Source organism: Macrosteles quadrilineatus, unplaced genomic scaffold, assembly GCF_028750875.1.
Source record: "Macrosteles quadrilineatus isolate MER2022 unplaced genomic scaffold, UCM_ALF_1.0 Scaffold_4__1_contigs__length_99947679, whole genome shotgun sequence".
Lineage (NCBI taxonomy): Eukaryota > Metazoa > Arthropoda > Insecta > Hemiptera > Cicadellidae > Macrosteles > Macrosteles quadrilineatus.
Genome location: NW_026542597.1, coordinates 81,908,106 through 81,963,771, shown reverse-complemented (window position 1 = coordinate 81,963,771; position 55,666 = coordinate 81,908,106). Strand labels below are relative to the sequence as shown.

General features: G+C 34.5%; 4 protein-coding genes across 5 annotated transcripts; 2 read left to right on the top strand and 2 right to left on the bottom strand.

Annotated features, from left to right (window-relative positions):
* The first annotated feature begins 1,914 nt into the window (after nucleotides 1–1,914).
* Nucleotides 1,915–4,089, top strand: LOC128993590 (uncharacterized). The gene has a single exon (XM_054417578.1). The coding sequence runs from the start codon at nucleotides 2,253–2,255 to the stop codon at nucleotides 3,228–3,230; it is 978 nt and encodes a 325-aa protein (XP_054273553.1). The 5' UTR covers nucleotides 1,915–2,252; the 3' UTR covers nucleotides 3,231–4,089.
* Nucleotides 4,090–5,891: 1,802 nt separating this feature from the next.
* Nucleotides 5,892–20,279, bottom strand: LOC128993251 (uncharacterized). Its single transcript, XM_054417036.1, has 15 exons — nucleotides 20,155–20,279; nucleotides 18,547–18,733; nucleotides 17,882–17,931; nucleotides 17,283–17,391; nucleotides 16,623–16,672; nucleotides 15,496–15,598; nucleotides 14,990–15,030; nucleotides 13,760–13,856; nucleotides 11,355–11,401; nucleotides 10,824–10,962; nucleotides 10,205–10,301; nucleotides 8,625–8,737; nucleotides 7,753–7,828; nucleotides 7,206–7,431; nucleotides 5,892–6,060 (listed from the first exon to the last, which is right to left on the bottom strand). Exons 1-15 carry the CDS (start codon nucleotides 20,274–20,276, stop codon nucleotides 5,994–5,996), a joined length of 1,524 nt encoding a protein of 507 aa, XP_054273011.1. The 5' UTR covers nucleotides 20,277–20,279; the 3' UTR covers nucleotides 5,892–5,993.
* Nucleotides 20,280–21,167: 888 nt separating this feature from the next.
* LOC128993252 (protein FAM166B) lies at nucleotides 21,168–23,671 on the bottom strand. Its single transcript, XM_054417037.1, has 5 exons — nucleotides 23,537–23,671; nucleotides 23,236–23,271; nucleotides 22,437–22,566; nucleotides 21,484–21,603; nucleotides 21,168–21,304 (listed from the first exon to the last, which is right to left on the bottom strand). The coding sequence occupies exons 1-5, from the start codon at nucleotides 23,545–23,547 to the stop codon at nucleotides 21,221–21,223; spliced, it is 381 nt and encodes a 126-aa protein (XP_054273012.1). The 5' UTR covers nucleotides 23,548–23,671; the 3' UTR covers nucleotides 21,168–21,220.
* Nucleotides 23,672–43,646: 19,975 nt separating this feature from the next.
* Nucleotides 43,647–54,146, top strand: LOC128993490 (uncharacterized). 2 transcript variants are annotated; one of them, XM_054417432.1, is made up of 2 exons: nucleotides 43,647–43,702; nucleotides 51,809–54,146. In XM_054417432.1, exon 2 carries the CDS (start codon nucleotides 51,828–51,830, stop codon nucleotides 52,992–52,994), a length of 1,167 nt encoding a protein of 388 aa, XP_054273407.1. In that variant the 5' UTR covers nucleotides 43,647–43,702; nucleotides 51,809–51,827; the 3' UTR covers nucleotides 52,995–54,146. The 2 variants fall into 2 exon arrangements, with proteins under 2 accessions (XP_054273407.1, XP_054273406.1); XM_054417431.1 differs by having other exon boundaries at nucleotides 43,653–43,842.
* The last annotated feature ends 1,520 nt before the right edge of the window (nucleotides 54,147–55,666 follow it).

The following is a 55,666-nucleotide window of genomic DNA, read 5'->3' as shown; positions in this document are numbered from 1 at the left end:
GAACTGTCTGTGACAATTACTACATTAATGTATCTGCAATCGCAGAGGATACGCGACCGGTAACCGGACGTGGATTAGGCGTCCGGCAGTTACTGTCATAACCTAACCTAACCAACCAAACTTGCTGATAGTGAAAAAAATCTAATGAAGGTTCAATTCTCTTCATAACATAAAATTATAAATGCCAAAAATTCTAACAAAAGATGTACAGTTAAGAAGAAATTACATTCAAAGCAAAATCTGTGACAAAAAGTTAAAGATACTGATGGGTTTCGAACCGGGGACCTCTCGCATATCAGCCGAGCACTCTATCCACTACACCACGAACACTGATGGCTGAACATCGTATCATTGTGGTAATGGCGTTCCGGGACCCCCTACCGGACGCCTAATCCACGTCTGGTTACCGGACGCCTAATCCTCGTCTGGTTACCGGACGCGTATCCTCTGTGATCTGCAATCCTAAAATGATATCGGAAGGATAGGGAAACATGTCCAAGACGTAGGGAGTTGTAAAGGAAGTAGTAAAGGCGAGCAGCGTGGAGTGTGGAAATGGATTAATGCATCTGCAATACTAAGACTGTTTTCAGAGTAAACTAATGATTTTCCCCGAGCAAAGCTTGGTCCCCAGGTCCTTATATAAATTAGCCGTTTCTAGGTTAGGTAGGGGAGGGGGAAAACGATACGATACGTATCGTTTTTCGATATTTTTGACGATACGATTCGCGTATCGCGATACAGACGCCCGATTCGATACGGCGATACGATATTTTTTTCCGATACGTATCGTATCGCTGTATCGCGATACGCGTCCGTATCGCCCATCACTAAGCAGCAGCAGATCTAGAAGAGAAGAAGAAGAAGAAACGCAGAACAGAACAAGAAACGAAACTAAGGAGGCTGAAATTTGGGTGGAGTAGAGGCATGTAGAGGTAATTCAAAGAAGTCGCGGGAATTTTCAGCAGTGTAGAGGGTAAGCGACCGCACCGCGAAACACGTGACCACGGCGAAGCCACGCCCTTCGCGCAGAAGGGAGGGGCCGGGACCTGGCTGACCGATTTGAGTTGTCGGTACCTACTTGATATGTGATCTAAGTGAATTGGTACTTAGGTGAAAGGTTGCCTAAAAGAAGGCCTCCCATCTATACCCTAAAACCCCCCAACCCAATAGTAGTTTGGTAGTTTTTTTGTTTTTAGCTGTTTAATAAAACATACACCCTTAGTAGATTTATCATCCTTATGTTACCTTATGCGTTTACTTGCACGGCCACCTTCAACTCCAGGCTGCGGGCGGTTTTTGAAATACTATAGTCAGTAGTGATGTTTAACTATATCAATAAATAACACGTGATTAAATGAGAGGGTGCCACCTGTCTGCCATGTTAGCTTATTGGACGACTGGTGCTAAACATCACCACTTGAAACGTTGCCAATTATACTAGGCCGCGGGATCGCGCCACTCATCCTACAGTCATGATGGAGTGACTAATCATGATGGAGTTGTAAATATTAGTTTTATTATAGTAACTTATTTAGAGAAATAAATCAAGTCTTTACATTTTAAAGACATGACGCGACCTATCTGACATTGTCAGTCAAGGATCAAGAATACAAGTATCAAGTATCAAATCTCCATTCTTACTTGGCTTAAAATACCTTCATTCGTATGGTCGCCATTTCAGAATAAAGTAAGTAAGTAGACTAGTAGAGTTAAATGTGGCTGTACTACTTGTGTTGGTAGTATCTGATTTAATCTATGCTTACGGCAGTTGACGTTGACATTGTGCACAGACTGCAGGGGCTGACTGTGGTGTGCTATATGCCTGCCCTTGCACATCTTTTCTGTCCTGTCACTCCTGCCTTTGTTTGTTTATTGTTTATTAGGTTAGGTTTAGTTTAGAGGTTAGTGAGTGACTGAGTTTGAGTTGTTTTGTTGACGTTGTTGTTTTAGTTCGTTGTTTGTTAGTTGCTGTTGCTTTGCTTAAGTCGCTATAACGTCAATTCGAGTTCATGTTCATTTTGAATTTTAATTGAACAATTGAAGTTCCGTACTTCTCGTTCTGATTTTGATCAGTTCGTACGGTAATATGTAATGTAACCTCAAAATCTACAACTTTGTTGAGTGTTTCGTTCAATTGATATATTTCGCCTAAGTGATACATTTCTCATAAACGTTTTCTTCATAAAGAATTTGAGTTAAATTTAATTTATCGTAGCCCTAATATTTGGTTGGTTAGATAAGTTGTTCATACAATGGCAAGTGCATATTCCAATCTTCGTGAATTTAATGGAAAAGTTCTCGAGGTTGCACCGAAATACAAGGCAATCGTGCAATTTACTCTGGACAACAAAACTGAACGAGCACTCTTATGGTATGATAAGTTAAAAGTGGACAGTCAGCCTTTGCCAGAAGGTGGTTCCATCGATGATTTCATCAGCAAGGACACTGTACTGAAGTTTCAGTGCCATAAATTTGATGAAAGTGGAGTTGATAGATGTGGGTGGTATATTACTTGTGCTTGGAAACAGGAAGATAGGGATGTTGCCTTGAAATCAAATGAAACTATTTACAATGGACTCTACAACTGTTCGGGTACAATACAAGAGGTGAAAAAGCGTCAAGGTATTTTGTCTTACAGTATAAATGGTGTGGAGGAAAACATTTTGTTCTTAGCGAGTAAAATGTTTATGTCAGGTAAACGGGTATCTGCAAAAGCAAACCTCAATCAGTTACATGGTATAGAAGAAGGCCGAACAATTATGTTTGATGCAGTTCCATGTGACCCTGCTGACAATGATGGTCGTTGTAAATGGTTTGCTACAGTTGTTTGGAAGGGTCGGAAACCAGTAATGGAGTATGATGATGTTCGCAATGTCCGCAACAAAAAACAAGCATTACCACAGCTATCAGATATCAAATCTATCACTTCTAACCCTCATTCTCTATTTCTTCGAAGCGAAGGTATGGTAATTAGAGCGATAAACTCAGAATATGCCCTTGCATTTGGCTCTATTAAGAAAAATCGATGGGAGCCTGTTTTATTCCATCGCAGTGCAGTCACCTTATTTGATCTTAGCCTCGCAGAAGAAGATCTAACCACTATATTTCAAAAAGGCGATAGGATTTGTTTTGTTGCAGCTGCTACACCTCCGATGATGACCGTTCGCTGGGTAGCATCAAAAGTACGCCCGTGTATCGATCCAAGTGTTGCATACAAATTTCAGTTCTAAGCTTACATTATGTGTCTCGTCTTAACTTACATTCGAAAGTCATCTTGTTATTGGAAGTGTATACTAACTTAAAATGACCATGGATAACCATAGGGGATGTCACTGCAGTGCTTTTTTTTTTGCCTTTTTAACTTAGGCTTTCACAAAGCTGGATTTTTGAAGAGAAATAATTGTTGTTCACCTAGAAGTCAAACACCTAAAACTTGTATGGTGGAAAGAATAGGAATTAAATAATTATTACGGTATAAACTTATTAGGCAATCAACTAAGTTGGGATAGGCTTACCTGTTGAGAGTACCTCAAAGTACCTAACTTGCTTTTTCCAAAATGTTTAAAGGTTAATTATTTTACCTTTTTAACTAAAATAATTCTTGATAAGATGTCTCATTTAACTTAATCATTTTATTTTTGGATTTGTCAATAAATTTCATTTACTGTAACTAGCGTCTCGAGATAGTTTTGAGCTAGGTCTCTCAACAGGGTTAAATTATAACATTTTGTCACAATTATGGTAGCGTAAGTTTAATTGTTGAAGTAATTTGTCAATTAAAATATGTACTTAGTGTACAGTTGATAGCTTATGAATTGAAAATCTTTTTTACATGGCACACTAAATTAGAGCACATTTGTTAGGTTTATCCCAAAATATTGTATTTTTTATTACAACTATCATTAGGCCTAAGCTATAGACTTTTTGTTCTGTCAGGCTCTATAATTTAAATTCAGGACTTTTATTTTTGTAAAAGAAGTCAATGGGTGATTGATTAGACTTATATTCAATAACTTCCTGTAATAAATAACAAATAGGCCTGTGTAAGTTAATTGTCATTGTATGAAATAAAACTTAAACGTACATTCAGATGCTTTAATTTCATTTATTCCAATTAGTGCTTAAGTCAAGGAGTAGTACAGAATTTTACATAGACTAAATGGATTTTGTTATAGTATATTTCATAACAAGAGTAGAAAGTGAGTCTAAATTGAGCACTTTAATGGTCCAGAATATGTATGTATAGACCCACTTTCACTTGTGTTTTGAACGTTAATTTTCGCTACACTACAAAGACTAGGCTAATTAATTTCTTAGTTAAAACATACCTCGGATATTTCTTTATTTCAGCTAGGAACATTACAAAACACATTTTTAGTTTATGCCTTCAATTTACAATTACTGTATTTGTTTTATTTTGGTTGTTAAAATATGATACAGTTGACAAAACAATAGGCCTAACAAATCTTTGATGTTTGTTTACGCCGGCAAAATCCAAAATATAGTACGATACTTTTGTAAGCTAGTAAACATTCTTTTTCCGTACTAAACAATCTATTGATCAATTTTCGCAGGTGGCAAACATGTAATGGAAACAGGTCATTTCGCAGTAGGCTAGTGTAGCGAAATAGTTATTTGTGCAACTAGTGAGAAAAGTGAGCAATTGACTCACTCGAGAAAAATCCTTACTCACGAGCCGTAGGCGAGTGAGGAATGGTTTCTCGAGTGAGGCAATTGTACTTTGAACTCGAGTTGCACATTATACTTTTCCTACAGTTACCATAAAACAAATAAATTGGTGAAGAAACATAACCTATTTTTACACAGAAGTGAACTTTTAATATAACACTTAATGTGAAGTGACAAATACAACAGTACCAGCTGATCAGCTGATTTACAGCCAGTGCTGCCAACGTATTTCGCATGCATACGACGTTGCCTGCATGTTACGCGCTCACTATTTCGTGCCTTCATGTTGCAAATCTGGAGTGAGACAAAGTAATTAGAGTGAGACAATGTTAACATTGTCTCACTGATGAGCGAATTGGCCACTTTGCTTTCTCAAATCAGTGAGAGAACATGTACATTGTTAGGTAACTGTAGGAAAATGTAATTTAAACTTTTCCTGATAAGGGCTCTACTTTCAAACAAAGTCCGTTATAGGTACTTAACTTACCACACATTTATACTTTTAACAATTACTTTTGTATTTAGGCTTATTAGCCTACCTATGTTATTTTTTTATGGAGCAGCCCCCTTAAAAGACCTTTACAGCAATTACTGCAACTATATTTCCGTGTGAACCATATGAACTTTCTTGGTTTTCGGCCATAAACAATGGCTGAGATAAGAGTTTAATGTAAAGTTTATAATGGTTTAAATACCTGCATTCAGTAATCCATTATGCTGCATTAAGCAGCATAATGGATTACTGAATGCAGGTATTTGAACCATTATAAATATTCAAACGTAATCCGGAGGCTAACAACTCTTAAAAATTTAATGTAAAGGATGCTTTAATCAAAATTATCATGAGTGGTACCCAAAGTGCTGATTAAACCTACAGTCATGACACACTTTCTCCTTCTCTACATTCCACATACTCTACACAAGCAAATACATATGAAAACGTCAAAAAATGGTGACTGATATATACTCATTTGAAAATAGCTTGAGAAATAGGAATGAATCAACAAGTTTTTTAGGACCACTTTTTGTAAGGTGAGCCCAAAAAAGCTACTTGGGGTTAATGAAAACAAACGAGATTTTTTGGACCATAGATCACAACTAATACCGGATACAAGTAGGCTATGAAAAATTTATTTTAGTAAAATACCAATTTGGTAACTATGTTCAATAGGCAGGCTAATATAATTTAAGAAAGCATTATAATGTACGTCTATGAAAAACTTATCGAGTGAATGGGTGTGAAATTAATATGAAAGAAAACATAGTAGTGAGGAAAATGTTTCATTATTTATTCATGTATTTCACTAAAATCTATCACCCCGCAAAGCTTTTCTTGCATCCCTAGAGTCGTCTGTAAATGTTTTGCCGCACCTGCAAAATTTTAAACAGTGAATTAAAATTGTGAATAAAATAATTATTATGGATAGTTAAATTTACATCCTGTCTTCAAAGGTCCAGCAAAGTACCGGCTTTGTGTATACAAAAAGTATTTGTGTTTACGGATCATAAAGTACAGTTACCGTAGTGAGAACAGTGATAATTAGGCTATACAGTAGAATCCCGCAAACTCGGCACTCGATTACCCGGCAGTCTGGATAACTCGGCCATCACCTGGCTCAGAAAGTTAGTGATTTTTTGAGTCCGAGTTAAGCTGGATTCAAGTCAGCTTTAGTCAAATTATTCGTAACTGGTACTAAGGATTTGTTGTACTATATCTGATGACTTAATACTGATTTAAAATATAAATATAAATAAAAAAAGTTGGTTAAAAAGCTAAATTTGTCTGATTTTGATTTTTAACCCTATTTCCCGATAACCCGACATTTCACAAACTCGACACCCTTCCAGTCCACATTACGCCGAGTTTGCGGGACTCTACTGTATAAACATTTCTAAGGGGGTAATTACGCTACTACAAAAATATTGATTGCAATTTAAAAACAAAATTTGGATGTTTATTTTTTTTTTATTGGAGGTCAAATAGATGTAAATTAGCAACAAGAGTAGTAGGCCTATATGAAAATAATTATTTTGAAAGGATTTTTACTAGGTCTATGTATTGCACATACACTTATTGTCGGGACCACGTAAATTTGCAGTTGAGGGAGGAACCTATTTGCCATACGATTTTGAATGAACCAATGAGATCCGTGCGGTGTTGCCAAATCTAATAATACCAGCTGATTTGAAATATTGCATAGTATATTTTAATAGTGTTGTCAACGGGTGATGTGGCAACGTTGCACTAGCCTTGTCTTGTGATTGGCTGCCACCAACTGCAAACTTACGTGGTCCCGACAATAATTTTTCTAACTTAAGGAGCGGCTTAGTATGAATAGTTGTATCGAGAATGGTTTTACAGACTTTTTACAGTCAAAAAATTTTGCATACTTATTAAGAGTCATATGCAACTGCACATGCACACTTTAAACATATCTTTGTTCATCTCAATACAAAACAAAACAGTTTGACCAAGGATTGAATACGATGGATAGCTTAATGTTTCTCAAACAAACCTAAACATGGATCCGGGCACATGTGCAGTGTATCCGGGCAGTAGTCCCATGTGTTTGTTGTATATCTCCCCCGGAACATCGTAGATGGGAGGGTCTGGACGGGATATCCCGGCAGGTGCCCATTCTGGACTCATACGACGACGGTAGTTAGATGAGAAGTCATGTATGACTGAGTTTGTATATTTTTGATGGCCTCCATATTTGCTGTACCCGTAGGGAAGTTCATCTGAAATTATCAAGGTGTCCATAGTTTACAGCTGTTCAACTTTAAGAAGGGGTCTTTTGATCTTGGAAAAGACTGGATTTATTTTTAGTAGATTCATACAACACCTGAGTTTTTAATTTCATCAAAATCCGACCACGTAGTCTGTAGCTCTGTACAGATAAACACACACAGACATGATTCCCAAACAATTTTTTCAGGGGGCTCAAAATCTATTTTTCCACTTGCGCTCAAAATGTTTATGAAAACAATACTTTCTCCATATTACTTCGCCTAAGGGGATAAAGTAAAATATTTAAAGTCATTTTATGTATCAACACTTACCACAGTTACGAGCAGGTGATGGAGTTTTTTGGGTAGTTTCATTTCCTCCTAGTCCAAATGTTGCTTCTTGAGTCTCCTGTAATGAAAAATAACTGTTTACTTGGATGCCAAGTTTCAAATAGACCTAAAGTGTGCACAGGTTTTTGATATCTTGTTTTTGAATTACATGCAGATTTATATAAGTTAGGCTAGTTTTATTATCAATTACCGAGCTTTTCAATTTCTAGTGAGTTTATTCAATGGGAGCATTTATGCACAGCAGCAAAAAATAGTATCAATTGTACACACAACACGGCGTTCTCTAAATACTAGTGGCAGTTTTAGGAAACGCTGCTGCAAAAAGTGTCGATAGTTCCCTCAAAATACAGTAAACGGGTGTGCTTATAAATGGGTGCAGTTGTATTTTGAATATTCATACGCTCCCCATAAATATAAGCGCACTTCATTGTACAGTAATAATATTGGTATCATAAATCACACAATAATATATTGCCTGCTCGATATTATTTGTGTAACAAATTAAATAGGTCACTTGTTGGATGGAATGGAAACATTCCTCACTGACATCTAAATCTTTTTATGAGATCTTATTCAGACCAACACATTTTTTTACAAGTTTTTTTCCCAAATCAACTTTTAGAACAAATACAATTTTTCAGGGCCCATATTTCAACTTATAAAACTACACAGTCAATTAAACAATATTTCCATCACTTCTAGATCAGAACCTCAACACTGAGCTCTTTATTTCCTCCTGTGATTTCAAGCGGCAAAAGTCACTGCCGTGTGACTAAATCGGTCAGACAAGCAGCGACTGCCAGACTGCCACCGTGCAGAAAGCCAGCCTAATCAAGAGTTCTTTAGATTCTTACCCTAACTATCCCCCTCTCCCGAACCAGCTGTTGTTGTAGTCGTAAGTGAGATGGAGATAGAGCAGTGAACTCGAACCTCTGACCTCGCGCTCCTCTCAATGCATCTATAAAAGCTAAAATCACAGAAAAACCACAATTTGAATTTTTATAGTACAATTTAATACACAAACTTGTTAATGATTGGTTATTTAAAAGTTCGTTGTTGTATTTGTGAGTTTGAGTGTATACAATTAACTTTGTTATTTAAGTTGTCAGTAAAAAGTTAACGTCTAACATACAGAGAAGTAAGATACAGAGAATACATTCAATAGTAGGCTACACTTAAGTGTTGTCTAGCACCAGTTACTGTTGTCTAGAGCAAATTCTATTTCTCATCTCCCTCCGCTCTCCTTTCCCCCCTCGCCATAACGTACTACAACGATCACGCTGTAGGAAGACCCTGTGCACTACAACCGCTGTACAATAATGCTATGTAGCCATCACCGTTTGGGCTCTTCCTTGCTCGGTACAAGTACATTCCCGCCCCAATATACCAGAGCTAAAAGCGCACGGTAGTCCCATAAGCTTTTATCTTTGGTATCTTACTTCTCTGTGCATTATGTTTGCATATTGTGTTTCAGTATGCTATGCTCTCTTATGGACAAAAAATGATAAGACCATGAACTTAATACAGTAGAACCTTGATAACAAGACTATCATGGGGATTATAAAATAAGTCTGGTTATCAAGGTTGACTTCTTATTGAGGTTTGCAATAACATGTGTTTAGAGATAAAATAAATTTAAGGGGATTTGAAGAGTACACTTGTTATCAAGAGTGACTTGTTATCGAGGGTCTTCTTATCAAGGTTCCACTGTAGTACCATTGACTTTTGGATACTGAATTAGTTATTTTTATTTTTATATGGACCAGCCGTAGCCCCAATTTATTAAAAAGGAATGCCAGTTCAATGAGCCAATCACAAAGAGTGCTACATAATTAAATTTTAACCCTTGGTTTTTAATACAGTTAGTCTATGTGACAAAAAAGATACTACAGTTTACAATAAGTCGCTCTATCGATTTGACTTAGTTAAAAAGTTGGCGTTTTCAACCCAAATCAATTATTTACATAAGCACATTGTAGGTAATTTACAATGTTCACTTTGATTTTAAAAACTGCTGGTACCTACTTTAACATGGGGATAGAATGTCTGGACCCACCCTTCTAAAATTATATCAATTCATACCACTCCTAACTTAAACCTTTGATACAACTTTTCGTACAACAACCTTTTTACAACCTTTCGTACAACTTTATTCATTTTAAAGGGATTTTAGCAATGTTATAAGTATTAGTGGTGGATTTCCCAGTCAAAATAGTGTAATTTTGAAGTTTATTAAGCTTCTTAACCTTACTACATCTAAGCGTTCGTTGCAGAATGCACACTAACAGAAGTCGCAAAGAACGTCAACCAAATATAGCCAGTTATTGGTTGTGTTGAGAAACAGAATCATGATTTCTTCCGTTTGAGAAGATATCTTAGGTCATCTATCAATATATTTTTAATTATTGATCTAAAATCTACTATAATATCATACTGTCAAAGCCGGGAACCATCGGACGATGTCTAATAGGTTTATTCACATAGGGGAATCCTTCTACTCTTTCCTCCAAGCAATCCTGAGTCCTTATCACCTGTTAAAACAATCTAGGAATCAGTAAACTATTCATCTTCGTGTTTAATAAATTACTATAGTATACAAATTTGAAAAATTCAGTCCATGATGATGGAATACAGAAAACAATATTTTGTTAACTCGAATATTTCTTGTTTTAGTGAAGTTTCCATATGACGAATAAGTTATTACCTTAGGTCTTAAAGACCTAAACCCATTTACTTTTCGTTTTGAGGTCCCCAGAGGCCGAAAACACCATTGGTTCAAATTCATATGTATACAAGTGTGTGTATCAGTATACGTCCAGCAAAAATCATTCGATTTTGATGAAATTTGGTACAAACGTTTACTTTAAACCCACGTTTATTCCAACAAGTTCGCAAACCAGCATGATCGGACCATGGCAAAAATGGTTTTATGGGGTAAAAATTGTTTTTTTTTTCAAATTTTTGACCCCCTAAACAACTTATTCTTTTATACTCCCATGAATTGTAAAAGTGGATAACGTTTCAGAAGATGGTTAGTAGTAAATAGTTCTTACCTGGGTGTCATCAAATTCTCGTGTTGAAACTATGACTTCACTCTCCTTATTAATACAAGAATCCACCAATGTGAGATTAGCTCTAGTAGCGTAAGTATCACCAATACGATACTTTAGCTGTGGTTTGAGGTATTTTTCTCTGAAAAAAATTAAAATAAATTAAACAATTGGTTTATTATTTAGAAATTTATACTGTATGATCTAAAAATAAACTTTACCCATGCATGTTATCACCAAAGTAAAACATAAATGTGACAGTTTAAGTTTGACTAAGGGAAACTTTTTAAGCAACATTAACTAAACTGTCCTTCTACAAGGAGCTAGTCTATTGCTAAGCACTTCATACTACTCACTATGGACAACCTACATTATATTTTTTAGCAGAATACCATCCCACTACTTCAATTACAATTGCACGCTTGAACCTAATTTACCAATTGTACAGTTAGTTCTTACATAATATTTGAAAAATCTGTTATCTCTTAAAATCTTTATTCATGTGCCATTTTGTTTTACTGACCACTTACTTACTTTGGCTTTTGATAAGTGGAAGAAGTCAATGTATCGCCATGAGGTAGCTGGAAAAGATTACATAGTTAGTCTTCTTATTAAAGTAAGATTGTACATCTAGGGTCTTTTAGAACACTTTTTTGTTGTTTTAGCGAATTTCCCATATAGGGAATATTAGCGAATTTCCCATATAGGGAATAAGCTATTACCGTAGTACTCATGGTAAGACCTGGACGCGGGACCGATTTTTTTTTCGTTTTGAGGTCCCTAGAGGCCAAAAACACCATCCGTTCAAATTCATATATATATATATATATATTTATATATATATATATGTGTCCGTTAGCACGATAACTTGAGCAAAAATGATCCGATTTTGATGAAATTTGGTACAAACGTGTAAACCTACGTTTATTCGAACGAGTTCGCAATCCAGCATGATCGGAGCATGGGAACGGGGGTTTACGGGGGGTTTTATGGGGTAAAAATAGGTTTTTCCTATTTTTTACCCAAAAAACATAAAATTTAGCAATTTCTTTTCAAACCATTTTGTAGAGCTTAAAAAAACAAATAATTTAGTATATTGAAGCGTTATTATGCGCCTAATGGTTACGGAGAAAATTCCAAAAAATTGTAAATTTAAAATTCCAATGTTATTCTTATGGAGAATAAGTAAACTGTTGTAGTTTGCTTGTTTATGAACATATTTTGATCAAATTTGAAAAATATTTTTATTTCTTACTAACTATTAACATTTTACAAAAAAAGAACAGTTTTACCCTCCCTGATGCAGCAAACCTAAGTACTTGTTAAACTAATTCTATTTAAATAGGGAATAAATGTTATATTTTTAAGTAGACATTTCAGTGTAAATCCAATCTGTCAAATGGAAATTCGCTTAGTCTGCAGGTTTGCTGCGGCGGGGGTATTTTTTTTTTCTTGCTAAACGAAATAATATACCATGCTGTATGCAAACAGTCCCCTTGAACAAAAAAAAGTTCTTATCAAAGTGATGTCCATGTGTATGGATGTGTACAGACATATAGACTACTCCTGTGGTCTGATTTTGATTAAATTTGGTGTGTGGGGGTATTCATGGTATTTTTAGCCTTAACTTATTTTTATTTTTTTGGAAATTTTTATTTTTAATTGCGCTTTTCCCATTAAAGATTTATGGTAGCGGAACAGTTGGATTTGTTTTCACAAAATTGGCTAGAACGACGCAAACTGTACAAACCCCAATGCTTAAAAATTACAGTCCATAAGACATTGCAATTTTTGTGATTTTAACCAATAAAACAGCATAGGCCTAGCATTTATTTACTCCTACTGCTTAAGGCCTGTTCACACCGGCGTAGCCAGACGTCTACAGACGTATTCGGTGTATTAATACGTCGCCAGTGTACTGTTCACACCGCAGCTACGTCTGACGGCTACGTAGCCGGTGAGCCGGCTGTCGTTTGTTTATTTTATTATATTATTTTATATTTGTTAATTTATTGTTTATTTTTATTAGTGTTTCACGAATTTCAGTTAAAATTGACGGTTCAATTGCAGCTTTTAGTACCGTGAAAAGTCTGTTGATTAATGTGTTAATGTTGACAAAATATTTCACTCTAATTTTAGGCCGTATATAGTAGACTATAAGATTTGCTCTATATTATAATATAAAAAATATTACCAGAGAACATGCAATAATTTTGCTCATCCATAGGGATTACATAATAAAATAGTCTTTGGTGTAAGTAAGACGTAGGCCTATAGAAATAATTCATTAATGTTTCATAAATGTGAGCCCACTATATGAACCGTGATAAACCATATTAAAAGAGAGAGAGATTTTTTTGATAAGGAGATTTGCAAGCATAAACAAAAAAATGTTGTGGACATTGGTTACTCGTATAATGAAGTATTATTATATTGATTATCTAAAGTTGTCTTAAGATTGTTATGTTATAGTCTAATTTGAATGTAATAGATTAATGCGATTTAATTATTTTTAAGTGATAGTAAATTTGTATGGTTTAGTCCAACATTTACCACGTATAAATTAATTGTGAGGTGTAAGGAGGGTGGTGGTGACAGCCCGGTGTGCTAGTGCGCATGCGCGTATTCGGCTATGCGAGCTATGCGTAGCTAGCCGGCGTAGCGGCAGCGCCGTAGCTTCCGTAGCTCACGTATTAATACGCCGGTGTGAACACTCTCTATGAATTACATTAAGAGCTACGTCAGCTACGTATTTCGAAAAAGTATTAATACGTCTGGCTACGCCGGTGTGAACAGTCCTTTACCCATCATAAAGGATATTGACAAGCTCATGGGAGAAAGTATGTATCAGTTTGCCAATACCGTTTATTTGAATATCTCATTAATCCTAAGCATACAATTTAATTAAAATGATATTATTGTAAAATTCAGTTTGGTACCTCGTTAAAAGTATTGTTGAGATTATGCGCGTTAGGCTCATCATGGGTATAACCGTTTGTTGGAACAGCTGCAGAGTCATTAGCTGATGTTTCACTCCTATAAAATAATTTGGCATTTTAATCATGTTGTATCATCCAACAGATAAGACTATTAAAAGTTGTACCTTAAGGATGAAATGGGTTGGGGCATTAGGTTAGAGTGAAGAAAGGTTTTATCATGAATGTACATTGTTTTCAACTGTTTTAAATTTATATTAAGGGCTTGGATAAAAAGAAGATAAAACAAAACCTGAACAAAACACTTTTTGTAAGCAGCCTCTGTAAATCTTGCATTTCCTTTATTGGATACTAGAGTTTTATCAATAGTCGAAGGTTAAATGTTTTACAAATGTTTAAACACCAAATATAGGTTCATTCAACTATGTTTTCCTTAACTAAAAAAGCTACAGCTTCTCGGGTCGTCTATAAGGGTCCTTTCATTCAAGGCCACTGGTGGAAGGCACCGACTACCGCCCGGGCAAATGCAGTTGATGGTACAGCGCAACTGACAAGCCACTGCCAATAGCCACCGTACAACTAGCTGAGAAAATGCTAGTTTTAACGTTTTGCCACGAATTTCGTTTTTCTATTTGACATATTCCTCCTTTGTACTATATCAAATTGCTGGGTGTTTTTCAATCCCGCAAATTAGATCCTCAGTTTTAATTTTGTATTCTATTATTTTGTTCCTTTTATTATGTTCTTCTTTTGCCACAATGCCCTCTTTATTTTTTTTCTACCATTCACTCATTTCTTAACACAAAAGAAGCAGTTTAACACAAATCCACAACTAGCACAAATGCGTCTATTTCTGCATGTGAACTGACTGTTTACCCCAAAATAATTTATGCGTGCGGTTCCGCGGTGGCTTTGTCTAAAGGCTGAATGTTATTCATTTTGTAAATTGTTTTTTTTTATTCAGGAAAATATATAGCTCATCCCATGTTGTACTGGTGTAAGTGAAATCACAAAGAAATACATTAATTTATGCTATCCTCTATTGTGTTTTTCTGTTTTCAGAAATTTTCTTAAAAGTAAATATAGTAATGCAAAAAAATATAAAACAATATCAATTTAAATACAAAACTCATCTGCAATTATTTATTCCTTTATTTGAGTAGTTGACCTAAAGAAAATAGCATACATTGCATGAAAAGTATTTTCATAAAGTCAGTAAATTAATTTCCTTACCCACGACTTCCATAGCTAAGCTTGTAGGGACTCAGATTTTCCTAGAAACAAAACATTTAGGTTAAAACAATAATAAATTATAACCTGTATTATAGAAATGAAAGCAACTTCCAATCCAGAAAACAAACAAAAGAAGTCCCCTTAACAAATACATAGTACTTAGCTATTGAAGCTTGACTTAGTATGAAAACTTCTCAAATCTGCACCACAGCTGACAGCCATATTCTTATTGTCCTAAATATTTTTTTTAGTGTCCACCCTTAACATCTTAAGACGCCAGGTTCTACCTGGAACCTTTAGGCCAATAGGATCGTGGGTTACTAAGCCCAATGGTGATTGGCGGGATTAAAACCCGAGACATTAATGACAAAATTGTTCTCTACCACTAGATTAGCTTACTCCCCATTACGCTAAATAGTAACCAAAGCTTGAGTTTACTTAACATATTTTACTTTACAAGATAAACTGTTAAGTTAAATAATTATGATTCTCATAAATAAAATTACCTGTCGGTTGGGATAGCTGTTCACTGAGTACATAAGCTTGTGTGTGTCACTGCCGTATGTTCCGCCAACCTGATATTTCAAACCGGGAACATAACCTGTGTACCTAAAAAAGAACATCAATAAGTTTTTGTAAGTTTCACCTCTACATCCTAGAATTACGTTAGTCTCTAGTCGGTGGCTCTGCTTAATTTAATATTATGTCCATTTTGTTTCAAAACTGACGTAAGCTTTAAAGACTTGGACCAAATGTCCGGTTCTATCAATATTCCCCTTCTGATCAACCTTGAGCTGTCCCACTGTTAATTTTAAGAGGACAACTTCTCACACTAAGCTCTTCTACAGCTCTGGATCACGATTTGCACAACAGAAATGAATGAGACCACTGAGCTAGATACAATTGGAGGTAGCACTGAATGAGAGCTAATTGAGAGGTGGCCACCTTATGTACTAAGAGTAAAGTGCATTGGAACTAGAGGATTGTGGGATTGTAATAGACCCATGAGCCAATGTGCTGGTTGATTCCTCTAGTTGGTACCAGCAGAAGAAAATTTACTTTGTATCTATTTTCTAGCAGAGTTGCTTACCAGTGCACATCCAAATGTATTTCCAACTCAGTGAAAGATGAGACAGGATTCAAAAGCTCAATCTACAAAACATCTCCTGGCTGCATAAACATCTAACACAACTAAACTGATGATCAAATCTAACAGTCTTCTGCGCGAATGACAATGGTTAAAAGAATTTTGTGTTAATAACGGAAAACATTTATAAACATTAAAGTGGCAAAATTAATCCCTTGGGATCAATAAAACTCAAACTTGGAAATGACTGCAGAAATGCACTTTTTGTGTTAAAGGGAGTTTTATAATGTATATCCTACTATCCAAACATATGGTAGCAAGCTAGTCAAGTGATTAGAGCACAGGGCTTCAGAGCCCGAGGTCCCAGGTTCAAATCCTGCCAATCACCAATGGATTTTATCCATGTGATAATGTTGCAATCCCTAGGTCTACCCTAAAGTAATATGTAAAACAGTACCCGGCTAGAACCTAGCGCCCTAGGATGTCCAAAACATAATAATTCTTGTTTTAGATTTGTGATATACTGAATTATAATTGATTGCTTACCCAGGAATACGATAAGGCTGATGCATTGGCTCAGGACAAATGTGATACCCCTGAAACATTGCAACAACATGAACATGTGTACAAGCTTTGCTAGTATATTTTAGATTAGTAAACAAAACATATAAAATACTAAGATATGATTTTTTACACTTGAGAAACAGTATATTAAGAACAAAATAGTTATAACCTACCGAACAGGGCTGGTTAGCTACGTGCCAGCCTAACAATCAAAAGGTTACGGGATCGATCCTGGGAATAATCAGTAGCTTTTTGATGGTTTGAAGTCCATACTGGACCCAGCTGTTCCTGATCATTGGGCTTTACATGAATGATCATGACTAATGAAACAGCTGATCTTAGTCAGTAACAACAGCTGATCTTAGTCAGTAACAACAGCTGATCTTAGTCAGTAACAACAGCTGATCATAGTCAGTAACAATAGCTGTTTCTGATCATTGAAATTTAAATTGATGCCCATGACTAATGAAACAGCTGATCTTAGTAACAAAGCTACTCATAGATCATCTTGCTCTACTCGTCCTTAACTCATATTTCGGTTAAAATATGTACCCCAAATCAAATGATAGTTGATAATATAATTGAACTTGGTTAATTTACGAACAAATTTTTATAAAGATGGTCGATGAAAGTCAAACTTACCCTTCTAGACAACGAGGACTGACCAAGTTTGGAGGCAAGGACGTCATGAGTATCTTGTCCAAACGTGTGACCATTACGTGACTGCACTGTTGGCACATGACCAGTGTAACTGGAAAGTAAAATTAGCATTACTACACTTAAGTACCCTATGTATTTGAACCAAACTATGAGTGAAGGATGAGTGTAAGATGGAACATGATGATCTGTGTAGCTTTGACAAGAAAACCAGCTGTTTCATCAGCCAGGACCATTTATTAAAAGCCCAATGGATCAAGGACAGCTGGGTTAAGTCCAGTTTCATTGTCAAAAAGTGTCCGACTTATGTGAACAACAACAATACTTTGTAAATGGTATGCTTGCTTTAGTAATGAATATATTACATTTGAACTTGAATTCCCTCCTATTGCAGCATAAATAAAAGCTAAAACGTATTATTACGTATTACAAACCAAATTCTGTAGATATAAAAAAGAATAAAAATGCTTTAGCCCAGAAATCTTCCTCTGTTTATAAATTATTATAAAGTGAAGTTTTACTCAACGTAAATATGAGTCTTAGGATTATATTTTATTAATAAATAGAATATGATGTTTCCTTACCCAGGCACATGGTAAGGCTCCTTTGGTCCGTTTTCACAAATATCTCCATCCTAGAATACAAGTTGAATAATGGGTAAAATTGTGTCACAGTTAATACACTATATCTTACTACTGTATAGGGAAATTAGAGAAAGGAGCATGTTACAGTTGTGGGACTCCATAACATTGGACACACAATAATAATAAGTCACAAAACATGTATAGTACCAAATATTTCATCCTATTATAGGGATTCTTTAGAGTGTTTAAGAGAAATTTCTAGGGATTAAGAAAGATTGCAACAAGCCCACGGGCCTTGGTTTTAAGAATTTTATGTGAGGATCGCAAGCTCTGAGAAAGAGATCAACTTTCTTTACAACTCAAACCTTTGTTGAAAAAGTTGTTGGTGGAAGTGTAATATTCAGAATTTTGTGTATAGTGTTTTAAGGTTTTGTGGTATTTGTACTATGTTAACTAGGACTCTTTATCAAGGGTCAAATTTGCAGCTGCTATCCTCAACAAAAAATTCCTAAAATCTTTTTGAGGGTATGTTTGATTTATTACTAGCTAATTAGGCCCCGTCTACTATTCCTATCTGCTGCAAAATTTCACTCAATTTTAAAAGGCTTCTTATATTACTTGGTTGTTTTAAGTATTAAGATCACATTGGTTATTTGATGACTTACGGGTGTTTCAAACAGATGCTGCTCATAGCTTCCAACGCAAGGGACTCTGTCTCCATGAGACTGATGGCTGCTCGCAAGTCCATTGGTATCAGGATGTCGAGTTGATTTGGGTTTGCAGCATTCGTTTAGTTTACCAGCTTCGACTTCACTGAATGTAACAGCTTTGTTTGTATAGGCTGCAGTCACACTGAAAAAATTATACAACAGTTATACATTTTTAGTTTATTTAATTTTTTGATTTGGTCACCTCTATGCAAATTAACCTAGCATTTACCCGCCCACTGGTCTGTGTGTGGACATATCCAGCAAAACAATGGGTTGTAGGCCTATAGTACAAAATGAATTGTACTGATAAAATATATTAATGCGGTTTAGGACACAAACCCACAAAACTTTACATGGATTCGTAGTCTGTTGCTCTACCAACTAAACCACCGACTCATCAATAATTTAAATATTGCTAAAGCCCCCCATACACGCGGGCGAGCATGTTCGCGAGCGCATTGACGGTGTTGGCGACGAACATGCTCGCCCGTGTGTGGGATCCGTCACGGCGAGCATGTTGGGCTCGGCGCTCGGCTCGTCGGACCTGGCGAGCCTGAACACGAACATGCTCGCCTGTCTGTGGGGACGACCAATATGTTCGAGAGTATGTTCGTCGCTCCAACTAGGGTAGAGATAGGATAAATGATTCCATCGATGTAGCCGCTACTATGATTCCTGTTACACTCGTGGACTCATTACAAGTAACCGTTCCGATTCCAAACGATTACTTCGTTACCGCCATTACAAAGTAGCCGCAATAGACAGATTGCACTTGTAATCATCATGGTGTTGATACTCTGATGTATTCCAGATACAGTAATAGATTTAGAATCAATGTTTAAAGAAGCTAAATAAATATTTATTTATTTGTGTTTGTAACGCAATAAATACAAATGTAAATGAGTTTCCAAAATAGAGGGTTCATCAATTACAATTTGTATATTATTACAGAAATGTGTACTATCAATTCTGTAGTAAATTGTCACAATTAAATAATTCTAAGAAAGGCTAGAATAAGCAAAACTACGAGAAATGTTATTGTACAACAATGGAATTTTAACCAACATTATTTTCAAACCATAGCGGATGAATTTAATCCGATAACTTAAGACCTGGCACACACGGTTGATTTGTAGATCGACCGATTACAAAATCGGCCAAAACAAAATCGCCCCTGATTTATGTCTAATAAATAATGCGTATGTTGAAAAAAAAATAAATGCTGTAATTGCAGCAAAAAAGCAGGAGTAGGCTAAATACACAAAACTTGACTGTCACAGAGCACAAGAAAAGCAAGAATAGGCCTAGGAACCGCTACCGAGCGACGAGCATGTTCGCGAGCATGCTCGTCCGTCTGTTGGAAACGCCAAGCATGTTCGTGAGCATGCTCGTCCGTCTGTTGGCAACGCCGAGCATGTTCGCCAACATGCTCGCCCGTGTATGGGGGGCTTAACAGTTGAAAGATATTATATGTTTGGGTTTAGTCATCTTTTAAAAACCCCTTTATAAAGTAAAAACAAGAATAACAAAAACAACAGCAGTACCACATTTTTTATAACTTACCTATTCGATTGATTGTTTCCTCCGCACGTGCCACACATTTTGGATTTTTGATCTGGACTGTAATTGGTGTGTATTGCGGTGTTGGATGTGTGTGGGTGTGTGAGTAAAAAGTACTGGTACATGAAATTATTTATAATTTGTTGCTAAGATATATAAGTGCATATTAATAGGGATGTTATGCTCTTTACCAAAGCAAATTTAGTTCATGTCAATGTTTTGTTTTAATGTAGGCTAATTAAAAGTTTGAAATTAAGACTTCATTCAAATAGTATTAGTAGTTCATTACTGTAATCATTCAATAGAATTTATGGGAGCAATTTGTGATCATTAAGCCTTTAAGTACTTTTGCAATATAGTAAGTTAGCTTTGTGCCATTCAATTATTTTGATGATCCTTATGTTTCTCATACACGCTCAGGTCTAATTATCCTTCAAAACAGTTAAATGTTACTAAACATTATTTCAATTCTATAAAACTGATTTAAATTTGTAGTGTAACATGACTACAAAAACAAACTTTACAGAGAATCCATCAGGATGGTAAAAGAAAAAGCCAAAATATCTGGAAATAACTTAGTAATAAAATAGTCCAATTTACCTCAAATACAAAGCGTCAAAGAGCGATGTTAAAAAATAAGCTAACTTTGTTGAGTCAAGAAGTATGGTAGAGATGAAACATTCAATGTTACACATTAGTGGTGTCTAGCACTATTTGGTGGTGTCTTGGGAAAAGTCCAACACCTCTCGCCCTCATGTACTCAACTCTAATGGTGGAGAAAGACCCTGTGCCATGTGCGATGGGATTCCTGCACTGTTCACATACCAGTTGCTATTAAGAGTTATCAATTAATGATGTTGTCTAAGGAAAAGACTGATGTTAGTAAAAAGAGCAGGGTTTGGACCGTTCCCTTACAAAAGACATTTGAAATGCCAAGTCATATTCACAAGATATTAAAATATACCTAACAACAAAATAATGTGCTAATAAAAGTTATAGATAAAAAAACAGAAATACATGGATGATTTTTATTAGGCTTCATATGTGACATGTGTTTATTGTGAAGTAATCAACAGCTTTTGAAAAGAGGGTGTTTGTAGCCTTGACATTCGATCGTTACCAAGGGGAGGGGAAGCTTAGGACAGTCCACCAACTGGAAGAAAAATTAAAATAAATGCCAAAAACTAAATATTATGAAGTCGGAGATTGGAATTGTTCTCTAACACTTGGTTTGAAAAACGTTTAAATCACAACTAATACCAAACAGATAAGAAAATCTTAACAATGAAAACTGCATGTTAATATTTTGTGTTCAAAAAGTTTCTAAATTACCATTCGATCCCTTAAACTTCGTGGTCTTCTGGTTCCCTTCAACAGTTGCACCTCTTGCTCAAGTCGACTTCTTGCTGCAGCTCTCCAAGCATCACTTGCTCCGAAGTCTTCATCAGGTTGCTGCAAGATTTGAGAAAAAATGTATATCTATTAAATGTAATACTGAGCTATTCAATTACGTGTAACTTGGTTAAAGCACTTTGAAGTTGTAAATAGAATTGAGTTGATCAACTCATTTAATTCTGTCTAGAGTGTAAGTGTTTCATTTCAAATAGCCTTCAACTAGGGAAGTGCAAAATGTAATTTTCTATTTTATGTTTAAAGCCAAGCTAAAACTTTTTCTAAGCTCTGGAGTTTCAAGCTATCTAAGTTTACTGTTTGGTAAAGTAATTTGGCTACCTTAACATTATCAGCCCGGTGCGCTATCCACTACACCACCGACTCACCGAGACCGATGGCTGAACAACGTATCATTGCGGTAATAGTGTTCGCTCGAGCGGTGTTGGGCGGTGGCGGTCTGTCGGGAAGGATTACTGTTGTTTTGTACATTGTGAGATTTTATATAAACAGTTTCTATTCAGATTATTATTAAAAGAATTGCAGTATTGTATCAGTGAAATATTTATTTCTTGTAGTTTATAGTAATAGTAGGGAAAACACGATTTTAATAGCATCCAAGTTTATTTCGTACACCTTGACTGTCTGATCAATCCAATGAGTATGTTCTTTGTACTCCATGTCTCCTTACCTGATATCCTTAATTATTGTAGGCTACTGTTTTTAATTACACAAGTGAACAGTTTGAAATGTGACCCATGGCCAGATTAGGACACAAAATTTCTCAAACTTGATTGATTTCCAATCCAAAATAGAAATCCTGCTTTAACTGCATGCTGGATTAACTGATCCTGAAAAGTCCAACGCTACAAAATTAAAACACTTAAGGCACTTACTGAGTTAAACATCCGAGATAGAGCCAGCTTATTAGAGTGGGTAACTTTAGGGTCGCACATCGCAACATGAGTTGCCACTCCGAAACTCTTACCCACACGATATTGCACGTCCGGACATGTCCCTGTGTAGCTGAAAATGAAGTGAACTTAATGACAACAGAAACCAAGCGTGTAACTTAATTTTCTCGTCAAAAATGAGTGCATGATATTACTAAATTTGTTAAACATGAACTTATTTTAGGTGGTGTAAAGGACTTGAAACTAACAGATTTTTTTAAATTTCCTAGATGGTAAATAGATTTTTTACTAACCCTTTGAGTGCCAACGTCCGGGGAACCGGACGTTTTTAAAACGAGCCAAAAGTGCCGACGTCCGGCCGACCGGACGTTTTTAGAACGAGCCAAAAGTGCCAACGTCCGGCTGACCGGACGTTTCGTAATGATCGAACAGTTGTCATAACAACCGAATGGATACTCGGATTCTTTTAACCCATATATTAACATTGAGTCGAAAGTTACTAGATGCGATACATCGATTTTCGTTGGTCGAAATATCGAAAATTCGATTTTTACGAAATTTTAACCTAAAAATCGCCAGATCGCGCTCGGCATTTTTAGCGCGACCTTCGGGAAAAATCATCGGCATTTTTTGAGCGTTACTTTTATTTCTCGCCTGGCACTCTAAGGGTTAAGTTATTCATATGGTTAGTTTCAAATTACATAAAATAGAGTCATTTTATAATGTCCACGACATGACATTCTGTATTTAAATTTAAAAAAACAAATATTCATATACATACCCTGGTATATGGTAGGGCTGAGGAATTTCACCATGTCTGAAACAATCAAATCAGTGGCTTTATTCAACAAAGAGTAGTTAGTTATTGAAGATGCAATGACTATGACTAATAAATTGATCATTTACTAAACTTATGTTCACAAAATATACATTTCAAGCAAGATGCATATCACGTCATAAATTGAATAAACAATTAATGTTTGAAATATTATTATATACAATGCAAATGTTCCTCAAATGTAGGTACAGTATTATTAAAATAAAAAATTAGCTACATCTGTTTTCCAAGATATAAAACTTACTCTGAAGCCATGAATAGTTAGTTTATTATGTCCAGGATAGTATAAAAAAATTGTAAATGTGTTGTGTGTTGAACAAAAGACAAAAAGGTAACCTATGTAAGTATTTATTGTTGTGTTGTATTGTGGGTGAATGTTGTATTGTATAATTTTAAGATAAAAAAAATGAACAAATAATAATGGTTTTCAACTGTTTAGCTTTAAAGTCAAATCATATGTTTTCTGTTTTTTTTTTTATCTTTGCTTTTCAGCAGGCTTAAATAGTTTATCATGTAACATTATTGGGATCGAGTTCGCGATAGAGATAAGGCATGGCCACTTTTATCTCCAGGCCACAGCCTTCGAAATGGCAACGTCGCAAGTAGGGTTGTAACAGCTGTTTTGTTTGGAAGTAGCTAATGGTACTTGTGTATATACGAAAGCTTGGTTACTGAACTATGAAAATACTGAACCCGCATATATGTTTATAAATTTAAATTAATAATACCCTACAAGAATAAACTGGGCAACAAAATCTCAACCCAAGTGTCGCCCAGTTAACATGTTATTTCATGCCCTGGAATGCTGTCGTGCTAAGCTGTTACTTGTTGTAATGATTCTTTTTTAAATTAACTATTCATGGATGTACAGGGAAAACCCATAGATTATAACCCATGGATATAACATAATCCTGGTTAGTCTATGATTAAACATAATCCCTTAAAACTGAAGCCATGCCATTTAGCCATGGAATTTTAGTGTACTTCATAAGTCATTTATTTGCCAAATTAACAAATACAATTTGCTTTAGCTATGTCAACACAATTCAATACCATACACTGAATACAAATCAGCAACTTATAATGTATACCGTTATACAATAAATAAAATTAAAGGAAAAATATCTTTAACCGCCAGCCAGAAATTCACGGACAATGTACCTAACCACATCTCGAAAGCAACATGGACTTAAGTTTTCGCTTGAATCTAAGGTGGTCTTTCTCTAACTTGAGATCAATGGGTAGACTATTTAAAAGTTTAATTCTGTTGTACTAGAGGTGACGAAACAGGACGTGGAGTGTTTGGGGATTTTACAGTTAATCACGGAGCGCAAGGGATAAATACAGTGGAATGAGAGTCCAGAGTCGACATGAAACTTGGAAAGGTTTTGCCTGAGGCTGCATGGATTTTGAATAACCATAGCCAGTATGGGCTTACAAAATCTTTAAAAATAACAAAACTCTCCCGATTGTAACACCACCAACCGCCGCGCCTTCCCTCAACACCGCGCCGCCGTTCCAAACGCTTTTGATGTCATCTGTCTGGAAACGGGACAGCGGAATTTGAAATGGGAACGGAACGATTTCTTCTAATCACCGAACCAAGCGTTCATTAACAAATACTGATAGGAAAGGAACGAAGTACACTAGCCGTTTAGTGTTAAATAGGTCTAAATAATGTGTAATTAATTATGAATTATTTCTAGAATAATTATTACAAATTACTAATATGTAGCCTATATCCCTCCGAGTGTCACGCGTCATAAAAACGACGCACAACACACTTTGTGTAGGGTCACGCGTCGCTTTTAAGACGCACAAACATCGTTTACGGCGAAGGCTCTATGACTGACTGAATCGGATTGAACTGGATCGAGTTAGGTATCGTTCTTTCCGTAATATTCTAAGCTTTCTCCAGAGGTCTGTCTCTAAGCGCTATTCATTTTAGTTCCGAAAATATTGTAGTAGACAGCTGATGTGCGTGTATTTGTAAACAGCTAGGTTCCCCCGGACCGATGACTGATGTGTTTTATTACGTTTATCATTGTTTTAGTGTTAAAAATCAAAAGTAGTGATATACGTGGTGCATTATAAGAAGATTTAAGTGGTTTTGAAGTGCTGGTTGATGATCCTGAAGAAGTAGGTAGTGATATTGATGTAAATTATCAGCCAGATTCCTAGCTATGGTTAGGCTATGCATTCTTAGCTAAACGCTATGTACTGAAATCCGTTTTTCGCTCATAACTTATTTATTTGATAACTTACCTCGCTATATGATTATATATTTGTAATCCTCATTAAATTTAGAACAAAGTGGCTATTTTCAAATATTTATAGGCCTATAATTTATACAATTTCATTGAGCGCAAACTTATTTTTTTTTTGAAAATTTTCGAAATTATATTTTTTTTTACCTAAAAATTTTTTTTTTGAAAAAATGTTCCTTATGTTTTATATATAATATTGAAGCCCATGATTTTCCAAACAAAATGGTATATAGAACATTAGAATTAACATTGTTTTAAGCTTCTCAGATCCGTTTTAATAAAACCTTGCAAAGGGGCCAAAAATAGGTGGACATTAAGGCCTAAACTATGGACACTCGGAGGGATATAGGCTAAGTCAAAATAAACAATAGTTAAATTGATATCGTAGGTTAACTGTTTCACTTTTTATTTCCATTCTTTAAATACAGTTCATCAAAAAATAGGAAGAAAAGCGTATTAAAATGCCATATAAATAGTAACATACCTTACGTTAATGAATGAAGTTCTTCAAATCTATTTCTTCTAATCCAAAATATAGGTACTATTATAATACATTCATTTATTTACATTCTATTTACAATATTTGCAACCGCCTTCATCTTGGAAACTGGAACAACAAAATTAAAATTAACATTACAATTCTTAATTCTTTAGGCCTATTCTTGATGTGAATCTTGTCTATTATGTTTATTTTTGTTTGTTTGTCACAAAGTTGCTTAGCATGGGGAATGTTTGTAGGTAAAGTTAAAATTACTGTAGTAGCCTACAGTATACTAATAATATTTAAATTTATTGACATCTATTACATTCCCTTTCATCTTGGAAACTAAAAAAAATTAACAAAACAATTTGGCTATTTCAAATGAGGAAATATCTTAGTGTGAATTTTGTTTAGACCTAGGCCTATTTTGTTTATTTGCCACAAAGTTATAATATAAAGCTTGGGATATGTTTGTGGGTACTGGTATCTGTGGGGTATCTGTGTGTGTGCTTAAGTTCAAAAACTTTTATTTCAGTAGGCCTAAAAGATTTAGCCATAACACAATAACTATAATACACAATAACTTAAATGTGAACTACAAGAATTTTAACTTGGAGAATAATAATGTGCCTGTTAATTGCAATTTCATTTCATTTAATAATTAATAATTTATTATTATTAATACTAAAGTTAATACAATAAATTAATCACTGTTTGTTTATTAGTAGTATTAATATTATTCTTATTACTAGCCTACCTGGTTAGCGACTAGTTGACCCTGCACCAAGCAATGTCGTCATTGCAATGTTTCCTGCCTCTGCTAATGTAGGCTGGGTTCTTAGGTGTTTTTTCATTTTGTTGTTAGTTGAAAAGAACCGCCTTTGAGGCACGATTCTCATTTTTGTTTTGCTTTTAATTTGTAAGGCAATTTTCCTCTGCTTGAGGGAAGTCAACTTTGCATCTAGGTTTTTCAGGCATTGTTTAGCTACTTTTAAACCCTCCGGGTTGTGAATTTGATTTAAAATTGACTCAACTTGTTGTCTTAGTAGAAGTTTGTCAGTAGGTCTCACTTTTGTGGGCAGAACAGTTTTAGTTGACACTTCTGCCAATATTGATTGTCTTTCCTCCACACTTCTGACTTCTCCCACGTTTTCTCTGACTTCACAGTTTAGGTCACAAGTGTGCCCTACATGAGTCTCGCAGTACTCTACTTCATCGGCGTGAAACTGGCAATAGAACAGCAATAACCCATTCCACTTCTCCTACCGCCCCTCCGACGAATATACGTCACAGTAAAACGTCACAACAATGATGGCGTCACAGCAGGATTCGTCATAGAGTAGACAACATAACCTCCAAAATATCAAGAGGCGGGAATTTTTTTTTGCGAAACACGGCCAAGATGGCGTTTGGCGGTACACGCACAGCGTTGATTATGAAGGTTAAGTAATATATATGTATAAAACTGTACAATACGTTGAATGAAATTAAACTACTATTTCATTATTTAGAGAATAAAGAACAATATTAAACACGTTTGAGGTTATTTTAAGTAGTAACCACCTCGAATTTTTTCCAAATGATAAAATTATTAGCTGACTACCATAAAAACCTATTGCTGGCGATTCCCCTTAAATTTTTCTTCGGTTTTTCTTTTGATACGCGTTAAACACATGATTATGAAAAAAAAATTACCTCTTCTAGGTTAGCCCACTCTTTAGTAGTGTAGCTATGTATCCTGGAATGCACTTCGTGTGACCTCGGTTGCACGCCGATGCTATTACAAAAATGTATATTCTAAATGTCTATTTACATTATTTATCTGGTATCGAACAACACTAGGCACTTTTAAGCTTATTAATGTAGAAATCACCTTGATATTAATACAAACTAATAAACTACCTAAAATTACTAACTAATTATCGTAAAAACCTATTGCTGGCATCTCCTATTAAATGTTTTTCTCGTTTTCCTTTTGATATGTGTTAAACACATTGTTATGAACATAAAATGACGTAGTATAGGTTAGCCCACTTTTTAGTAGTGTAGCTATGCAGCCTGGAATGGACCTTATAGTAGAATAATAAATTACCATAAATTTCTATTGCTGGCCTATCCCTTTGGCACGATTTCCTTTATTCTTTCAAAATATGTTTATTACATCATTACGAACTAGAAAACTCGTCGCCTAGGTTCGTACACTCCTTTATAGTTGAGATAGGTAACTTTGAATTAAACAGGTGTGACCTCGGTTCCATATGAACCTAACTTACCAAAAATCACTTTATTTCGTTTATACATGTTAGTTACACCTTAATAAACAATACCTAACACCATTTCGATAAAAAATATTATTATTTATCAATTTAATGCATTATTTAAAATCTGCCTCAGTAGAACAATAAATTACCACAAATTTCTATTGCTGGCCTATCCCTTTGGCACGATTTTCTTTATTCTTTCAAAATATGTTTATTACATCATTACGAACTAGAAAACACGTCGCCTAGGTTCGTACACTCATTTATAGTTGAGATAGGTAACTTTTGAATTAAACAGGTGTGACCTCGGTTCCATATGAACCTAACATACTAAAAATCAACTTTTTTCGTTTATACATGTTAGTTACACCTTAATTAACAATACCTAACACCATTTCGATAAAAAATATTATTATTTATCAATTTAATGCATTATTTAAAATCTGCCTCAGTAGAACAATAAATTACCACAAATTTCTATTGCTGGCCTATCCCTTTGGCACGATTTTCTTTATTCTTTCAAAATATGTTTATTACATCATTACGAACTAGAAAACACGTCGCCTAGGTTCGTACACTCCTTTATAGTTGAGATAGGCCATTTTGATTGTAGCTGGTGTGACCTCGGTTCCATAAGAACCTAACTTACTAAAAATCACTTTTTTTCGTTTATACATGTTAGTTACACCTTAATTAACAATACCTAACACCATTTCGATAAAAAATATTAATATTTATCAATTTAATGCATTATTTAAAATCTGCCTCAAAAGAACAATAAATTACCATAAATTTCTATTGCTGGCCTATCCCTTTGGCACGATTTTCTTTATTCTTTCAAAATATGTTTATTACATCATTACGAACTAGAAAACACGTCGCCTAGGTTCGTACACTCCTTTATAGTTGAGATAGGTAACTTTGAATTAAACAGGTGTGACCTCGGTTCCATAAGAACCTTATTTACCAAAAATCAACTTTTTCGTTTATACATGTTAGTTACACCTTAATTAACAATACCTAACACCATTTCGATAAAAAATATTAATATTTATCAATTTTATGCATTATTTAAAATCTGCCTCAAAAGAACAATAAATTACCATAAATTTCTATTGCTGGCCTATCCCTTTGGCACGATTTTCTTTATTCTTTCAAAATATGTTTATTACATCATTACGAACTAGAAAACACGTCGCCTAGGTTCGTACACTCCTTTATAGTTGAGATAGGCCATTTTGATTGTAACTGGTGTGACCTCGGTTCCATAAGAACATAACTTACTAAAAATCACTTTTTTTCGTTTATACATGTTAGTTACACCTTAATTAACAATACCTAACACCATTTCGATAACAAATATTAATATTTATCAATTTAATGCATTTTTTAAAATCTGCCTCAATAGAATAATAAATTACCATAAATTTCTATTGCTGGCCTATCCCTTTGGCACGATTTTCTTTATTCTTTCAAAATATGTTTATTACATCATTACGAACTAGAAAACACGTCGCCTAGGTTCGTACACTCCTTTATAGTTGAGATAGGCCATTTTGATTGTAGCTGGTGTGACCTCGGTTCCATAAGAACCTAACTTACTAAAAATCACTTTTTTTCGTTTATACATGTTAGTTACACCTTAATTAACAATACCTAACACCATTTCGATAAAAAATATTAATATTTATCAATTTTATGCATTATTTAAAATCTGCCTCAAAAGAACAATAAATTACCATAAATTTCTATTGCTGGCCTATCCCTTTGGCACGATTTTCTTTATTCTTTCAAAATATGTTTATTACATCATTACGAACTAGAAAACACGTCGCCTAGGTTCGTACACTCCTTTATAGTTGAGATAGGTAACTTTGAATTAAACAGGTGTGACCTCGGTTCCATAAGAACCTTATTTACCAAAAATCAACTTTTTCGTTTATACATGTTAGTTACACCTTAATTAACAATACCTAACACCATTTCGATAAAAAATATTAATATTTATCAATTTAATGCATTTTTTAAAATCTGCCTCAATAGAATAATAAATTACCATAAATTTCTATTGCTGGCCTATCCCTTTGGCACGATTTTCTTTATTCTTTCAAAATATGTTTATTACATCATTACGAACTAGAAAACACGTCGCCTAGGTTCGTACACTCCTTTATAGTTGAGATAGGCCATTTTGATTGTAACTGGTGTGACCTCGGTTCCATAAGAACATAACTTACTAAAAATCACTTTTTTTCGTTTATACATGTTAGTTACACCTTAATTAACAATACCTAACACCATTTCGATAACAAATATTAATATTTATCAATTTAATGCATTTTTTAAAATCTGCCTCAATAGAATAATAAATTACCATAAATTTCTATTGCTGGCCTATCCCTTTGGCACGATTTTCTTTATTCTTTCAAAATATGTTTATTACATCATTACGAACTAGAAAACACGTCGCCTAGGTTCGTACACTCCTTTATAGTTGAGATAGGCCATTTTGATTGTAGCTGGTGTGACCTCGGTTCCATAAGAACCTAACTTACTAAAAATCACTTTTTTTCGTTTATACATATTAGTTACACCTTAATTAACAATACCTAACACCATTTCGATAAAAAATATTAATATTTATCAATTTTATGCATTATTTAAAATCTGCCTCAAAAGAACAATAAATTACCATAAATTTCTATTGCTGGCCTATCCCTTTGGCACGATTTTCTTTATTCTTTCAAAATATGTTTATTACATCATTACGAACTAGAAAACACGTCGCCTAGGTTAGCCCACTCTTTAGTAGTGTTGCTATGTAGCCTGGAATTGACCTCATGTGACCTCGGTTGCACGACGACGCTATTACACAACTTAATGTTTTATATGTCTTTTTACATTATTTAGCTGGTATTGAACAATAGTAGGCACCTTTTAGGTTATTGAAGTAGAAACCATTGGTATTGATAGTAAGTATTGAATTTATGGTAATTTATTGTTCTTTTGATGCAGATTTTAAATAATTCATAAAATTGATAAATATTAATATTTTTTATCGAAATGGTAATAGGTATTGTTAATTAAGGTGTAACTAACATGTATAAACGAAAAAAGTTGATTTTTAGTATGTTAGGTTCATATGGAACCGAGGTCACACCTGTTTAATTCAAAAGTTACCTATCTCAACTATAAAGGAGTGTACGAACCTAGGCGACGTGTTTTCTAGTTCGTAATGATGTAATAAACATATTTTGAAAGAATAAAGAAAATCGTGCCAAAGGGATAGGCCAGCAATAGAAATTTATGGTAATTTATTATTCTATTGAGGCAGATTTTAAAAAATGCATTAAATTGATAAACATTAATATTTTTTATCGAAATGGTGTTAGGTATTGTTAATTAAGGTGTAACTAACATGTATAAACGAAAAAGTTGATTTTTGGTAAATAAGGTTCTTATGGAACCGAGGTCACACCTGTTTAATTCAAAGTTACCTATCTCAACTATAAAGGAGTGTACGAACCTAGGCGACGAGTTTTCTAGTTCGTAATGATGTAATAAACATATTTTGAAAGAATAAAGAAAATCGTGCCAAAGGGATAGGCCAGCAATAGAAATTTGTGGTAATTTATTGTTCTACTGAGGCAGATTTTAAATAATGCATTAAATTGATAAATAATAATATTTTTTATCGAAATGGTGTTAGGTATTGTTTATTAAGGTGTAACTAACATGTATAAACGAAAAAAAGTGATTTTTAGTAAGTTAGGTTCTTATGGAACCGAGGTCACACCAGCTACAATCAAAATGGCCTATCTCAACTATAAAGGAGTGTACGAACCTAGGCGACGTGTTTTCTAGTTCGTAATGATGTAATAAACATATTTTGAAAGAATAAAGAAAATCGTGCCAAAGGGATAGGCCAGCAATAGAAATTTATCGTAATTTAATATTTTCTTGAGCAAAATTTAAATAATGCATTTAATTGATAATAACAGATAATTTTTTTCGAAAAGGCGTTAGATATTGTTTATTAAGAAGTAACAAACATGTAAAAACGAAAAAACAAGATTTTTAGTAAGTTGGGTTCTTATGGAACCGAGGTCACACCAGTTTAATTCAAAGTCACCAATCTCAACTATAAATAGTTATTAGAACATAAACGAAGTTTTTTCCAGTTCATAACAATGTAATAAACATATTTCAAATGAAAAACAGAAAATCGTACCAACCGAATAAGCCAGCAATAGAAATTTATGGCAATTTCTTATTTTCTTGAGGTCCTGTTTTGTTTACAATTTGTTTCCCGTTATTACAGCCATTTAAAGCCTCGTTTAACTAAATAATACGATCTAATCATAAACAATAACCTGTACCCAAGTTATATAACCAAACAGTAAAGCACAAATCAAGAAATTAACCCTAAAATAATAGAAACAAAGTTTCGTGGACACTAGCGCCCATGTGTCACGTACATGAACTAGATACGAAAAACGAGCTTCAAAATTTACAATGGGATGAGAAGTCTTCTTGTGATTGTTAGTCTATGGTGCTAGGATAGGCTTTAGGCGTTTACTTTGTTTACAACTCCTTAACATTAATTCATTTATGCAGTTGTTTACATATATTAAAGACACTTGCTATACTCAACGGTTGGCGGGAACAACCGAACGCAATCTTGGCCGTGTGCCGCAAAAAAAAAGTTCCCGCCACTTGATTTTTTGGAGGTTATGTCGTCGGCTCTATGACGAATGCTGCTGTGACGCCATCATTGTTATGACGTTTTACTGTGACGTATATTCGTCGGAGGGGAAGTAGGAGAAGTGGAGTGAGTTATTGCTAATCTATTGCCAGTTTCACGCCGATCTCTACTTCAACATTTCCGTTTTCAAAAAATGTTGCATTCATTGCGGAAGGACAGAAACCATTTATTTTACAGGAACCCTGTATTTTTATTTCCCTTTTCCTTATGCCAGATATAGGCTTAGAATCAAAATATCCCGATCTATGACAGCGATAATAAATTTTGTTCTTACCAGATACAATCTTTTGGGCAGTTGTTTTGGTAAAAAAAACATTTTCCTTTTCTTCTGTATTCTTTTTCCAAGTGTAGAAATCTGACGCGCTAGAAAAACTAAGAACAGAGTTTTTCAATGTAATGTTATGCTCTGCCAAGTAGTGTCCTTCTATATCATTACGTGTTAACACATTCCTGCAAACTGTGCAGGTTACCATAGGACTAGGTCTAGGTCTACTTTTAGGTTTACTCTGACTCTCATCGGCGGTATACTCGTGCACTTCACGTAAGTGACGGTTCAGAACCCATTGTCTAGTATAATTTTTGTCACACAATGCACATATGAACATTTTAAACCTTAGACACACAGGTAAACTAGAGGAAAACTACTGTCATAAACTTAACAAAACAATATGCCGCGAACGCGAACACAGCCGTTTCCACTTTCCACTTTTCCAGACAGACGACAACAGCACTAGCAGTAGGCTAGGCAGGCAGAAGCGTTTGGCGTTTGGCAAGGCGCGCGGCGCCATGGTGGTGGGGGATAGCGCGGTGGCACGGTCGCCTTTAACTCCAGGCCGCGGCCTTCGGACTGGCAACGTCGCAAGTGGTGTTGTAACAGCTGATTTTTTTGGAAGCAACTAATGGTATTTGTGTATTTACGAAAGATTGATTACTGGACTATGACAATATTGACTCCGCTTAAAAATGTACAGATATAGATTTTAATTCATATTGTTTCAATTTTCAATTCGGTATGTTTTATTTTCAATATTTTAATAAATTTATGTTCATAAATTAAAAATTAAATCAATAATAATAGCTGATGTCACCTGTCTGCTATGTTATCTTATGGGACTGAACAACACCACTTGCGATGTTGCCAATTCTACCAGGCCGCGGCCTGTAGTTAAAGGCGGCCGTGGTGGTGGTGGGTGCGAGCATTTTATGACGGGAAAATGCCGCACTTCTGCGAATGCGCTAGTAAGCTGCCATGTCGCACTTGTTAACGCCTTGTTGCAGCCTTTTCAGAAAATCATACTAGTATCTTCACTGCAACTGTTGCCAAAATCTACTTGAAACTGGAACGGTTCACCCGTAGCGCTGAACACCAAACCTATCATAAATTAAAATTTAAATCAATAAAGTGCGAATTAATGAGCTGATGCACCTGTCTCACCATGTGACTGCCATGTTATCTTATGGGACGTCTGTCACTAAACAACACCACTTGCGACGTTGCCAATTCTACCAGGCCGCGGCCTGTAGTTAAAGGCGGCCGTGCCTGTAGTTAAAGGTGGCCGTGAGTCTCAGTCTGAGCTGAGCGTGACTTTCTGAAATAGCTGCCAGCTGCTGCTAGTGCTCGTACGGGTTATTGATACTAGCGAATGCGCAGAAGGGTGGCATTTTCCGGTCATGAAAGGCTCGCTGGTGGCGAGGCGAGCGGTTTTACGATCGGGAGAGCTTCGTTAAAAATCGTCCACTGGGTCTCGGAATGGGCACACGGTGGGGACTAAGGCTAAAGGTGTAGTGACGTCATATCTCTAGTGGCTAATGTCTACTCTTGAGGCAACACGATTACCGTAAACGAAACGATGAGTTTTCAGCGGCGTTCGTGGCATAGATAGCCGATAGATAGCAGCGTTTCGATTTGGTGTTCAGGAGATCCCGGGTTCGAATCCCGCTGGTAGCACTAACTTTTTGTCAACAAATTTTTATATCAGCAAGTTTGGTTGGTTAGGTTAGGTTATGACAGTTGAATTTTATAATACTAAATTTTTAAATTAATTTAATAATTGATTAAATATTATAAGTAGGCTAATCATTAATTCGATTTTTATCTTATAACGTTTTTATATTATCAGCAAGTCTGGTTGGTTAGGTTATGTTATGACAGTTTTATTTTAAAAATTAAAAATTCATTTCATAATTTTAAAACAATATTTTATAATTAACTAGCTGTAACCCGCGGGCTTTGCCCCGTTTAACTTCTTAATTTTCAAGATGATCTCGTTTGCATGGCTCAATCACGTCCTGGTTGAAGTTCGTTCGCTACGCTCACTCACCTTTAGGTTGGAGCTCGTTCGCTGCGCTCACTTTCCTTCAGGTTAGCTCGTTCGCTACGCTCACTTGCATTCAGGTTAGCTCGTACGCTACGCTCACTCGCCTCCAGGTTGAAGTTCGTTCGCTACGCTCACTCACCTTTTGGTTGCAAATTAGCTGTTGTCATAAATGTAAAAGAAATAATAGTGCTAGTGCTGCACCCTGTTGGTAATCCTTGTAACTTTAATGCTATTGAACATCACAGAACAGAACCAACTTGTTTAATTGAAACAGCTGTTAAGATTCAATAATTTCATTTCTCATAAGGTTAACATGGGATGGGAAACTCCAGAGCCACTGGGGCGGAGCCCGAAAGGATTTTTGAAATAAGAATATGCCTATATGTTAATCGGGAATGTGAGCTATCATCATGCCAAATTTCAGCCCAATCCGACCAGTATTTTTCGCCTTTACTTTTCCCATACATACAGCAACCACCTCTTTTTTATAATAGTATAGATAGATTAAATAGTTATTTGTGTAACTAGTGGTGAAAGTGGCACTTTGCTGCACACGAGAGCAATGTTAACGCACGAGCCGCAGGCGAGTGCGGAATGATCTCGAGTGCAGCAAAGGCCTTTTTCACTCGTGTTACACATTATATTTTTCCTACAGTCACTATAAAGCATATAAATAAATAGTCTTTCAAACACTATACAACAAGTAGATATAATATAGCAATATGACCCCACTTTCGGCATTTTTGGACCTAGTACTTTTAAAATTTTTTGGCGAAAAAACACCCAAAATAGGTAAAATATGATGGTTTTACCCTATTTTTGGCGTTTTAGAGGCTATATGGGGGCATTTTTTGGTTAAAAAATGTTATTAATACTGAAAAAACAAGCCTGGAAATGAAGAGCTTTTTTTGACCACTTTTTTTAAAACCCAGCTCTCGGCACGTGAACTCGGACGCGCTCCCGACCCATAGGTTACTTCTGATCCCCAGCGATGACAAACTAAAAGTCTTATGAAAAAATGTTAGAAACAAAAATTGAGGAACATCTAATCATCTATACTTCTTCCACTGAAAGTTTTTCTCTGACCGAAAAATAAAAAAAATCCTTGCTTACTTACTTTTTCATGTTTGCTTTGAGTAACCTTTTATATTTTCCTTAATTAATAATTATACAGTGGCATAAATTAAATTATATTTATATTGTATTAAACAGTAGTTTATGTAGAATTTTAATATATAAATTTTATGCTATAAATATTTTTTTTAGAAGCTAGACAAACATGTAAGTGATAGGAGGCGCATCACTTTGAACATCGTCATGCCCCTGACAGTGCCGTGCTGGTAATACCTAGAGTTTGAAACTATTGCTATTGTTGAAATTATATTATAACACATTTACATACAAAAGAAACTGGTAAATGGTTTTAAATTGTTTAACTTTTTATGCTGTATTATTATGTTGAAGGCTATTTTGGTTGCTGGAATTTTAGCTGTTTTGTTGTATATCAAGCCTTTTTTTTAGATATAAGTATTTTTAAACAATAAATCAGACCTTTATTTACTAATGCTATTATTATATTACAATGCATTGGCATACAAATGAAAATGGTTTGATTTATTTGTACTCATATAAAATAATATAATTCTTTTGAGTTATAGGGATGTCTGGTGATTAAATCACAAATTTAGAATATTTAATAATGGACTTTTAAAATAATGGAATTAAGTATAGACTTATAACATTTTCATGATAACTGTTTGATTTATTTGTACTCATTTAAAATAATGTTAAAATAGTATTTGATTTTTATGTTGTATTATTGTTTTTTGTTGTTTAAAAGTTGGAACTAACATAGTGTACCTAAATTTAACCATTTATCGTATCTCAAGCAGTTTTTGAGAAATAAGCATTTTAAAACGATAAAGTCACACCAGTAATGCATGGAGTTTGTAACCATTACCAACACTGATATTATGTTATAATACATTGTCATACAAATGGAACCATTTAATTTATTTACCAAATGGTACTCATATAAGTTTTAGATTTTTAAATTTTTACCCTGTATTATTGTTTTATATCAAAAGTTGAAATCAATGTAGTGTGCCTAAATATGTTTATTTACTGTATCTCAAGCAAATAGATAGAATAGGATAAAGAGGTGTTTTTGGTGTTTTACCTATGAGAATAACATGGGGAGATTTTAAGCCACTTTTTAAAAAATCGTGCTTATTTATACATTTCTATATAAATGTCCAACTCCAAAAATATTTTCAATCCATATTAATGTCTGTATCATGTGAGATTTGTACCAGTTGGTTTGAAATATTTATAAATATAATGTGTTGCTGATATCACCTTAAATGGCAAGAAACACATAGTGTTGGGACCTTTGGTAAAATATTGGATTTTTTCTAGTTTGGATTAAATGTTTGTGAAAAATTGAAAAAATATGTTTTTTACTCAACTATTTTAGCGTCTTGAAACATGTATTACCGAGGAATCAGGCAAATATTTCGTGCCGAAATTATATTTTACCTTACGTGAGAACTTGGAATCATTATTTAAACTCAGTCCTGCTCCACAGTATCATTGCAGGCTTGCTTCTTGTCCCAAGTGGTGAATTGTGTACAGTTTATGTGTGGTGCAAAGACTGGGTTTTCTTTTTAGTTGTGACCAGCTCATTCCTAAGATGCTAGATGGTATCCACTTTGCCTCTGAACATAAGCAAATTGTAATCTTCAGTTTAGGACTTAAAATTAATGTCGGATGCGATGCCTCTTTAATCGGAAGTTTGGGTTGTGATGAGCTCAACCCCTATCACCAATATCAGCATAGATCCATTGAACTATTATGTGTTATTGTACTTTGTGCTGATTAATATGTGTTTGGTAAATTAGCATGGCACAACACACAATCCCACATCTTGCTAATCGTAGTTGGTAGTTTAACTTAGCAACGATAATAACAAATTATTATGTCATTGCATTATTATGTCATGTCGGGGGTCTATTTGGTGGTCAAAGTAGAAGTAGGGAGCATTGACTTTCTACAATCATGATGAGATATCCAGCCAGAGCCTCAGACTGTAATAAAAAATAGATGCAAATGCAAACTCTAAAGGCCCTGACGACCATGTTGTATACTTCCAGGCTGGAACAACCTTTACTTGGAATATTGTATATAAATTGTTTGTATACATAAGACTCTTTTAGTGAATGTACTCTTTGATGAAAATACAAAATAAAGATGAAAACTACTTTATGCAAAGAAGAGAAAGTAATTGTGAAGGGTAGCTACAAACAATTGCATTTTAGTGAGCAATGAAAGTTGCTATAATTATTGGGATTGTTTTGGGTAAGTTTATAGATATGCATTGTGTTTACAGGAATTAATCATAGTGGGGATGCCATTTACATCGAGACATATTGATTTAGTTAAAGTGATAAAACGAAGACCATGATAGTGGTGGATAAAGATTTTATTTGTTGAGCAATCGATATGAGAAGGAGTTTCTTGTTAAACAATAACCTGGAAAACCAATACAACATAATGCACTGTCATCCCTCATTGGTATTGTAACTTACAAGCTCTGTTGTTCTTTACTCATTTTCAAAAACATATAAATTATAAAATAAGCCATTTTGTTGTTTATTTTACTGTTATGTATTGTAAGTGTATATATTGAAATAAATGGTTAAATAAATGTAAGTTGAAAAATGAGCCTTATTTTGTCACTAGTTTATTTACATTGATTTGAATCACATTTTTGAACTAACAGATGATTAAATTATTAATTGCATAACATTTGAAACATAGAGATACAACATTTACATTATTAACTGGAAACTATATATCTATATTATTGTATGAACATAATTTCTGTATTTCATATATGTAAAAGCAATGAGACCATGCTAAATTACAGGATTCAATAACAAAGGAAGCTGATATTGTGCTATATACCTGAGGGTGTAAATATAGAGGTGGGTATTTCCATAGAGACCTAATGACGAATTAGAATGTGAAAGTTCTATGGTAGAAATATCAAGTATGCAAGAGTGATCATCAGAGGTAACATGGTCATCAGGCAATTCATAGAGAGGGGTCAGTCAGGTTGAACTAGTATATTGCAGTGATTCATCCAATATAGATACAATAGTTACAAATAACCAGAACCAATTACTGGACATTGTAGTTACCAGTTTTCCTATCCTACTGTTAAAATATGAACCTCATTTTAATATGAGTTGGTGAGTTCATGCCCGGTAACATGAATGTAATAATGGTTCTAAATGTATTTATCTTATTTTATGGTAGATTTCACTATGTGTGCTTACTCTATGGTAAAATTCTTTGAGATCATTTAATATTTAACACACTTAGATTAGTGAATAAATCATCAAAGTGCGATATAAATATGCTGGGTGAAACGTATTAAAACTTGCTTCCAGTTTATCTATTAAAGGATTGTCAAACGTCTCGGTTTTGCTAACTATGACCTGGTGTCCCAAAAAGGGCTCTTAAGACCATAAGATGACAATACATAAAGTTTGGACTATTGACTGTGATGTGAATTTATGCATACTTTGTCATACAAATTTTACACTATAGTATTTTTACGAGTTCTGACTGTGACTGTGATGTGAATTTGTGTGTATTTCATCACATAAATTTCACTCTATTTTCACTCATTTCACACCACTATTATGATGTGCTGTGCCTGCATGAGTGTGTTGAGCCATGAATATCATAGACTACCAAGCTATAAGGATGTATGCTAGAACTGATCTAACCTCTGCCAAACCCTGAATACGAGCCTGGAGGCACAGACTTTGGACCAAGGATCAATAATTGTAAATAGACAAACCTGTGTGATAGGATATAGAACACTGAAAAATAAAAATGTTAGAAACTTTAGTCTTTTACTTATTTACCCTTATCACCCTCTGTTTTGGAGGAAACTGCCTTACAACCAACATTATGAAGATTGCATTAATACTCATGATCTTGGTCATTATAAAATTTATCAAACATAAATCCGTATTTGCCATTATTCATAGACCTTTCCTTGTCTATTATGAAAAAGCTATCCAACACTGGTGGTAAAGACTTTTATATTGATGAAATGAAAAGTCATTATTAATATGATTGTTAAATATAAGGTTTAAAATTTATATTGCCTTGTTTGGATAATATTAGAAAATGTATGTTATCGCATAAATGTTTGCGTACTTTCTAAGTAAAAGCAGTTAATATTTTTATGTTGACCCATTGAGAGAAATTGTATACTATTTGTACTATAAAAAGTCTATTCATGCATATCAGTCCAGTAAAAGTTCTGTTACAATCCAGTCATAGGTCAGTCTCAATTGCATCCATAGTTTCTCAGTCAACCTGTCAGTCATTTGGTTACAGTCTGTTTTCTAACTCTTTATTAACCAATATTGCATAACATTTTTTATTTAAAACACAATATTCTATAAAATTTTCATTGGCCAGTTGTTGTTGATTGTTATAAACAGTACTTGATATACAAACACATACGTTGTCATCAGTCAGGCGTCCAAACAATTAAAAAATATCGTTGAGAAGAAATCGGTTGTTGTATTTAACAACATAAAGGTCGATTCACAAACGGTATGTAATAGTTTAATCATGTCACAGTGTATACAACAACTGACTGTGACTGTGATGTGAATTTGATTAGTTGTGTGAAATGTGTGAAAATAGTGTGAAATTTTTGAAACTGCTTCCAGTTTATATGTTGTCATTAAGCAAGCGTTTAAAAATCCAACAATATCGTTGAGAAGAAACCAGCTGTTGTATTTGACGACATAAAAATCAATTCACACATAACACGTCACAGTTTAATCACATCAGTTACGACACCGTGTATACACCAACTGACTGTGACTGTGATGTGAATTTGTGTGTACTTCGTCACACAAATTTTACACAAATTTCACACATATTTCACACATTTCACACAACTATCATGATAGTTGTTCTCATAGGTAAAACACCAAAAACACCTCTTTATCCTATTCTATCTATTTGCTTGAGATACAGTAAATAAACATATTTAGGCACACTACATTGATTTCAACTTTTGATATAAAACAATAATACAGGGTAAAAATTTAAAAATCTAAAACTTATATGAATACCATTTGGTAAATAAATTAAATGGTTCCATTTGTATGACAATGTATTATAACATAATATCAGTGTTGGTAATGGTTACAAACTCCATGCATTACTGGTGTGACTTTATCGTTTTAAAATGCTTATTTCTCAAAAACTGCTTGAGATACGACAAATGGTTAAATTTAGGTACACTATGTTAGTTCCAACTTTTAAACAACAAAAAACAATAATACAACATAAAAATCAAATACTATTTTAACATTATTTTAAATGAGTACAAATAAATCAAACAGTTATCATGAAAATGTTATAAGTCTATACTTAATTCCATTATTTTAAAAGTCCATTATTAAATATTCTAAATTTGTGATTTAATCACCAGACATCCCTATAACTCAAAAGAATTATATTATTTTATATGAGTACAAATAAATCAAACCATTTTCATTTGTATGCCAATGCATTGTAATATAATAATAGCATTAGTAAATAAAGGTCTGATTTATTGTTTAAAAATACTTATATCTAAAAAAAAGGCTTGATATACAACAAAACAGCTAAAATTCCAGCAACCAAAATAGCCTTCAACATAATAATACAGCATAAAAAGTTAAACAATTTAAAACCATTTACCAGTTTCTTTTGTATGTAAATGTGCTATAATATAATTTCAACAATAGCAATAGTTTCAAACTCTAGGTATTACCAGCACGGCACTGTCGGGGGCATGACGATGTTCAAAGTGATGCGCCTTCTATCACTTACATGTTTGTCTAGCTTCTAATAAAAATATTTATAGCATAAAATTTATATATTAAAATTCTACATGAACTACTGTTTAATACGATATAAATATAATTTAATTTATGCCACTGTATAATTATTAATTAAGAAAAATATAAAAAGGTTACTCAAAGTAAACATGAAAAAGTAAGTAAGCGAGGATTTTTTTTATTTTTCGGTCAGAGAAAAACTTTCAGTGGAAGAAGTATAGATGATTAGATGTTCCTCAATTTTTGTTTCTAACATTTTTTCATAAGACTTTTAGTTTGTCATCGCTGGGGATCAGAAGTAACCTATGGGTCGGGAGCGCGTCCGAGTTCACGTGCCGAGAGCTGGGTTTTAAAAAAAAGTGGTCAAAAAAAGCTCTTCATTTCCAGGCTTGTTTTTTCAGTATTAATAACATTTTTTAACCAAAAAATGCCCCCATATAGCCTCTAAAACGCCAAAAATAGGGTAAAACCATCATATTTTACCTATTTTGGGTGTTTTTTCACCAAAAAAATTCAAAAGTCCTAGGTCCAAAAACGCCGAAAGTGGGGTCATATTCTGGTATTACCTCTACTACAACACGTTTTTAGGTTCAGCTGGCAACACAAATGGTGCCCTCCCTAGAGAAAGTAGTACCCGCGGTCCATATCACTCCGCTATTTTTCCTCGGCAAGAAATGTGCTCCGCGTTTTGAGAATATAGTTCCGTATGTTTTTGTAATTTGAAGTGGTTTCCGCGCCTTAAAAAATGCTCTAAAGGTATTTTCTTGTTTATTAAGATCGTAGGAATGTTTTAAGAACGTTTAAAAGAAAAGTCCAGAAAGTTAAGAAATACCGAAACTATGAACACGAAATGACAGGTTAAATAGTAGTTATAATAGTCAATCAGCTGCTCATAGTATTATTATCTTTAAGTGTTGCCAACCTATTTCCAAGCGTACACGGATTACGTGCATAATAGAACCACGCTGTTTTGTGTTGTTTCGTTGGAGTCCTGATGTGCGGCAAAGTATAAACCGTCCGGCAAAGTATAAACCGTACGGCAAAGTATAAATATGCAGCAATTAGCAGCTTTCTGTACAATAAACAGTACAAGGAAGCCAACTTTGTCGGGTGACTGTAGGAAATAGTTATTTGTGTAACTAAAAATTAAAAAAAATTCAACTTAGCGGTTCTAGCGGCGAACGCTGACATGTTAGCCTTAGTCCCTCCCGTGCTCCCGTGTGTCCCACCGCTCGGTCTCTGCTGTCATTGTTTTGAAAAATAATAAATACAATACAAAATACAACATAACATAACCTCTGTCTCAAGTGTCTCATAGAGTGTTGGAGTATGTTTTATCTAGGCTAAGATTATTCTCTCAATTCATTTTCATGGTTTCAAAGGCTCTAGCTAGAGGTAAACTGCTCAGTAACCAATAGTTCTGGGACTCACAAGTCACAAACCTGGTTTTTTTTAAGCAAAAGCATGCTTTATAAAGTGTGTAATGTTATTTAAATTCCAATGTCTTGGTTGCTAATTTAAAACCGAGTTTCAAGGTAAGACCTTACAAATTATTACCATTATTACCTCACACAGTTCTTACTAGCATGGTGTGGTGGCAAGCATCCTTTTTCACTGTCACTGAATGACACTGTCAATTAATTGACATACAAGAGTGATGAGTGTCACATTTTTTAGTATAATTACCAAATGCTTATTCGACTCATGTGTTTTGAGAGATAATTCTTATGTTACACAAATAATTAACTTATCTTATTAAGGCCTATTTTTACTGATAAATTACGATAATATATCGCAGGTTATTCTCTGCGCAACTATAACTTACTCCTTATCCGTAGGAAGTAGGCCGGCTGCACTTTACTTAACGTCCTAAGTTACACTCATTCGAATGAAAATATCGATCATTGATTATATTGATATTGATAGGCTAAGTTATATTGTTTGGCTAGGTAAGGTTAACCTAACTAACCAAATTATATCAGCTGAAACAATCGAATAATCAATATTTTCATTCGAATGAGTGTAGGTAGTAAAGTGCAGCCAAATAAAACTACAAAATATAATTTCGTATAATTTACGCTACTGTAAGAAAACAAATAGGTAACTTAATAATAACTAACTTAGAACAGCAATGAATTAAAACCAGATTAAAAGAAACAAAAACCAACCAAAAAACCTACAATCCAGGGTATGTTGGTAACTTAATTGCCCTTAGAAAATGGAGAAATGGATTTTTTTTTTTACCCTGGATAAAATCACAAACAACTTTATTCATGCAATTAATACAAAACCTGAGGGCATGATAAAACTTTCTCCTTTAGTAGGCTATATTTCTCATCCTTATGTGAAGCCATGTTTTTGCCATTGTTTTAGCGAATTTCCCATATAGGGAATAAGCTATTACCGTAGTACTCATGGTAAGACCTGGACCCGGGACCGATTTATTTTTTCATTTTGAGGTCCCTAGAGGCCAAAAACACCATCCGTTCAAATTCATATATATATATATATATATATGTATATATTTATATATGTGTCCGTCAGCACGATAACTCGAGCAAAAATGATCCGATTTTGATGAAATTTGGTACAAACGTGTAAACCTACATTTATTCAAACGAGTTCGCGAACCAGCATGATCGGACTATGGGAAGGGGGGTTAATGGGGGGTTTTATGGGGTAAAAATAGGTTTTTCCCATTTTTGACCCTAAAAACACAAAATTTTACAATTTATTTCCAAACCATTTTGTAGAGCTTAAAAAAATAAATAATTTAGTATATTGAAGCGTTATTGTGCGCCTAATGGTTACAGAGAAAATTCCAAAAAATTGTAAATTTAAAATCCCTATGTTATTCTTATGGAGAATAAGTCAACTGTTGTAGTTTACTTGTTTTTGAACATATTTTGATCGAATTTGGAAAGTACATTCATTTCTTACTAAAATATTAACATAAAAACCACCTTTATACCCTCCCTGTTGCAGCAAACCTAAGTACTGTACTCGTTAAACTAATTCGATTTAAATAGGGAATAAATATGATATTTTTAAGGAGGCATTTTAATGTGAAATCCTATCAGGCTAATGGAAATTCGCTTAGACTGCAGGTTTACTGCGGCGGGGGTATTTATTTATACCATATGGTAAGATGCAAACTGAAAGAAATATAGCCTACAGTCGGGACCACGAAAGTTTGCAGTTGGTGGCAGCCAATCACAAGACAAGGCTAGTGCGACGCTGCCATATCGCCTGTTGACAACACTTATTAAAATAAGGTACTAAAAAATATTTTCAAATCAGCTGGTAGCCTATTATTAGATTTTGCAACATCGCACTGTCCTCATTGGCTCCTTCGAAGTCACAAGGAATATAGGCTCCTCCCTCAACTGCAAACTTTCGTGGTCCTGACTTTATATATAGGTAATAAGATAATATATCGCTGGTTTTTGGGAAACTGTACCCCAGATAAATGAAGCTGATGCGGATAGGAAAGAAAATTTGTTCAAATAAGGGTGATTTTGTTAGTAAGTCCTACCATTGATTACACAGTTTGTCCAGGGATATAGACAGCAAAAGACCTAGACCAACAAAAATTATGTTAATTTTCCTTTTCGTTATAATTAACTTAATTGATCTTTGTTTTTGCAAACTGATGTCTTGATTGCTGTTAAAGTTTTGCACTGATTGTGTTTCCCCTTGTCAGTCAGTATCGATCTACATTTTTTTGCTTTTTATTGAGGCCTAGCCTACTGCCTAGTTGTGTTCTTTTTTGAATGGTTATAGGGGTGTTAAATAATCCCATTAGGCCCCGGGTACGATATGAGCGGCGCCGCTCTGACATCGGGTCTCATTTAGTTGCGTGTAAATTTGTTGGGGGTGGCCACGATACGTCTGAGCGGCGGTAAGCGGAACCGCTCAGCGCCGCTCATGGTTCCAAGTCAAAACCAATTTTCGCAAAAACGCCGCTCGCCGCTCAGGTGAGTCATGCTTCAGTTTGGCCTAAAATGACAGGAAAACAGCAGCAAACGTGCGATACGGGTGTATACGTGAGGTGCAGTCCAGGGAATGTTTGTGGAATGACCAGCATGGAAGTTTTAAAACACTTCAGTCACCAGAAAAGTATGAGACCAAGTTAGGGCCATTGTTTTTCTAAAAACTAAGTTTTTTTTTAAAGGCAAACAATTGTCAAATAGCAACAATAGTTGCAATACATCTTACAGGTAAGCAAAGTTTACCACTTTCGACGAAACTGACTCATAAAACTAGGGGAATTTGATGTGTGTTATAAATGTGCTGCTTGTATCGTAGCCACCACCGCCGCTTCGCTCAGGTTACCGCTTACCGCTCGTATCGTACCCGAGGCCTTATCCCCATTATCAGTTCCACATATTTAAATGCAGAACAAAAAATATGATTTTAGCTAATGGCTGCAGTTTTCTAAGTGCCCCACAGTCAAGTAAAATTAACAGCATCAAGACCATCAACAGATTGAGGTTTGCCTACAAAGCTATTGAATGAAAGTGGACCTACAATAAAGCTACTTGACTAATGGCTAAAAAGATGTATATTTCTGTAAATCCAATCAGGTAAATGGAAATTCGCTTAGTCTGAAGGTTTGCTGCGGCGGGGGTCTGATACTTAAACATGTTTTTTTTAGTATCAGCTTTTCAGAGATCTATTAAATGTTTATGTTCATCTAAAACAAAAAAAAACTGGGATGTATCAAATCAAATTTTTTATACAAATTTACAGCAAAAAAATCATAAAATTAAATAACGGTATTCAAATTTTGAATATATGGCATGGTAGTTTACTTCCGGAGGAGAAATATTTTCTTTTTATTGTTATTACTGAACAAAGAGCACACTCACAAAATTGGCTTCAGCTGTTCCATAAGGATGACAAATCTATGATTGTGCATTCAAAATCATTCATGTCGGAAAGAAATGTGTTTTAATTGAGAAGGTTACCTTTTATACCATAAAGAGTTGTGATTATTGACGAAACTGTTTCTCAACAATTAATTATGAGTGAAATAAATCCTACACCATAATAGTTAGTACATTAAATTCTTTATTACTAGATCCATAAGATACTTAACACTACGTACAAAAATACAACTAGATACATATGACATACTTAACCTTAGATACACAACATGCTTAAGTTTTTTTTTACATGGGAGGGTGGTTATCCCATCGCCACAACCCCCAATATGAATGGAGGACCTACTTCTGGTCAGCGGGTCCATCGGACCTAGCCGGGAGGACTGACAAGCAGATCCACCGACCTTCCCCCTATCCGCCACCCAGGGGACGCTCCGTATACGCTGAAGTAGGAAAGCGCACGGATACTTTATTAAAAGATACATAAAATACTAACTCTAGGTACAAAAGCTACTTAATACTAGATACTTAGCATACTTCTTAATACTAGCAAGTTCATTCTAACTATTATTTTTCATCTTCTTCAGGCTTTATCCTTCTTTTCTATTGTAAATTGTCTTCAATCGGCTCACAGTGTGTTGCTGCAGAACTTTTCAATTTATTCCTCTTGAAGTTTCCCAGATAGTCCAGCTCCTCATCCTATCTGCATTCATCTCCCATATTCCATTGTGTTCTTCAATCATTTTCATGTAAGTAGATCCTATAAACTTCCATTTTCCTCATTAGAAGTCCCTAGTTGGTTGTTTCCTATAGTGTTCCTCTGCAAGTTAGGTTGTATGAAGCAGGAGTGACAAGAATAGAAGAAACATGGCAAGTTTTCACTGATATTCCAGAACTGATCTACTTACTGTGGTACCCAATGGAATGTAGTCAAGACACTTAAGTTTCTTGAGTCTGTACTCTTCCTCATCATAATTTTGACATAAGGAACAATTTTGTCTTGCATTGATTTATGAACAAAATGAATGAATAAAATTAATGGTTTCTATGGAAATATTTATTCACTGTACTTTCAACATGCAATGGTTCAACAGGCTTAGATCTTACTATACAGACAGTTTGAGACATTTAATTTCCTTGAAATATCGAAGCCAAATTTAGAATAAAATACCCCCGCCGCAGCAAAACTGCAGACTAAGCGAATTTCCATCTACACAGCTGGAATTTCACTAAATTATTCCCTTAAAATTGTCAGATTTATTTCCTATTTAAATATCATTAATATTAATGAGTACTTAGGTTTGCTGATACAGGGAAGAAAATAGGGGGTTTTATTAAAATATTAATAGCTTAGTATGAATTAAACAAAATTTCATTAAAATATGTCCATAGACAAGCAAGCTACTATACTGTATTTATTCTCCATAAGAATAACATGGTAATTTTAAATTAACACTATTTTGCGATTTTTCCGTAACCATTTGGCATGCAACAATGCTTCAATATACTAAATTATTTGTTTTTTTTTTAGCTCTACAAAATGGTTTAGAAATAAATTGCATATTTTATTTTATGTTTTCAGGATGAAACATTAGAAAAACCCATTTTTACCCCATAAAACCCCCCATAAACCCCTGTTCCCATAGTCCAATCATGCTGGTTCGCGAACTCGTTTGAATAAATGTAGGTTTACACGTTTATATCAAATTTCATCAAAATCAGATAATTTTTGCTTGAGTTATCGCGCTAACGGACACATATATATTTATGAATTTGAACGGTTGTTTTTGGCCTCTGGGGACCTCAAAACGAAAAACTAAATCGGTACCGGGTCCAGGACTTACCATGAGACTTACGGTAATAGCCTATTCCCTATATGGGAAATTTGCTAATATTTTCTATATGGGAAATTCGCTAAAACAAAGTATTCAAATTGAGCCTCCAACAGAATGCGCTGCTGACGATTGTTGGTTTAGGCTGTACACAAACTTTAACCAAGCCTTTAAAGGGCAACTTCTTGCCAATTATAGGGATTTCTTTTAGGATAGCAGGCTTGCGTAATCTGGTAAAAGTGAACTCTGGCTCAAGAAACACAAAAATATTTTGCTTTTATAGTTTTACACCAACAGTATCTATCTTCCAAAATCAACCCATCCTTAGTTGAAAATGCTATCTGTGACAATGGAATATATATCTGTGGCAATTGGGCCTAAAGACATATCACATCCCAACTCCAACCACCTTTGGTTCAAAACAGCGTCAGAAAATAGCGTCTGATAAAGTGAAATATTCTAATTTCCGTTTTTAAATTAAACTTTAAGTATTAATAGCTCCCAGATGGACATTTTACCACTAAGGTATGAGTGCCGTACTTTTTTTCCTAGGACAAAAAAGCGTAGGTGTAATAAGGAGTTGTCATCAACATATGATTTCTTAACACGTTCGCTGCTACGGACGTTCCGGAACGTCAAACGGGCCACGGCGCCAGGAGCTAGGAACGTTCTGGAACGTCGCCGTTCATTGTTGTTTAATGTTTTCATGGATCAGCCAGCTCGTCACGAGCGTCCTATTATTTCTTTGTAGCTCGTGGGGACGTATTTTTCTGGCAATAAAAAATATTGTTTCCCAAAATCACCACCAGGGTCGTTTAGAACAGGGCTTTGTCCCACCTCTTTCCTGCTAGATAACGACACTACTTTACCGACTGCAACCTGGGTAGTGTTGCTATCTATAAGAATCACTTAGTACTATGTCAAAAGCCGGTTTAATTGCAATGTTTACGCAGCGGCAAGCGTTAGTTCAGCTCCTGGCGCCGTCCCGGCATCTGGCGGTCAGCAGCAAACGTGTTAACACACATGGTTTATGTTATTGTTTTTAATGTTTATGTCTGTGTTTATATATTTTTCATTCAGTTAAAATGGTTGAATAAAATAGGTTGTACATTCTCTTGTATCATGTTTATTATATAATTTAAGGACTTTATAGATAGTAGGTCTATAGTTTTTTTTTTTTTTTTTTTTTTAAGGGAGAGGAGAGAAAATGCTTTTATGCACACAGGTAGCCAGCCTGTTGTGTGAGACTCCTGAATCCACCAGAGACTAATCCCTAAAAAAACCCCCTCTACTCTGTTGGACACAGACCTGGAATTGTTTGTCACATTACTTCAAGTCAGGCCAACATATGACCTAAGCCCTCAGGGCTCTCACCGTTTTTGGCATGTAGTAGCTATTACCGTATATCTCATGGTAAGACCTAGACCCAGGACCAATTTACTTTTTCGATTTGAGATCCGCAGAGGCCAAAAACACCATCCGCTGAAATTCGTATACATATAATATTTATATGTGTCTGTTAGCACGATAACTCGAACAACATTTATCCGATTTTGGTGAAATTTGGTATAAACGTGTAAACCTACATTTATTCAAACAAATTTGGAAACCAGCAGGATAGGACTATGGGAACAAAGCTATGGGTCTTTATTTTTATGGGGTAAAAAATGGAGGGTTACCCATTTTTCACCTTTATAAAATGTCAATTTATTTCCAAATTATTTTGTAGAGCTCATATAAACAAATAGTTTAATATATTGAAGCGTTGTTAACGTTTCCTAACGGTAACGGAGAAAATTCCAAAAAAAATTTAATTTTAAATAACCATGTTATTTTAATGGAGAATAAATAAACTGTTATAACTTGCTTGTCTATGGACATATTTTAATGAATTTTGGAAATTTGTTTACTTCATACTTAAGCTTTTAATATTTAAATAAAAAAAAAAAAAAACACATTATTGCCTTCCTCTGTAGCAGCAAACCTAATAATTAATGCCTATATAATTAATGCTATTTAGATAGGAAATAAATCTGAAAATTTTAACGGGAAGAATTTTGTGGAATTTCAGCCAAGTAGATATAAATTTGCTCAGTCTGCAGGTTTGCTGCGGGCGGGGGTATTTTAATCTTTTTAATTTAGCTATATTTTTACATAGTACTGTTACAATGTTTCTTTACGCACCCACACACACTCACACACAATCCAAATTTCCTTCCTTTGTAGCCCACAGTATTCTCCTCTCCTTTCCTTCCCAGGTCCAAATCCAACTCCAATACTTGTCACCCCCTCCTTATCTTCTTCATTAGCCCTTCTCATTGGCTGATCACCGATAGGGTTATGGCTGTTTCTCAGAAGCCAGCCGGCTACTAGTCATCATCTGCTCACATCAGCTGGGAAAATAATTTTGAAATTAATGCTCATGCTACTGCTCTTAAACTCTGTAGTTGGTCCTTCTGGTCGACGAAATGTAATGTGAACGGGGTGTTGGCGTAGATGAGCTCTGTGTGCTCAGGGCTAGTCCCATTTTTTACAATATATATATTTATAAAAATTTGAATGAATATTGTGTCAGGCCTCTGGGCGAATATCAAATTAAAAATTAAATCAATCTCTGGTCTAGGTCTTACCACGCCACCTGCGGTAATAGTTTATTCCATCTTTAGGGATATTGGATCAAAGTAAATCGTTCCAGGGTCTAGGTCTTTCGTTGCCATGTATCGTAATAGCTTCTTCCTTATAGGAAATTTAACTGAAATGTACAGTTAGTTTTATTGTTCCAGGTTACCTGTCCTAGGGAAAATGAATTCAAACGAAATTAACGAAGAATTGAACTTGAAAGTTCGTAATCAACTTGAATTTGCAATTGCTTGTTGCTCTGGTATTAAACTTAGTGACAATAACTTATGCCAATTTTGTGGCAAAGAAGTTTCTAAAAAAAACCTAAGGCGTCATGAAAAGCAATGTCCAGAAAACAAAACAAAGTTGCAATTTCAATGTCAAATTTGTAAAATTGTTTTAGCAAGAAAGGATAGATTAAAAACTCATATTCAGAGGCATGAAGAGAGAGGAGAAGACAAGTATTTCTGTCAAAACATCAGTTGTATGTATGCGGAATGTGATATATCCTTTGCTCAAAAAACACACCTGATAGAGCATCTTACAAAAAAACACGGACTTTGCTTTGAAGATCCGAAAATCATCAGTTTTAATAACAAGGAAGAGTTTGAAAAATGGAAAGAAGAAGAAGAAGAAAAAAGTTTTTCATATTACTCCCAGCATTCTGGTAAGAAAGTTCGTGGAGACAATGAATTTATTTACTTCTACTGCCAACGTGATACGCCAAGTATAACTGAGCAAAGCTTTTATCGCAAAACTAACCGGAAGAGAAAAATTGGTCAGGTGAAAACCGGGAATCGATGTGTTTCTATGATGCAATTAAAATTAGATAAACATGGTAAATATGAGGTAAAGTATTTTCCTACTCATAGTCATCCTTCATCAATTGAAGACTGGAAATTCCATCCTCAGTCTAAAGGTGTGAATAAATATATTGAAGAGCAGATAGCACTTAATGTACCTCCTGCGCAAATTGTACAGTCTTTGAAAACGCCAGTGACCAAAGAAGTGGGAGATGATACAAGTCAAAACAAATTAACCAAAGCCCAGTTAATAACGAAGAACCTTGTGAGATTAAGAGCTTACAAGAAGAGGCGAGCTAATGGAGATATTGAAAATGAAAATCACGATATCATGCAAGTTAACTCTACGGATTGTATGAATTTTCTACCAATTGAAATTGGAGCTGATGTGGAACTCCATACAAGCTCCATTCCTGAAGCAAGTTCCAGTATAAATGTAGAAGAAAAACTTCAGTTGTTGTTAAGTTTAGTAAATAGTGGAAAATTGCCTAATGAAATTATCGATGAAATAAGCGCAGGCCTTGATGAATTAATCAACAAATGTTAGGTGTTTGTTTAATTTGGGTGATAAGAATTGTGTTACAAGAATAAAACAAATATCTCCAAGTACATTTAATTATTTATGGAAATAATAATTCCATCCAACCATTCTAAAAACTAAAAATATACCTAAGATGATTTCACATGCAGATATAGGGCGGTAAGAATTAAGTACAGTACCACCTTCAAAAGGAAGTCTGCAACAAATTTATTACCGTAATGTTAATTGTAAGAAATTTAGGTACCTCTACCTGTGTCGTTACAAAGTGAGTAACCAATTAAATTCTTTTCATATAAATAGAATAGTATTACTTTACAGTCTTTACACTTTTAAATTAACAATGCCAATGTATAAAACAAAACTCCAAAAAATAGTTATTTTACAAGATTTTAACATTTGACTTGAATCTCACTTTATTTACATTAAAAAATAACACAACAACATGGGACTGAATGGACAAGAATCACTTTATCTTACATTTTAAACATTGTTGGTGTTATTACTGTGTCTTATATTTATGGTGGCATTTGTAAAGTCGACAAAACGGGAAAAGTAAGTGGTTTGAATGAGCATTATTTTATTGGTTTGAAAATAGACGAAGTATTAATTCAATGGTTTTAACATGTTTAAAATATTTTTCACTGATTTCTGTTTTGTCTTTTATTTACTGGGCAACAAACACACAACAACACTTAAACTTCAAATTTGGGACTAAATTTATCCTTTCAATTTGATTGTTTTATTGTTTGCCATGGTATCAGGTTTTTGACTGAGAAATAGTTCAGTTTCATTTTCCTAAGTTTGATAGATTATTTTGGTGACTGTAGTATAGTAAATACAATTAATTATAGTAATTAATTTATTTACTGCCAAAACACTTTCATTGTTAGACAGGGTTCAATAGCCTTGGAAGGGTGTGTGGCCAGCTATAGTTCGGCCGCTTAGAAAGCGACCTCCTCTAGCATTGGTTTAGCATTAGCGCGCAGGTCGTTTTCTAACCGGCCGAACTATAGTAATCTAACTTGTGATTCATTTTTTTGTGTACAGATAAATATTTCTTTAAATGTCCCCTTTTTGTTGGTCTATGCTTATTATATTTTACTACAGTTGAAGATTTGTATCATAACAATAAAGGTTTAAATTACCTGTATCCGGCAAGTGATCACAAAGGATCACTTGACACAGGTAATTTAAACATTAAGTTGTAAAAATCAGTGATCCAGAGGCTAATAAACTATAAAAAAGAAATTGTATCTTAAATTGCCTTGAATATAGGGCACCTAGTGTTTAATATTATAAATAAATTATTGTTAAAACAATTTAACTCTTTCAATTTGTTTAAACCTCTAAATCTAAAAAAAAAAACTTGTATTGTATAGGCCTACTCAATTCACACTACTCTAATGCAAATTTTAGGCTGATATGAATAAAATATTATTTCAAACCTGAAATAACAGCTGAATGATGACTTCAGGATTCAGGATGATTAAAAATTCATTCACTGGAGCATAATAAGGCTCTAACATGCCATCTTATGGATATCATCAATTGACTGGGTGAAATGTGAAATATAAAATTAAGACACTCCAACCATGAAGCAATAAAAAAAGTCCATTGATGTAATTTATGATAAGTTTTCTTTATATAAAATTAAAGTCCAAATAAATTTGTTGACAAGTTTCTTGCTTCACATAATCTCTACACACTGACTTTAGAGATGGATTCAATTTAATTACCAAAATAATCTACTATATTCAATGGTATTTTCAGAAAGAAACTAGTTACAATGTGTGACATGTTAAAAGTATGTATAACATAGATAACTGTTGTTAATATATAAGTTACTTATATTTGAAATCGTTAGGGTTATTTTAGATTAAACTTCGACTGGTGTTGAAATTTCATCGGTAGGTACTTATTAAACCTCTTCAAATTCCTGTAGGTAATTTTTTATGTCATCGTCACAGTAACAATATGTTAAATACATGTCTTTATACGCAATTACCAAAAACCTAATTGGAGCTGGGCGATTATATAGTGTTCACCTGGTAATTAAAAGTTTGCTGGTTCAATCCTGAGAAAAATTAGTAGCATTTGATCATGAACTGGACCCAGCTATCCTTGATCATGGGTCTATTATAAAAATGTTCTTGGCTAAGGAACAGCTGCTGGTCGTAGCCAGTTATTCTTTATAAACTACCCCAATGTACCCCCTTAAGTAATCAAAAAAAAGGTACAATACAATCTGACAAATTGAATCATAATAATAATTGAATGTATAATGGAATTGAACCATCCTTGTAATATGGATCAGCTGAAGACAATTTCACGGTTTGTTTTTTGTTATTTCAGTTATTTTAAAACCTGGTTTAACCTATAATAAAACGATATAATTATAAACGATATCTCGTCCAATAGTTATGTAACCAAACAGTAAAGTATAAATCATAAAATTAGCCCTAAAATAATAGAAACAAACTTTCTTCGACACTAGTGCTAAGTGTCACGAACGTGAACTAGACACGAAAATTCAGCGTAAAATCTCTGATGAAACATTTTACAATGGGATAAGAAGTCTACTTGTCTACTTGTGTTAATTATAATTTCAGAAGGCATTTTAGGGTATTTTAACCTTACAACACAACCCAACAATGTGAGTGAAGAATGAGTTTGGAATG

Coding starts and splice junctions, on each gene's coding strand:
- LOC128993590 (XM_054417578.1), top strand. CDS start 2,253: ATGGCAAGTGCATATTCCAATCTTCGTGAATTTAATGGAAAAGTTCTC.
- LOC128993251 (XM_054417036.1), bottom strand. CDS start 20,276: ATGTACCAGTACTTTTTACTCACACACCCACACACATCCAACACCGCA. Junction 16,673..17,282: donor AGTCCTCGTTGTCTAGAAGG/GTAAGTTTGACT, acceptor GCAATGTTTCAG/GGGTATCACATTTGTCCTGA. Junction 13,857..14,989: donor CTTAGCTATGGAAGTCGTGG/GTAAGGAAATTA, acceptor ATTATTTTATAG/GAGTGAAACATCAGCTAATG.
- LOC128993252 (XM_054417037.1), bottom strand. Junction 21,604..22,436: donor TATCTCGGATGTTTAACTCA/GTAAGTGCCTTA, acceptor CAAATCTTGCAG/CAACCTGATGAAGACTTCGG. Junction 21,305..21,483: donor GAAGTTTAAGGGATCGAATG/GTAATTTAGAAA, acceptor TTTTTCTTCCAG/TTGGTGGACTGTCCTAAGCT.
- LOC128993490 (XM_054417432.1), top strand. CDS start 51,828: ATGAATTCAAACGAAATTAACGAAGAATTGAACTTGAAAGTTCGTAAT.